Raw genomic sequence first — 72,089 nt, 5'->3', positions numbered from 1 at the left:
AAGGACCATATCCTATTTATAATGTAAAAAAAGTTAATTGTATATATTGTACTTACATTTTATTGTTTATTGCAAATGCAACTTTATGGTGCTTTGAATAGATTATAATAATCCTCAAACCCTCTAGGTCCACCCCTACAGAGGATAACGAAGCTTCTCAGAATAAATCCGCAATTATTGCGCGACAGTCATTTCCTTTACGCAATAATTTTTTCAATTTTCTTTTCAAATTGTTTCATTTCCCATGGATTATATCGATTAGGTGACGTATTTAGAAGCAAATCTTGTTTTAAAAAGCGAACACAGCGTAAACGTACGTATCTTTTTTATGCACGTGTAGGGAAAGGCGGCAAAGACACCAGAGCTTCTTTTTTACGTTATTAAAAATGCTTTTTTAACCTAAATTTTTAATTTAAAAAAATTGATTTTTTCTGTTTATGTTTATATACTATCTGAATTATAAGTGAAGTCATTTACAAATAGGTAATAGTTGGTCTGAAATATGTAAAAAACATTTTTAATTCCATTTTTTTTGCGGGAAAATAGCTATTTTATAATGGTAATCTCTTAATAATATATGATCTGATCAGGTATTGCAACTGTGAAGTTTGGTGGAGATTGAAAATTTGAGGCAGCTGCGTTCGTTATGCTAAAGACGTACTGGTGAAAAATAATTCAATTAAGTCATGTACCATTGCTACGGGGTCTTGTTATTAGAACACAATAATATGTAAAAACAATTTGATGGCAAAATAAACCTACTATGATTTAAAAGTTAGCACGTTCTGGTAAATATTAGTGTACATACAAAGTCCATAATTCGCATGATGATGCAACATTTTGAGATATTTTACATTATCTTCTATTTTGTTTCATATTTAATTTTGAAAGGTAATAACGTACACATAAATCAAAATATAAAAATCTGAATGCAATTTAAACTACGCAGTATAAATCATTTTAATGACGACAGAAACTGAACACTGAAACGAATATAAAAGATATTCGGCACTCATTTTAAATTCCTTCACTCTAACTTTATGAGATTTATTCGATCAAAAAAAAACCTCGTAAAAAGGTTTACAATTTGAATTACAAAAGGTGACATTTATTTTCAATCCCTTAGTCTTGGATAAGTAGATGAAACGTTAGTTTTTATAGTTTCAAATGATTTACATTAAATCTTTATAACGGTTGGCAATACAAAAAGTTTAGTGTACCGAACTGTCTTAGCGTAACCTTTCACTAACTTTAGTATAGTACGGAATTTTTAAATCATTGTATAGAAGAGACACGCAAAGAGTTTTAATGTCTTTTAGTTTAACACGCTGCGTTTAGTGATTTATTTGATTATGGAATTTTTTTAATCGGTATACAATAATGTTTGTGCATGAATACTTGACAACGATGTCTGTATAACCTAGGTGGTTTATTGCGAAAGAAATCTACCACTGGCTAATTACTCCAGCGCTGGGATGTTTAGAGTGGAGGTAATGAACAAAGCGCAGTATATGACGGCCCATCCATAAGGTGGACAAACGACCTATTTAAGGTTGTCGGAAGATGCTGGATGCAAACCGCTTCTAGTCGGTCCTATTGGGAATATATAAGGTAGGTTTGTATCCAGAAGTTGGTGTCATACGGTTAAAATGATAATGATGAAATATCTTAGGAAACTTTGACTGGTTGTATTAAATTTTGCAGTACTAATATGCGCTTTTATACACTGACGTTAACACGAGTCTATCTCCTGTCGCGAGGTTATTTTCCTTTGTCATAATTTTTCAACAAAAATACGTCTACGCAGTTACCAGGAAATGAGTTCATCTTTTCTTTTACAAAAGCAATTTCACTGTAAGTTTCGATAGGCGTTTATTTAGTGATTTAATATAAAAACTTACGTTTTATTTTTCCATATAAATGTATTTATACCAAATACGAAGACAATTATTTATTTTAATATACATTACGCTCGTTGAAAGAACTCCGTAACCTGTCTGATGTGTTCTCGTCTAAATAATTACAAAGAAAAATATGAGAACAAAACTTTGTTATAGAAACGGCGAATGGAAAATATTTTCCTCGAATTCTTAAATCATTGCTTTAATAAAGTTATTAGTGTTCATTTAATGCATTAGATAAATTTTTTGCAGTATTCATGCGAAAAAAAGTACCTATAATTCCTTTATTAATTGCTGTTGTCGCTTTAATATTTGATCGCTACGTTTTTATATGTAAATCTATTTCTAAACGTATAGGTAACTTACAAAATTATAAGTAATAAGTGTAAAAGTTTTAAAAGGATATATATACAGGTTATTTCTCAGTAAAAAGTTTCAAAATATTTACATTTATTTCCAACTACCGTAAATAAACTGATCACTTTGAAATATGTTACATTAATTTATTTTTTATACAGGTATACGACATGCCAGTATCTTCCGGCAATGCTAAGTCTGAAGGGATAGGAAGTAAACAATAAATAATTTGATAGGCAAAATATATGTTGTAGGCAAAGTTTTATAAATGCTTTTTTACTATATTATCATTACGTTATTTATTATTTCTGAAACCATTAATTTTATTTCATTCAATCACCCTTTTAAAGCTTTTACATGTATAACCAATCAACCCATATAACGTACAGAGGTAATTTTATTATTAGTGGACTGATATGAGATCGTATTAAAAGTAAAAATATAGATTAATTACAAAACTGGCATAAACTTGCATTACTACTTGACGGATAACACGTTTGGGAAATAGCACAACGTCTACAATAACATACCTTGAAATAATACATAAATAAGAAATAATAAAAATCCTAGTAAAGTATCCTATCAAAAACAATCTAACATTTTCTAAATAAATTCTGATAGCAATATTACCGAACTCTTTGGTGCAATTTAAAATGCTATTTTGTAAAATGTACGACACAAACAAGGCGTAAAGATTTGGCCCGGCTCCAAGTATATCGGATGGGATTTCAGGTAAACTTAACATAGGTACAAGAAAATGTTTACAAGGAAAACATTTTTGAAGAGTTGTCAAATATTTTTTTTAAAGTAATTGATATTGATTTTAAGAAGAGCTGTAACTTTGTGTGGAATTCTTTAGCAAACTCATAAATTCTGACAAAATATATTATTAAGCAAAAAAGTTTTAATATTTAATATTCATTGTAATTAAATGAAGTTGAAATTCCTAGTGACCAGCGTTATAATCGTAGTCATAGTTCTAAATAAGTTAATAAGAGCATAGACAAGTATAGATAAGTATAAGATAAAAGTAAAATACAATATATCTTGATATGGTTGAAAGAGGGATAATATCTGAAAATTAGATTTCACCACTCTGTTTACATATCAACCACTCTTGAACACTGTAATGCTACCATCTAAGTTCTAATTTTGAATTTCATTTTTTAGCAATTTTGTGTTAGTGTTTGTAAAAATTAATAACATTTTTTAAGTTTATTAGTTATCTATATATTTTCAAACATTCATAAGTTTTCGAAGCTCTAAGAATTCTACGTTATCACAACACCCAACAAGCGGCAATTTTAAAGAAAATTTCTAATGCTTTATCGAAGGAATTCGTACCCCACTATAAGAGTTTTTATGAAGAAACGTTTCTTCAGATTTTCAGATCGCACTAAATTTATAATACAACATTAATAATAAAATTCATTATTAACTAAGAATGTATAAAAAATAATAAAACTAGTACCTATTCATTCAAATAAGCTTTGCTAAATAACTTTAAAAATTCAATATATTATAACGTATATATGAATATGTACGTATTTAAATATCGACAACTGTCAGGTTCGGAAAATTGATTATACCGAGAAAAACCTGGCAAAAGTTTCTATACTTACATTTTTTTCGCCTAACGTAAAATTTTTTTAGTTATGAATCGTCTATTTGTCATATGATAATTAACTTGATACTAATCCCAGGCATGTTTATATCCTTTCTTATGTTTAATACAAAAATATGTTTTATTGAACAACCTTGTTTTAACACAAGTTTGCGGATAAAATAAAAACTGCTTTAATTGTATGCAATTCATGATTAAATATTTTGTGCGTAATTTTATTTTTTGTTTTTGTACAGCACATTATCATTATAATCATTCTAGCCGTGGATGTTGGACCGAGTCACTAGACTTAGAACTCTCCCATTAAATTCCGACAGAACCTTCTGGAAGTGTCCGTCTTCCGACAATATTAACAAGATCACCTATCTACCTCATGGATGGACGTCTTATATTGCGTTCGCCGGTCCATGATTTCCACTTTAGTTCAGTTATTAAAGATATATTTTGTAAGACGTTAAAAAGTGTTAACTCTAGTGCAGCTTGCGAAACAAATTTGTTAGTGTGGCAAAATTTTCCTTATAAGAAATTTAATCATAACAGCATTAATAATTTTAGTTAAATTCATCAATCCATCTCCAATCAATCCTTGCAATGATATTTTTGTTATAAAATTGTAATGTGAAGAATTTATAAAAAGTAAATGAAATCTTCCACACAACTATGTAATAAAATGAAAAGAAAAAACTAAGTTTGTTTAGTGGCCGGCTTAATGTGAATTTAGTATGCAAATACTTGCAGTAAAACATTTAGGAAATCTGTTTCATTACTCATGGAAATCGCGTATTCCGAGCTCAACGTACCGATAAAACGATTACGTTCGGTTTGTTTGAATTTTATAACTGATAAAATTGTTTTCCACGCGAATTAGTATTCTTAGAACGCTCTGAACCATTTTATGTAATACCAACACAGAAGAAACAAATGTCCATACGTAATACGTTGCTTTGAGATAGGCTGTGGGTTGCCATATAAGTTAATTTTTTTCAGGAAAACTTACAGCTTTATTAAATAGCAGTCATCATCATCACCACCATTTCAGCCATTAGACACTCTCTACATGCATTCAACGTTTTTCCGGGTTTTCAAGTGGTGACCACGAACGGTAGACGCGACGTAAGTAGGCCCTACCCTAGGTGGCCGATGAAGCCGTAGTCATGATTGAAAGGATCGTCTGATATCATAATGAAATATAATTAATAAATTCTTTTGCTCATCGTACGGTCTCTCACAAGCTGTCCCATTGGAGAATGTTAAAGAATGGGACGACGTCTGCTTGACTTGTAAAATTAAGAAAGCTTAATTTGGACACATATAGACTCTCCACACTCTTATATCTGAGATTCATAATGAAGAGTCTACGAACTAAAAGTAATCATATTACTTTGTATTGTAGTATAAGTATTCATTGAAAGTTTCTTAAAAAAATATACTTTGTAGTGGATGTTTTAAAATGCAAACGAAGCTAGTAAAATTATTTATTTTCATTGGCGAACAAAACTTTGTAGTGTGTGCTACGTTCTGTAAGGTCTCATGGGATGGTGTGTGCACAGATTATAAATAAAAGTTAACGGTTTATTTCTTTTACTTTTGTTTTACTTAAAAGTTGTAAAAAATCAGTTTGGATCAGAGAAATTTTTTGTAGCAACCCATTGTTTTTAACGAGGTTTGGTTTACTCGAGGTAATTTTCTATGTAATAGAAATCAATATAGAAGAATAGCGACGTACACAAATTCTAGAGTGGTGATCAGAGACCGACAATTTTTGCGAACTCTATAAACTTTGTGCAGTGTAGGATTTTCACCTTCTCCTGATCACCTTGTGAAGGTAGTCAGAAAACGCTGGAACCCGTTAGGCCGTTTCCTCCTAGTCTTATTGGAAATCTACGGGGGATGTTTATGTCCAGTAGTGGATGTCCTAAAACTGAAATGATAATGATGGCACAAAGTTACAACAAATAAAGATAAGCTTGTAATAACTTTCTCTAGGCTATTTAATTAGTAATTAATTTGCAGGCAACTGTGTATGCTAGTAGAATAAATGTTTTTGTAATGTCTCAGAATTATCATGTGATATAAAAGTGTGACAACAATACATAACCTATCGAAATAATGTCCGGCCCACTAGAATGCAAAATGACTTTTACTATGAGTGAAAGCTCAAGCGAGGTTCACTCTCTGAAGCCGTTGTGTCTAGCCACTCAAGAGTCCGCCGAAATAGCCCGAAAATCTGTTTGATACCAAAAAAATCATACTTTAATGGTAGTGGACAGATCTCATGATCACACACAGATGTGCGCTGTAGCCTTAAAGTTCTGGACTAGAGACCATAGACTGGCGAACACAGAATTTGACTTTCACCCAGAAAAAAGATAGACAGCCTTGTTAAGGTCAGGAAGACGCTGGATGCAGGCCACTTCTAATTGGTCCTATTGGAAATCAATCGAGGGAGGCTTATATCCAACAGTGGACGTTCTTAATTTTTAAATGATATATCAGATTGGAAATGACTTCTACATTTTAAGACATTTGTGAAAGTGATCACAATAAAACACGACTGTGTTTATGTAGGAGTTTAACCGATCAGAATTCATTTTTATCACTTTAATTTTAAGTAGAAGTATGTTATTAGAGAGACATGAAATTAGATTCTGGTTTTATGAATTTGTACTATTTTCCTTTATATTATATAATATCGAAAAAGCCGTGAATAAATTATTAATTTTCTGCGTTAGTAAAATAAGTGAGACGTCAAACACAGTCCAGCAACCACCCACAAGGTCCACGCTTATTTTGCCAATGTCGTTTAGTCGATAGCTGTGGTCTATATTTATACACTTACTACACAAATATTTGTTCTCTGTACAGATTGTGAACTTGCTAATCGTGATTTTTTACCCTTAGTGCAGGTGTCGAAGAAAGTATATATTTTTTTAATTTTAAAGGAAATTTGTGATATAAAGCAATATATTTTTGTAAATGTATAATAAAATGACAAGTTTAATTTTTTGGGAAGCTCCGAAACGCCTTCTCTTCTGAAATATCGCATCGTCTGAAGACGAAGGTCTGTGATTAATATGTGGTGCTAATGATGACGTACGGATCCGCGACGTGTTCGCTTACGGTGGACTTTATAAGAAGACTCAAGGTCATCTAGAGGGCTATGCTCGAAGTTTCGTTGAAAGATCGGATTAGAAATGAGGAAAGGCACAGACGTTGTTCAAAAAATTTGACGTAAAATGGCTGAGAGCGGGGTTCATCGCTCATGCAGCTGATGGCCGAACTGGGGCCGGAAAGGACCGACGACATAAAATGGCGGGAAGTCGCTGTCATCGTGATGATTTTAGTCATACAGTGGGTGTCTCTCGTGTGAAAAGAAGAAGAGAGATTTTAAAGTTGATTAGGCTAACAGTGAGGCGTGTTTTAGACAAATGTCAAATACATAATTTATTATTAGATTTTTAATGCTAGCTACAAAATTTTAATTTCGTGAAGTAGAATTCAATGGTTAAATTTAATGCGTAGAATGTTCGTAATGACACCTTTTAAATTGAGGGGAATGGTAGATGACAAAAATAATAAAATTTAAATACGTGAAAGCTTTTTTTCTTTGTAAGATTTTCTAATCAGATTTGTTACAACCTTTTCTAGAGATAAATGTTACTTTATATTGAGTCTTTCTTACAAATTTTAATGTAATTACAGTTTACTAAGATGCATAGCCTGAAAAAATAAAAAAAAATATTGATAATATATTAAATCTAGTGCTGAAATAGGTAAAGAGGTTTTTTGAAGTGAGTTAAAATAAATGTTCGTGCGTTACATTTTGTAATTCTTAGTCAGATTATATTAAACTCGGCGCATTGCTCAAATCAAAGAATAATAATTTAACACTTAGATTTGTTTTTGGTAATTATTAAGAACTATGACATCTTTACTACTCGTTTGCTAGAGGCCTTGTGGCATAGATCTCACAGGGAGAGAGTTTTAATTTACCTCAGATAATTCAGTGTTGCATGAAAATATTTGTTGCATTGGACCATAATTATCTGAACTCTGCTTGTTAGTTGTGACAGTATATTTTACATTGTTAAATTAAGATATTATTTTTAAATTACTGACGAGATTTTAATTTTACTGCGTTTTCTTTAAATAATAAGTGAAAAGAGTTAGATCCTTACTAGTTTATTTATTTTTCTCTTTATATACTTCGTGCAAAGGCTTACATACTGCCTTATATATATTCTTTACAAGTTAACCTAGGATAGCGTAGAACTTTTGAAGCAAGTGTTTAAATGTAATATAACAATAATCCAAAACATTAAAAATACTACATAAAAATATATCATATCTATTATCCGCAGTGGTAGTCAAGCAGTAGAGGAAAGAGACTTGCAATTGTATCTCGCGGGTTCGATTCCAAGGAAACAATTTTATATAATTCACACTTTGTGTAATAATTATAAAGGATAGCCACAGCTCACCAACTAGTGTCCAGAGAATGGCCAACATCTTCTGCGTATCATTACATCACACTGCGACCGCCAACCCGCCTGCGAAGCGTGACGATTGTGTTATATATCCCCATCGACATCTTTGAGGGTATGAGGCTTGTGCCTTGCTGTGGGCGTCAATAGGCCGCAACGATTATAATATCCATTATCTCTAATTACCAATAAAGACTTGCTTAAATTTATGAATATATTGTATACTTAAGTTACATATATTGTTAAAGATTTTCTTCTCATCACGATATCTCTAGTCATAACCATAACATTTATTATTAGATTGAAATTTGGAAAGAATATTTTTTTCGCTGAATAAAAGTTAGCTGAGAACCAATTTAACAAAATTCTATCTGCAATGAGGGTTAAGAGGGCGTTCGATTTAAAAATGCATATTTTCAAACTATAGTTTCTATACGGAACGGGAGAGAGACAGATAGTACTACACGATATCCTATTATAGTGAACTTACGTCGTTACTGAAGTTTCTTTTGACACTTCTCTAACGTTCTCCGATATCATTGTGTTGTTAAGGGACCCTTGGGTCTAGTTATTGTGCGGAATGTCTTTCTAAGCGACTGAATAGCTCGGTGACGATTAGCTGTTGAGATAAATTACGAGATACCCAGGCCAAAAGCTACCGAGGGACTCATCATACTCAACTGCTGTAAAGAGATATACCAATTCAAATCCGGAGATGATATGCCTACGGGCAAATAGGATTTATCACAGACAAAACGGTCTAGTGACTACATTATACATCTTACCCTTTTTTATTAATTCTAATTTGCATCACTAGTATTTTTTTTTACAATATTTTTTTTTCGCTTTTACTAAACGCAGACAGTTGGAAGAGAGTTGCCGCTATTTAATACGGATTATAATTTTTTTTTTTACAATTTTTCTTACATCATTTTCTCTTATGGGTAAATACAACTAAAATTTATACATATTAACAGTACAATTTGGAAGTTTTACTATATTATATATTAGTTGGTACATTATTTTATTTGAAGTCGCTGCCCAAGCGCAACAGACCGTTAAATGCCTTGAGATTTAGGACAATCTGCCGGGCTAACGCACCAAAAGATTCTGCAGTAGATTTTGATTTGAGAAGGTCCGGTAAGTTAAACGGAGGTATATTAAGGTTTTCACATAAGGTCACGTGGTTATGTCTTTTGGATTCGAATCGGGAGCAGTGTCTGAGTAAATGATGAAAAGTCTGTACTGTGGAGTCTTCACATGGGCAAGTCTCATTATCAGTTATTTTAAAACGGTGCAGGTACGGCTTGCAGTACCCGTGCCCGCTTATTAGTTGTGTGAAATGGAAAGATGTCTTGATGGTTTTCCCAGTTTGTATTAGTCGGTGAATTTCGAAGGGAGTCCTATGGTATGTCGACCCTGAGCCGAGCTCTCGTATCTAGTATACATCTTACCTATAGATACGTTTTGGTAACACAATACTTTTCGCAACAACACATCAGCTTTGTGTTAGTCTGCGTTGAGAAAGTGATTTAAGATGTTATTGTATATTTTTCTCCTTATTATATTTACATTTTGAAAGACCATTATTTTTAATAGCTGCAAACTAAAGCTACATATAGATAAGCCAAAGCCGTGTTGGCAGCAGATGCTTAAACCGACCTAGTGGATTATTAGCATTAATGTCTAATCGTAAATTGATTTACGATCGAATAAATCGATGATATATAATCGAATTAAAGAATTAAAAGATATTAATATACCGGATCGTCTAAAAATATTAAAAATCTGTACGTCGATATCAATTTTTTGGTTCAATTACTTAAAGTTTAGTAAAAAATGCAGCAAAAAGATAAGAGTTATGCATAGTTAAAATCCATAAACGCAACACTAATTCGTGAGGACAATATTTTCACCATCTATTTCGTTCTAGCCCGGAACACAGTCAACGCTCTTTTGACGGCATATGTGAATACTAGCCTAGTGGATTATTAGCAAAGGATCCATTATTACTGTGTGTGTAATTGTAAGTTTTTTGTGAAAGTCATTGATATAATGTGTATTTAAACATGTATTAGTACAAAGAATTATTGGTTCTAATTTTGTCTTATATACTACTGCTAGGCTAAGAATGTTTTATTTTGTTTTATACTCGAAACATTTGATCTCTGTTTCGCCCGAAGTCTCGCAACGACGAGGTCTACGATCGTAAATGCTTACCTAGAAAAAACTTATTCACTCCTGTCTTAAATATGTTGATTCTATCGAAAAGAATGTCACAAGAAACATGATAGTTATTCTTGTGACGTTAATTTTACAGCTTTTCTAATTTTAAATCTTAATATTTGTCACTTAAAACTTAGCATGATACATCGTCTCAGGCATATTGGTCTCCTATATAATCTTTTATACAATAATAAGCTTTATTGATCAATCAAAAATGTAAATGTTGTACATAAGTATGGTGATTCTGTTAAAAAAATATTACTGTGCGTTCTATTTCGAAATGCCTCCCTGAAAGTAGGCATCAGATCAAGTTACGATGTTATTTTGAGAAAAACTTTTGTGCCGAAAGTTTATTTTATAGGAGCAATATAAATAATACTATTCATACAGCCCGAAGTATTTGCATTTGGTTTGATCATAAATTGTTTGGATGATCTCAAAAAGCTTCGATAGGGTATATCAAAGTTCGATTGTTATTGTTCCTTTTAGTAAAAGCATATATCAGTATACGTTTTTTCGTCACAAATATACGGGCTGTTTGTTCATCTTTCAAATACCGTAATAATAATAATAAAAAAATTGTACACAATGTTTCACAGTGAAACGGTTTACCAATTTTTTTATTTGGCTTATATAACAAGAACTTAAGATCAAAGCAATAAAAGGAAGATTTGAAAAACGTGGTATTTAATTTGATCGGATTTCCTGTATCTCACGTATCCGTGATTGCAATGAAATGCGATACACGTTCTCAATAATAATAAACTTTAAGTATTTTTCTCTGCAAGATGATTGATAACAGGTATAAAAGCCTTAATTGATCGTGTAGCACATGTGCTGGCAATTAATATATGTTACACCGTATTGAAAATCAAAGATTTAACAAATAATGAATAACATAATGATAATAAAGTATGAAAAATCATTTTAATAATTTGAATCAATATATTTTAAAATTAATTATTGTATTAACTTTCTATTCTTGCAGACTTTTATTGCCAGAAGTTCTAGAAGTTTGTCTCATTGGAATAGAGGTTTAGAATGATTATATTATACAAATTTATATAAAAATGGTGCTTAAAATTTCTTTTGCTAATAATATACCCTTACATATATTTTATATATGTATGGTATATATGTTATTCAGTAAATCAGCGTTAATGTGTTGTAACCTAACAATTAAGCATACTTTGTGCCCACTTGCTTCTTCTTATTTTCAGCTGATTAACGCCTACTGCAAGGCATAGGTCTCTCCCAAAAATTGCCAAGATGATCGGTCTTGTGCTGCCAGTATAGAGCGACTCCTCGTGATCTTAACTTAGTCGTCAGTCTAAGTAATGGAGGGTCTGTACACGCCGAGCCTCCCGACTCGCAATGTTTCAAGCTACTTTCGTGATTTAGGTTTTTCTACGGATCTCCTCATTTCTAGTTCGGTCTCGTAGTAAAACTTCGTTCATAGCTCTCATCGTTGCTTTATGGTATCAAGGTTCTTTGGACGCCTTCTTAGGAGGCGACAAGCGCGTAAGTGACTACATCACGGATCCGTATGGCAACTGGCAACACACAATGATCAAAGATCTTTGTCTTCAGAACCTATGCTATTTTAACAGAGAAAATGTTTCGGAATTTCTTAAAAGCTGCCTGGATTCAGCATGTAATTTCTCGAAGTTGAACATACCTATCTGGATAGTTTGGCCCGGGTAAATAAAATCGCGTATCACACGCTCGAAGTTGTATACGATTTAACGCTCCGACATTTACTTCGTCTTGTTCAACATTCATTGTAACCACTTGATTATTAAAAAGTAATTATTAAATTTGAATAAATTGCTTTTTGGTGGATATAACAACGAAACCACAGCACAGATGAAGACAACTGTCTTGTTGCTCTCAGAAAACTTTTTTACGCTGTTATTTAATTATAACATGAATCTCCGAAACTGTGTAGTATTTTTGTTCTGTGTAGCGTTTTTTCATCACCGAAATGTCAGTGATGAGTTCCTGAAATGATGCTTATTAAAAACAACACTGAGGATATTTTTGACTCATATATGTTAGTGCATACATACACATTACTTTACTTTTAGTAAAAAGTAATAGTGATCAAAACTTAAGTGTGACAACGAGCGAAGTATTCGTAGAAGATTTAAAAAGAAACGATTTATTTAAAATAATGTTTTATTAAATCTTAAAAACAATTTATTAGTATTGACATTAATTACAAGTAAAGTGTTTCGACTGGTTTATATTCACGTATTGAGTCACTTTTTGTATTTTTTTTTGTTATTTGCTTGTCCAATGCTCAAACCACTTTAGTGTTCAATCATCGTTACTTCTTCTTCTTTAATTTCTTCTAAAAATTTATAACTCCGACCTTGATAATGAAATATTGCCATTGATACGAACATCATAGCAGCGTAAAGAAAAAATTGAAATTCCTGTGAAAAAATAAATTATTTTGACTTTCAACTATTTGTACAATACTGCTACCAAAACCGCTCTTTAGGTTTGTCCGGCGGGAAAGGAGTACTGGCCGGTCCCTTCCGTCACTAAGAAAAAAAAACTATTGGACTTTCTTACCATGTGTATATTACACCATAAATGTGTAAATATAATGATGAGAGCATTTCCAAACGCTTCAGTCAGTAACCATATAGCTGTGATGACAGCTTTCATACTCTCCGGTGCTTCTTTGAAAGCAAACTCATTTCCAGTCACAGCGAACAGTACCTGAATGAACAATGTTTTCGCTTTTCGTAGTTCTGAACAAAAATACTAAATAAAATTGAAAGATTATGTAACTTGTTTTTCGCGCTAGTGACATAAAAACTTTTACTATCGAACAAGCTAGTATGTTAAAAAGTTCATTACAACTTTTCTTTACAATAGAAAAAGTTTGTACTTATATAAAATAACGGGAGATAGATATTTTAAAAATATTACATATATTTAAATCACTTTAAGTTTATTGTAAAATCTTTCGTTTTAAGAAGATAATAATAATAAGAGAAAACGGTGAGAAAAATTCTTAAGAAGAGAAAATTTATACTCACTTCTGCTATTGAAACAAGCACGAACTGCGGTACAAGAAGAAACATTGTGATTGAATTTGGCTCTGCGATCGTAATAACATTTGCAATCTATAACAATCAAAATAATTTATTAAACGTATTAATGGTTATAGATGTGAAAACTTTGAAGGGGTGATTGTATAGCTCATTTGTCAGCAAAAACTTCCGCAGATTTTTCACCTACACCCAATCACCCTATATAAAGTGATCACTGTAAAATATGTCGTATTTATTTCTGTAGCAATGGGACATACTATTAATTTGCGGCAGTGTTAAGAACAATGTAGGGAGCTATTCATTGAGTTTCGCTGTAAGGAATCAAAGTTGAAAAATGCTCGTCTGATTAAGGTCTGTTAAGGTCGAATGGTTCTCGAATGGTGATCACGAATGTGTGGGCGAGGTGATAGTCTCACCATTAGTTGGATCGATAACATAATAAAGGTTGCGGAAGGTCTTTGGATGCAGACAGCTCAAGACCGACAATCGTGGCGTTCTTTTGAGCAGGCTTATACTTTGCAGTGGGCGTCTATTGATTGATATGATGATGAATAGATGATCGCTATACTTACATAATCTGTATATGACGGTTGCGATATTATAAAAGTATAAATTCCGCCGCTTTCGAGACGTAAATCGGTTCGAATCTCTCGTTCGCCAACGTACAAAGAGTATATTGAACTATAAACCTCTAACTGTTCATTAATATCTCCGTTTGTAATATTCAGTTCAACATTATTTAGTTTTGTGTTAAAAAGTATTACAGGCTTATTAATGCTATCTGTAATAAGAAATCTGAAAATAAATGCACTTTCATTAAAACTCTCCAATAATTATTTTGGGTCATTTCGGTATTGTGCCAAGGTTCTATAGGCAAACAGACGCCTTTGTGAAAAGTTCAAGGCCTTGATCTTGACAAATTTCTAAGTAGTATAAAAACAAGCCTTGCTACTTATTGTTTATTCGCAATTTTAACTAAAATAACTATTATTATTTAATTTCAAACAATTTGAATATTTATAGTTTGATTGGTTATAGGTATAAAACATTGAAATGGGAGAATGTAAAGCTCAATTTCTGTCAATTAATATATGAAATAACCTGTTCAAACTCCAACGGGTTCGAAAATAATAAATACTGTAAAGCGTTTTCAAAATTAAGATTATTACGTTTATTATATAAATTAATCATTGCTAACTATTTGTCTTGAAATAATTAGCAGCGGTTTTATTACAACAGAAAAAAAATTAATATGACATGTTTCAGTTCAATCTTTAAGATTTTTTCTGACAAATTAGTTATGCGTTCATCCCTTGAAAGTCTTGTTTACATATAACCAATCCCCTGATATTTCAATCTACAGTGTTTAATATTTTTCTCTCTTCTATTTGTGTGTGCATAGTATAGTCTCTTATAACTGAGGAATACGACGCAGTGTGAATTGTAATAGAGTTGTATTGTTGGGTGTCCTTATTTAAATGATTGAACTTACATTTTTATTGCATTATAAAATGATTACTACTGTAGAAATGCAACATAACGTGCAAAACAGCTGCTAGGGGTAAATCTGTGAGAGAGGCCTATATCCAGCAGTAGACGGCTTAAGTCATAAATGTTGGTGAACCAATACCTATTAGGCAGGGAGGAGACAATACCCTCCCTGATAGGCGGAAAAGAAACCATGAAAGAATTCCTCAGTTATTGCAAAAGAATTATTCAATATGCAATAGAAAAAAATAAATGTTAGGCATCAACAAACAAAAACAAAAAAGATATGTAAAAATAAATAATATTAAACTGTGATAAAGATAAAGATAAAAATGTGATATAACAAAACTAGAAATTAAGAAAATGTAAAATGAAAAGAGGATGAAAGAATGGAAAAACAGAGCAAAAGGGAAAGAAAGCAGAATTGTGGTATAAAAGAACAGAATGAAAGATTATGTAAAGAATGAAAGAGAGGAGAATGAAAATAAAATAAGTAAATAAATTAAATGCTAATAAAGTCCCTATCCTACCATAAATAGGGGTACGAGAGGCCCGCAATAGCGGGGGTCATAAAAAAAAATACCTATTAGGCTAGTGTAGTATGACCATGTTCAGAATTACTCCACTAAATATTATGTTACTATTTTTGGTAGTTAAATACTTCTTTTCAATGCGTCGTTTACCTAATACTCGATCGTAACCTTTATCAGGTTCCAAAGGAACAGGATTGTAGTGCAGAAGACGTAATTAATCATTAAACGTCAATATTTAACCTTGGGCGCGGTAATAGCCCGACATCTCTGTGGACTATTTCATAGCGGACAATCATTGACCATGGCGAACGAAATAGTTCTTAAAAGAGTAATGTGAAAGTACTCGGGAACCCGTCACCATTTAGCCTCTGAAAAAACCTAATTATGGTTGTTAAATAATGAAAGTTTTATCAAAATGAATATAATTGTACATTTATTAAGTAAATAAAAAGTTCATACCTTACCAAAGGAAAACCAGATTTACTCTTCACTGTATTATCTTCAAATGGATACATTTTGTCGTTTGTTAAATAAAAAGAATTAGCGTAATTCTCTCGCAGCAAAAATTCTTTTCGCTCTGATATAAAACAGGATCCGTTCAAATTAAATGTGACATTTTCACTGCCGGTGACCGGAATGCCTGTATCGGAAACATGTCCCAGCGATGGAATTGTGTACGCAATATTTTTCGTTTCATTTCTAATTGAAATTTCACACGTATTTCCATTAAAGATACGTAATTGTGAAAAACCTGGACGAAGGGGTTCTGGATATGTTGTCTGTAAATTCAATGGAAGTGTTTATCATTATTATTTTTAATTACAGAGTATTTAATTACAGTATGTCGTTAGCGTTGAGGTCGAAAGTTTCTTGAGTGGCTATCATGAGCAGGTAGACGCAAAGTGAGTAGGCTCACCACGAGTTGGATCGATGACATAGTCAAAGTCGCGGGTAGTCCCCGGATGCGGGCAGCGCAATACCGGACACCAGACGATCTTTAGGGGAGGCCTATGCCTTGCAGTGGAAATATATCGGCTGACATAATGATGATGGTGATGATGTAGCTCGTACCTGTACTAAATATAAACTGTGTTACAACTGTCAGTGTCCTTCAATATTTATTTATACATTAATGTGTTTGAGTGTAAGCATCTAAAATAGTTATTATACATGTATGTATACAATCGCTACCTCAATTAGTAATTATTCAGGCGATAAATATACAAGGAAAAAAATTGTTTTATATTTACATAAAACATTTATTACTTTAACGTGTTTTACTTTATACATCAATGTAATAGAGTTATAATTATGAAGTTCATTCGAAATAGTCGTATTAGTTTATTTTTATACATATTTTGTAATGACATGGCGTAATGAATAGACGTGGCGAAGGTGTCGAATAAGGCTTTAGAGTGAAGACCACTGATCCGCAAGCGCAGAATAAGACGTCCATCTACAAGTTGGATAAGGCGACTTTGTTAAAGTCTAAGGAATACGTTGGATACAGGACGCTTCCTACCTGGAAATATATCTATAAATCTATTGGGTAGGCTTACGTATAGTAGTGTACATCCTACGGCTGAAATGACGATGACGATGAACGTTTGTAAAGAATGATAACAAATATAAAGTTAAGGGAAGCTTTGTGATACCTTCAGATACATCTCGACACATCCTGATGCTACGAATGCTAATCCAGCCATTGTCCCTCCTAGTTTTATTTTGCTGAGAGGGTTTGTTAGTAGATTCCACTTTGATAAAAAAGGATAAATATACTGAAAACATCAAAATATATTTAATATGTTACAATAAATTATTAAAATAAATTTAATTTTTTTAGATAAACTGTTGTTAAAGTAATTTTATATGATCAATTAAATAATTAGAAAAATAAAGCAAATAGTATCCATTATAAATTTTTGTTTATTCTTTCAGTTTAGTTTTTCATTACGTGACAGGTTTTGTATAGAAAGACGTTATTAGCCCGTGGCATTGCAATAGTAAGAAACTATTTTACTTTCTTTATTAGTTTAATTAGCAATATATACATATTTTTTCTAATATAAGAAATAAATACTGTCTGATGCAGTTACATACCAATATAAGTTTGCAATGCATGGACTGTCAAATGCATAAAGTTCAATAGTCATTACGGTTTTTACATTTCGTCAAAAAAAACTATTTTAATTTTTTTCCATACAAAGAACTAGAAAAATTATAATATAAAAGTTGATTGAAATCGTCAGTCATGATTAACTTAAGGCGTAAAAAGGAAAATAGAGATTACTTATTTATATGAATTTATTTTATTCACATGTAATACATACCTTTTGTGATAACGCTATGAAGCTTAGCACAGTTATGGGTGAGATAAGGACCATCTGCTCGGGTTTGATGGTGTAGAAACCAATCCTTCCGTCCATTCGTGTTGCTTGTAAAACCCAACTTGAACCCTTGTCCAAATTATAAGAAAAACTTTATTGTCTATCACGACGATAGATGACAAGGGAAATGCGAAAAAGACAGGGGCTGATAAAATGTAATTGATTTTTTTCTTCAAATCATTTATAATATTATAAGGTAAAATAAATCGAATAATATTTTCTTAATATTTTAAGACAGTGAAGAAGATCATACATATGTAGAGCATTGATGACGATAGCTAAATTAGTTATTATAAGTATATTGAATGCACAAAGCGGAATATAAATTTGTACAATTTGTTCAATTCAAAATTTTTAATTAACAAAAAAGGATTATTGTATTATCGAGTTAAAATTGGAATTTAAACTTGTAAATTTTTTCGATTTGATTAAAATTCAACTATCGATGTACTAGAAATTCTTTCTAGTGTCGATATTGCTCGTTTTGATTGACTTTTGTTATTATGATACAATTACGTTTAGAATTGTTTAAAAAATTGGTTTCGAAACATTTGAAGGCTTCGTTGTTTTTGTATGACCGTTAAGAAGCTGTAGACGTCATGTAATATAGCCTTCCGTATGTTTAAAATATATAACATTAATATGTTTTAAAGAACTAGGCAAAAGAATTTTTATCTTTTTTTACCAGTACTTATATGCTATCAAAACATTTGAAACTACCTTGTACAGCTTCGTTTAGAATGTTAACAGGTTAAATAAATAAAGTTTTGCTAAAAAAATATTTAAAATCCTTACCATTTGATCCAGAAGTGACCAAAATATTGGCAGTACAATGAACAATTGAAGTACGGATAGCGTTCTCTTTACATCAGCTATGAACTTTCTGTCGAATTTATCACGCGCGCTGTCCAGCCAATGGGAGTTTACTGTACTATTGCCTGCCGTTAGTTTCTGTTTTAATCCATACTTTAAAATAATAAATAAAACAATCACATATCTTAATAAATATCATGAATATTTATTAAAATAATCTCAAATAAAATTTATGTTACTCATACAATATTAGTTTAATAATTATTTAGGACTTGTTTTAAACATCCATCGAATAGAGGTAACCCTGCGGTAGAGGACTGAGATTTGTGATCCTAGATTGCCGGTTCAAGCAGGCTGTAAATGTTATATTAAGTAGGTTGGTTGTATGTTCGATTATCAGGATACAATTTTATATAATTTACACTTTGTATATTAATTATATAAGGTTGCCACTGCTCATAAACAAGTTTTCGGAAGGCAACAGTGCCCTCTGCGTACCATAATACCATACTTAGATCGCCAATTCGTTTGACAAGCATGGCGATTATGGTATATTTGCCAGTATTTATCTTTGGGGGATAGCCATGGAAGACCACAGGGGGCGCCTATGGGCTGTTATGATGACGAGTTTTTACATATTAACTTTTATTTACATTTTATATTTACTGCTAATTTCCTTTTATTTGTTGCCCGTACGACTGATGCCTAGCTTACATTGTGTCTTTTTATTCTTCCTAGGGTTGCTCATTACTAGTTGTATTATCATTTTATATTATAAAGATATTTAATCAACAAATAACCGGGTAATTTTTAACACGTTTTTTTATTTTTATTACACATCGATTTGTCAACAACTTTTGACAGTAAGAAGTCTTTGTGGGACAACTTGTTATTAAGAAATAAATGTTTATTATTAAGAAACAAATTAAGGTTTACTTACATAAACACATTTAGAAAAAACTAGAACGACATTTCCATTCGGTTTTCTAATAACATAATGACGTTTTCCGCTCACAAATACCACTGCAAAGACATGTTTCATCAATATTTATCGTTTCAATATCACGTAAAATGTTCACGTATCGTATGAAAATGTGCTTCTTCGTTACCGTAAAGTGAGAAGACAAGTAAGGTGTTTTACCTGATATTATATGAAACATATTCCCTGCTACAAAGTTGCAAAATACAAAATCCTGCAAGTCATTCAGTACGTTTCTCGTTTCTTATATATATTTATAAAATTATCAAATAACCATAAACAATTGAAAAAAGGCCTATGGTGCTTATAATTTACAAAAGTATGAATTAAAAATAAAAACATCTCTTTAGATGATAACATGTTATAAAAAATCAATTCACGCACTTTCTGCTTGTGTGATACTAAATTTTTTTAAGTATGTCAACCTCACTGAAATACGAATCTTTAATTAAAATTTGTTTAAGAATAAGATGTGATGAGATATAATGTTTCTTAAATTAGCCTAGTTTTAGCGCAAAATAGTATTTCTGCACCACCGTCTGGCGGCAAAATGGTCGAGAAACACCTTTTTCAATACAGTCTGATACTTTAGACCCCAAAACCATATTAATTTGAAAATGTCATCATTGACCAGCTGGTCTGATCAAGTCAGGTCAATAACTCTATTACTACACCCTAAAGAAAGAAGAGGATCGGATGGTATGGAAAATTGTAATCATCGATTTCGTCAATACTTTTTAAGACCGACATGATCTTTAAAATTGAAGAAATGTCTGAGATGAAGAAGTTAATTGCTATTATCGTATTATTAATACCTTTTGTTTTCCTTGGAAGATTCCGTTTTTGTAACAAAACCTTCTCTCCTACCGAGAGGTTTAAAGTTATTCATTAACATGACTTTGCGCGGTTGATATTTTAATGATGTTTTATTTACCGATTATGATCAGTAGCGATGTAATATGTTTTCTATAATTCTCGCTACGTGCGATTACCACGAAACATGTTTGAGGTATTCGAACGGCGAGTTTGTTGAACCCTTCTCCAACAGACAAGATGCACACGAAACATTGAGAACAGATGACCTTAAGAGGTCATAAACATGCTCTGAGTCTACAGTAATATTTCTAAGTAACTTACCTATTGATATAATAATTACAACCACAGGAGCACCAAATGCCAATGAATAGCAGTCTCTATCCCCGAAGCAGTGAACGTCGGCTCTGAATATGGGAGACAGTGTCTTCGCAATAAAACTGCCAATGCACAAATTGAAATAAAGAATGCTAAAGTACAATGAGAGTTGCTTCTCCTGCTGTGGCAAAACGAATTGTTCGCCTCCAAAGGCGGTTACACATGGCTTTATGCCACCAGTACCCAAAGTAATCATTAACAAACTCAGCAATGTACATAATCTGTAAATAAATTATCGCATTTTATTATAATCTTCACGGGGAATTTAAATTATTACTCCATTTAATTTTTTTTTCTACTCGAAAGTCTATTAAACGTCGCGTTAGCGCCTGAATCTATTAGATACGAAAATAAACTATTGTGAAAATAACTAATTTGTAATTTCATCGGTTGACATTTTTTGCACAGGTATTTTCATATCAATACAATACTGATCTATTTACTGTTTTAGTATTGTTCATGGTGACGGCTCTTGGGGTTATCTTTTTTATTTATTATCGTTATTTCAGCCTAAAGAAGAGGGAGCTTTGCAGAGGGCTTCTCCCAAAGATATCTATCGGGAGATATAGGATAATCGCCATGTATGAGGCGGGTTAGTGATCATACTACTCAGAGGGTACTGCTGACCGTCCCCTGGAAATTTTTTCCTGAATAGTAGCAATCTTATGTAATGATTGCGCAAAGTATGAATTATACAAGATAATATCCTGGGAATCGAACCTACGATCTACGGTCGCAAATCTTAGTCCTCTGCCGCTGGGCTACCACTGTTCTTATTTACCATATCAATTACTAAAGTCTGTGATTATTTATTACTGTAATAACAGCGAAGATAACGTATAAATAAATTGTTCATTTAAAGGTTATCTCATAAAACATTTTAAATCTCCTTAGTAGAAATCTTTCACCTTGTTAACTTTCAACCTGAAAGATTTGTTCTTTTTAATTTTTTAATTCTTTTACATTAGACAATATATAATTCTTCTCCGTGGCCAAATAATTATACAAGACTCGATATAATATAAATAAATTTATTTAAATATTTTGTTAACAAAATGTTGAACTCACCGACCTGGCAGCATTAGTTGAGGTATTGCGGTCAGAGCCACAAATATGTTACCCAATACGTACACAAACATCATATACAAAATAGTCCTGAAACACGCATATAAAACATCTTTGGTTAATATATATATGTGAAATAAATATATATATATATATATATATATATATATATATATATATATATATATGTATATATATATATACAACTTACAGCAATTGGAATATAATTATATATGTGATTAAATCACTATGTAAAAAATAAAGATGCGTTTATTTATGTTATAGATATAATAGCTGTCTCAAAAGATTTTGTATTGCCTAAAGTGACTGGACTATTTAAATCCAATAGAAAAAATTAATTTAAGAATGGGTAAAAAATGGCGCAGAATTGTCCTTTTAACCACAGGAGGTAATCTGTCACGAAATCGTAACAATGTCTGTTTCTCGTACATATTAAAAATACAGATAAATGTTTCTTTATAAGGCAAAAACTGACAAAATCTACCTGTACTTCCCAAGGTAATTATCCGCCAAAATCCCTCCAAAGACTGGGCAGAGGTAAACGAGGCCATTAAATATGTGATAGATCTCCCGCGCTTCATCGTCTGTGTAACCCAACTTGTTGCGTAGGTACAGCGTCAAGAAAACTGAAAAATTGTGTAAGGATTTATTTTTTATTATTATTGACTTAAAAGTTTATTTTACATTTATTGTTAAAAACTTTATCAGTTATATTTTGTTAATAAATAAGTAAAAAAATAAAATGATAGTATACTCTACGTCATATTTCTTTGTGAATTTGACTTTTTGATTGCCTAGAAATAAAACAAGTCATTACCGGTTCGAAAAACTTATGTGATTAACTAAAGTACGATGTCACAAAGTATTTTGTTCATGAAAAACTTTTAATCTTACTTATATAGTATTAAGTATACAGTATAAAGTCTGGTAGGTATTTCTGTTAAAGAATATTTCTTGTTGAACGCATGAAGAATTGAACAAACCTCTCATTCCGGAATAAGACATACGCTCGCAGAACTCGGCCACCAAAATAAACAAAACGATCCTTGGGAAACGTTTGCCCGGCTGTAAAGTATTAGCCGTGGTTAAAGCTAAGGCAACTCAAACATTTTTTTTAATATTATATTACAATTGTAATGGAATAGACGTTTGTCTTCCATCTTACCTGATGGAAAATGTAGATGAAGACGAAGGTGATACACGCCCATCCAAAAGAAACCTGTTCACTCTACTCTTAAAGGCTCCAGAGTTCAACTTGTCAGAAAAATAGACCCAGGAAAGTCGTTCCAAATCTTGGGGCTCTTACCAAAAACGAGCTGCCAAAACCGTTTAGTTCGACTTTTGATATGTTAACAACGTATGGATGAAACTATTGCCTGCGCCTAGTAGTCTGATAAATGAATGTAGATGGCTCAATCAGTTTGAAAAGAGCTTTCAAGTACTTTTAAAAGTGCATCCTATAAAAAACTGATAAGCTGGTAACTCGACGATGATCCTCAAGGTTGTGTAGTATGCTATTTGCGAAATTTTGTCTTTGATTCTTATTGCATTCATCATTATCATTATTTCAGCCGTAAAGCTTACACCGTAAGATATAGGCTTCCGATATAGATTAAAAATAAGATCAGTAAGTCCAGCGGATTGGCAATTTGAAGTAGAGGTGGGCAGGTCACAAAGGTTGTAGACCCGACCCAGGGGTCGTTGAAGTCCGTAGGTTTTGAATTAGCGACCGCGGACCGGCAGGCATAGCGCAGGATATCCACCAACAAGACGGACATAGGACTTTGTCAATCTTGTTAGAAGACACTGGATACAGACTGCTTATATAAGCAAATATGTGCTTTATAATAAGTATTTATTTATTTCATAAATAAACAGTGCACCATACAGGTTACACAAAGAGTCGTTGATTATGTGCCACCCAACATTGACTTTCAATGGTCGCAAATAAAAAGCATAAGTTGATAAAACATTTAACTAAAACAACAGATAAATATGTATATAGAAATATACAAGAGGAAAAAAATGGTGTTGTACCAAAAATAACTTAGATTTTTTACTTTGATTCCTAAATATTTTAAACTAATTTAGATAAGTCTCATATTTTTAACGTCTTACCTAACTTTATACAGATTACACGAATGAATTACTGGCTCTACTCAAATTTTAGCCGTTGCTGGGATTGAAATAGAATTTGAAACGTAATCCAAAACATCTGCCGACTGACACGTGAGAAAATTCACGAACATTTAGGTTTTGTATTTCACAAAAGACATTATTTATTTCTTAAACATGTCAACGAAAAATATAAATTATTATCATTTTAGCTAAATTTACAAACTTATTGTTTATTATTAATCCCTTGTGGAAAAGTATATTTAGTTACATTTAGTAGTTGGTCCGTAGTAACATTCTATATTGTTAGTTTATCCATCGGAACAACATGAACGGCATCACGACATCTATACGATTGAAATCCCTTCAACCTGTATAAAGCATTTTGATAGCACTTTTATGGTACGAACAACCCAGGATCAAATAACCTACTGGCGTCGTTGTTTTCAGTTATAACTTGGGAGTCTTCAAGTTAAGAGTGTGTAGGTAAATTTTAGGCAAGCATGTAGCTTCGTAAACTTCGTCATCACTTAATATCAGGCGAGACAGAGGTCAAATGTTTTGCTTTTAGTCGACAAAAAACAATACTACAATTGTACAACTTTTGACACACAAACGTCGTCTTTCTTTTAGCTTCATTGGCTTGTTGAGATTGTTTTTACACATCCGTAGACGATCGAAACTATCTGATATAGCCTGATTTATAAGCAAGTTGAAGTTGCAGTGTGCAAAATCACTTAGCATGCATAAGAGACGGTAGCGGTATTAATGTTCTGAAGTGGAAGCCATGAATCGGCAAGCGCAACGTACGCCGTTCACCCCTGAGATGGATGGACGACCTGGTTAAGGTCGAAAAAGTAAACGAGTAAAAGGTTTCATCTGCAACTTTTTATTATTCTCCCTTTTATTTATTGGTCCAAAACATAATTTTGCGATTTAAAAAAAAAAGGTTTTTTCCCTTAAAAAATTATTAAAGTTTTTATTTATGTTAGTTCAAATAACGATATTCATACATAATATTTTTCTCTTGCTTTGTTTCATGTATGCAAAAAGTATATAAATAAAAAGCGTAAACCATAAAGTCATCTGAATAAAGTAATCAAGGTTATTTTTTTTAACTAATGGGTTTTAATTAATGGGTTATTGACAGTTAGGGGTTTCCCTGTTCAAAAAAGTGTATGTTCTCTATAAAAAATAAGTAATTTGTACTCACTTCAGTCTCATATTTCTGTTCATAGTTATTTGATTCACACATTTCATGTAACGTTTCGCGCTCTCGCATGTCTGAATGCGTACAGAAGTAACTTTGAAAAAGTCACGACAAACGTGTGCCTTCTGCAATCGCTTACATACTGATTGTTTCAATAAAATATAGATAAAGAATGAAAGACTAAATGAATAAAATTTTTAATAAAGACATGATATTTAGTGATTATTACGGATGTTGGGAGATGCGTAGGTTTTGAGACTTCAGGTAATTTATTTCCTACACAATAAATTTTTAAAACGACCGGCCCGCATACAAAGTCTTCCTAAACGAAAATGTTAGCAAGAAAACTTTTAATGTATTACTAATAATGAAGCAAAAAATGCTTCTCAAAATAATAGAGTTTCTATTATTTGTATTGACACCACTCTACTATGCGAATTAAATTGGCAGTACAGTGTAACTATTTTCATCATATAAGCCACTTTGTCTTAAAGTAATATATATATATATATATATATATATATATATATATATATATATATATGTATATATATATAAATTAATTATAATTCTGACTTATACATATACTTTGTGTCCTCAGCCCACCTCGTGTGGCTCGAACGGCCTTTAAGGTTATAATGTCCATTCAGTCTTCATTATTCTCAACGTTGAAAAAAATATTCCTTATTTTATCCCTTTAAGAGCAATAGTTTGTGTTTTCTTTAATAAATAATTTATAGGTTATTAATGAAGCCATCTTAACTTCCGTTCCGTTCCGTTAGGTAAAATATTGTTAAATTAGTAGTTAGCGGACTACTAGAAGTAAGGAATGTACCGACCAAATTTCAAGTCTCAAGGCCTAAAGGTTCTATATATCGAGATGAGTGAGTACGTATATATCAGAAAAATATTAGCCGCAGTACTGTTTATTACGTTATTGAGTTGAATAAGTCGCTATTTATTCCCACCAAGATTTCATATATTAATATTGCTTCAACTAGCAATTAATTTTTAACAATCAAACAATTTTAATATGTGGTCACGCGTCGGAATTTATATGTATAAATCGTTTAGGTTTGTATTAGGTTGATTTGTTTTTATAACCAATCAACCTGTATATGTATTTAACATAAGTGTAAAAGCTTTAAAGGAGGGAATGTGTGTATAGCTTATTTATCAGTAAAACGCTTTAAAACTTTTACATCTATTTTCTATCGTCACGTTTAAAGTGATCACTCTGAAATAAATATTTATTTATTGGAATGCGGCAACCCTGTAATCTTGGCAGTACAAAGTCTGCAGGGACAGTTAGTAAACAATAATAGATTTTAATACGTTAAATGAATTATAAAAAGTTTTTTTTTTAATTATAATATCATCACGTTATTTATCATTTCTGAACTTAATGATTCTTAGATAGGGTGTACCATTAGTTGAATGACAACAAATAAGCAATCCGTTCAGCATTTTAAAGCTCCAATGATCAATCAACCTGTATATCAAAAGTACATACACCTATACTGTTTAATATCGTTTCACCTTGGATGTTTCTTGCCAATGTCGATTAAGGTTATTATAATAATGGTATAATGTAAACTTGTTTCTTATCTATTTAATTATCAGCGACAATTAATTATTATTGCAAATGACGTGTGATAATATGCGAATATATTCTTACTACCGTTTGAGAGTTATTTTCAGTGTTTTATTTATATAATACTATGTAAGCATTTTGATACTTAAAGTCGTAGACAAGATATTTTATTCTAAATACGGTAACTTTTTCTTCGTATTTGATTTTTTTTTAATTTTAAATAGCGAATTTTGAATATAAGGCTATAAAGGAACATATAACAGAACCGTTATTGATACGGCATATTTTATATATATATGTTTTGCAGGTGTACTCAATATAATAAATAAATGTAGCAGCTGTTTCGTGCTGTCCTCGAAGGCATATGCTCGAATTTCCGGACGACTCTACGATAATAATTTAAGCTACTTACAAATGGGATACCTATTCGAAAACCATCTGAACAAAAATAAATAAATTGTTTTGTTTTATTTACAATAAACAAATAATAATAACAACGTGGTGTAATTAAAGTTCTATTTCCATTAGGAGTCTATTGCTTCGCACTTTAAAGTGTCTGTAACCTGTACTGGCTGCACAAACAACAACAACAACATGTGTAATGTTTACATGTATATTTTTGCTAATCATTTTGTGAGGTAAGCTTACTTAAATTTGTAAAGTAAATTAATAAATAAACCGATATGATCGGGACAATTATTTTCGAAACGATATCGTTCTAATAGCCTATTATGATGATAACACGATAAGAGTAATTAAATTTACGTTTTACAACTTGAACCTTGTAAGGAATATTCGTTCCGAATAGTTTTCAGGTTAATTGACCCCTCTTTTATTTTTTTATTACGGTTCATAGCAACACCATAATTGATATCACACGAATGCGAATGTTTAGTATTATTTTATGCGACATTGGCGTGCTCAAGTTAATTAAATGTTTTTTTTTTATTTTCGCACCCTGGCGAGTACATGTATTTTATTTAATTGATTCCTGGCTGGTTCTTGATCAGTATTTTAACTAAATTACGATACATTTTGCATAACATAATAATGATAAAAAAATTACATATTTATTTCATTACCTGACATATGTTTTATTTATTTCTTTTCATATGCGTCAAGTCAATATCTTTTGGTAGTACAATGTCTGCCGGTACAATTAGTATAACTACTTTAATTACATATAATATTTTTAGCAAATAGAAAAGTTACGAATATGTTTATATATACATAAATATACTTAAAGAAAAGTATATTAAATTGTTACTGATGTGCTCGCGGTAGCTCAGCACTATAGGACTGAGATTTGCGATTGTAGGTCGCGAGTTCGATTCCCTGGATACAATCTTATATTATTCACAATTTGAACATTAATTATCAAGGGTTGCCACTGCTCACAAATAAGTTCTCAGATTATATGTAGCTGCGTCCTCTGCGTACCATAATACCATACTGTAACCGCCAACCCGTATGTCAAGCGATTATAACGACGACGTAATATAAACGCATGTTACTTTGCCTTTTTGATTAAAAAATAATGAAATATATTCACATTTAATAAAAAAAGAAAAATTCACGTTAGTAGCATTATGTTAAAAATTAAAACACCCCTCTAGAAATTACATAGTCACGTATAACCGTGTGGATAAACATCGCTCATGGAACATTATTGAACAACGTACAACCCTAGATAAGTTAAAACGATAACAATTATGTAATTGTAATTTTATAACTCATAACAACGGTGTCTGAGCGGATATTACTATTACTAAATTGTTTCACCCGTTCCAATCTTTATCGCGTAGAGTTTGTCGTAAAATTCATTTAATATTTAATTTTAGAACGCCATTTTCGTTCTTTATTAACGAGCTATTCTAGTAAGGCTTCGTTTATGCAATTATTTTTGTGAATTGCAGTATAATTTTTGTTCTAAATAAGATGACACATTTACTATCTTTTAAGTTCTTAAACCTTACGAAACTACGAAACATTTTATGATACAACTTTTCGGAGTGCCTTAAAACGAAGGCTTGCATCATTATGTTAATTAAATTTACAATTTCACATTTATCACTAGTAAAGACATGTATAAAACATGTCGTCCCTTAATGTCATAAGAATGTCTACTAGGTGTAATGATTGGCCGAGCAGTAACCTTGCATTTCGATCCTCATTTGCAAATTCACAGTTAAAGGGATTTTCCGAGAACCTGTATAGGGTTTTAGATCAAAGAGAGTTCCTCTTGTGTCTGTGACTGGGTCACAACACGGTGGACAAAACCGTGGTGTACGCAATTACTTGCTTTCCCGTATATGAAAGCCTAAAGTGGCTTGCCAAATGAAAATGGGTCGTTTCCCTTATTGGAAGAGAAGGAGAGCCATCACACTTTTTTGCGGCTTTATTGCAGGGTGGTGGATGACATAATTAGGCATAACAAAACCAGAAGTGTGGCATGGAATTGGAGGCGACTCTTAAATGTAATGTGGGTGAATGATATATGTTGAATGTATGCTGAATGATAGAAAATATGAAAGATGAAAGAGGGAATAAAGAGAGAAATTGTGAAGGATGAGCAAGGGAAGGCTTAAGTAGGAGGGTGTATATCACTGTCCCGAAAACAAGATGGGGGATTGAGTAGATAGAGTAGATAGAGTAGAAAGAAAAATTCACAGATGCTTAACAATCAATGGAGAGCTTCCCGTTTAGAATTATGCTCGGGATTTCTCTACGAGACCGGATCAGGAATTATGAAATCCGTTGACAAACAAAACTACCGACGCACAATGTGGCTAGTCCACTGTCACTTTAATTTGCCAATCCTCTAGGTTAAAACAACGTATAGTAACATTATTAGCCAATAATACAACAGTATTATTAATAACTTTTACTAAAAATGTCTAGAAAAATAGTCTTATGCGACAGACTGACTAAATGCTACACTAAAGCGTAGCAAGATGCTACGTCAGTCTACGACAAATTGAATCTGTTTTATTAGAGTTGTTTCTAGTTCAGTTTTCAGTTGCTTGTGTGAATTTTCTATGAAAATGAAAATCCTGTTTTCATTTTAACCACAGTCACCTTTAGTATCAATTCGTTATGTAATTGTAATGATAAAGTCCACCAGTCTATAAGGTTTGTTCTCGATTCAAATCTGCGCTACCATTTATTTAGAAAGAATGTTCACAAAATCGAATTTGACTATCGTCTTTTTTGTTTTTTTTTATCAGTCTCATTTTGTTTTTTGTTTCAAAGATGTCTTAAATATATATCTGATATAGATAATTAAATTCCGTATAAAATAAAAATCTTCCTTAACTATAAATCAAATTAAATTTAACGTGTTCAATGAAAGGGTGAATGTAAGTGTTATATTGAAAAGTTACCATTTACTAACTTATAATACGATCTTATAATTAGATTATCATAATATCATGCAAATGAAAAAGGGACAAATGGTAGGGGACAGAAATTTTTTTTTATGTACAAGGAAAGTAGTGGATGTTGGAGATAAGTTCAATGTTCAATTGTGTTTATTCGTGTGGATAGAAAACAGACAGGCGGGCGTCAGTCTGGCTAGGATGAGTTTTCGATAAACCGTGGGAAGGAAAGCGTTAAGATGTACGATTAGAATCGTCCGACGGTCACGCATTATTTAGTCTATTACTATCTGAAATCATGTTTACGACATATTCTTTATCATCCGAAGAATAGTTTTAACGGCTGTTCACTGATAATATATGAAACGCAGTTCATAGTTGTTCTTGTGATGAAATAATTTTTATTGCATTTGAAACTATTTTTTATTTTTTTAATAAGACATATACCATTCAAAGAAATAGAAAAGGCAGAATTTGTTCGGCCGAAATTTATTGGCTTGCTTCATTTTATTTAAAATTAAAAATAAATTTGACGTTCATGTTAGATTGACGGCTTTATTGATTAATTAAGCGTGAAATAAATAAATTATTTTAGGATCAAAGTATGTGTAAAATGACAAAATAAATTCCAAATTCGTCATTTATGTAATTTTGTAATTTTATTCACTATCATTAATAAATAAGATAATGTTAAAAATATAAACAGTCAAACGCGAGAAGTTCATAGCGAACTGTTAAATGGAAAAACTTTCAATATTCATTATATTTACTGTAATTTGTAAAATTACACAGTAACTACACAGTATTAGAAAGTATATATGAATCAAATTGGTAAAGTCGTTCTCATGTTGTAGCATGACCAAGAAAATCTAAAGTCTAACTTGTGGAGTATCTTCCTATATACCGTATTAATCTGTCGTATTGGTTAAATATAGTTTCTATTTATGTTTACCTTTTAAAAAGAGGCTTTATTTGAAAAAAAAAATTCTGTTTGCTATAATTTTATTTAATAAATATGGTGTAACGTAAGAGTCCACTTCAAAAACTAACGCTCTTTTTTCAGAAAGGACAATTATAATTAAATTTTGGAATGCGGTGGTTACAAAGACAACAGAAATATTTCCACGTTGATTTTATTTAAGGTAAACTTACTATCAGTGATCCATGTATCATAAGAGAAAATTATAAAATAAGGACTACCACGTGTCCATATAGGGAGAAGTAAAAATAAAATTTGATTGTATACATTAAAACATTTGATGTAACATAAAGGCGTGTATCCACTACACAGTTTTTATTATTATTGTAAATAAGCTATAATAAGTATTAAATACTCGGAAATGTTATTTAAAAAAATATTTGTCTATGCAAGTTATCGTATGTGTGAAACATTTTTAAAATATCATATCCCTAGAAATATTTTTAAAAGAATGTCACCACTGCAGACGTCGTGATAGTTATTTTTTTTATTAATTATAATTTGTATCGCTAGTGTTTTACAATACTTTCTTTTTCGCTTTTACTAAACACAGACAGTTGGGAGAGGGTTGCCGCTATTTGATACGGATCTTTCTTCTCCCAGTTGCGAGGCACGACAGCGTTCTACAATTATTTAAAATTTTTCTTACACAATTTTCTCTTATGGGTAAATAAAACTAAAATTTATACATATCAACAGTACAATTTGGAAGTTTTACTCAATTATTCATTATTTTATTTCAGATCGCTGCCCAAGCGCTACACACCGTTAAATGCCTTAAGGTTTAGGACGATGTGCCGGGCCAACTCATCAAAACATTCTGCTGTAGATTTTTTCTTGAGAAGGTCTGGTAATTTGGACGGAGGTATATTAAGGTTTTCACATAAGGTCACGTGGTTACGTCTTTTGGATTCGAATCGGGAGCAGTGTCTGAGTAAGTGGTGAAAAGTCTGTACTGTGGAGCCGTCACATGGGCAAGTCTCGTTATCAATTATTTAAAAACGGTGCAGGTACTGTTTGCAGTACCCGTGCCCGCTTAGTAGTTATGTGGGATGGAAAGATGTCTTGATGAGTTTTCTCAGTTTGTTTATGTCGGAGAGCCGATTGTGAGTCCGTGTGAATAATTGTGTATGAGTTCAGGTGTGTTGAACTGACCCACGAGCAGGCTTTCAAAATGGCGAGGAGCTCGGCTTGAAAGGCCGAGCAAAATGTTTGAAGTCTGTTTTTTTGGAAGCGGTCTTACGGCTCTCCAGGAAAGCAACGAATGCCGCTCCCACGGAGGAGTCCTCCAACTTGCTTCCATCAGTGTAGATATTCAAAGCATGGGGATATGGTGGAGTGTAATTACGATCTCTATAAGGGGAAAGGACTGAAATGTATACTCTGGTAGCGGGGTGTAATATGTATAATATATGGTTTTGAACGTCCGTGTGGTCCTGATGGCAAAGCTTCGTTGCATACTTAATAACCGCCTTATTATCTGTTTTTTAGAGCCGCTTTGGCTCAATAACACTGATGTAGATTGTTCGGATGTTCTCGGGATGTGCCCCTCATGTTGGTCTACAGAGAAGACAAAGTCTGTTGAATCTGCGCGAGGCTTTTTTAATAGTGTGCTGAACATGTTTATTAAACAGTAATTTCTCGTCAATGATGGCTTCCAGAAACTCGTTGAATTGAACTCGTGTATTTACGGAAAGCAGTATAGACAGACCCATTCTAACTGAGCATTTTTTGGTTGTGAGTGTGAATGCCATAACTTTTGTTTTTTCAGAGCCAAAGGTCAGTTTAACACTTTCACCCCACTCAAGAATTTTACCAAGCGCGGAGTTGGTTAAATCTTGGTGGCCATCAGCGCGAGCGTGGTATGTAATGAGTAAGACGTCGTCGGCGAACTCTTGTAAGAGGCACCCATCAACCAGATCCATTTCGAGAAGATTGTTCAGGATAGTGTTCCATATAATTGGGCCACCTGCCGAACCCTGAACGAAGCCCTTGGTTAGCGTCTTGGTGACTCCTTCTTCGGCGTAATCTAAAACCACTTCCCTGTCTTGAACATAGTTTTCGATAATTGAAAAAATGTTTCGAGGGCAGCCGATCTGCCTGAGGCCCTCGAATAGAGCTCGCTACCAGATCGCCATGATTGTGATTTAATAAATTTGTTATTAGCTGTGGGTAAGCCTGTGCATATGTCTGGAGTGAGGCCATCCATGCCTGGTGCCTTATTTGCATTTATAAGTTTTTGTAATTCCAGTACCTCCTCCACAGTGAAAGGAGATTCGTCAGGGGCCTCAGAAGTAACCTGTCTGTGACTGCGAAGAAGTCTATGTCGGGCTGAAGATATAGCATGGGTAGCCAACCTCTTCGATAGTGCGAGCCATTTTTCGAAATTTGAAACTTTTTGCGAGCCGCAATTGAATACGCATTGAAAACACGAAAAAAATGTACATAGATCATATTTATTGAAATCATTTAAACAAAAGTACAAAATATGTGTATTAAAGTTAGCAATAATGGCACACGTAGTTGACAGTACTCCTTATAACCCTTAAGACGCCGGTTAGTTTATTATGATCGGTGTTTATATTTCGCTAATTTAATGGTGGATTAATAATAGTTATTATGTACATCAGTAATTTGTTTCGATTTCCCAGGAGCTGACAAGGGTAATATAAATTTAAAATTAAAATAATTCGTCAATCAATCACAGCCAAAAATAATCTTTCAAAGAGCCGATGTGGCTCGCGAGCCACAGTGTGGCGTCCGGCGTGGAAATTGATTATACCTTGTTTCATTAAAATTAATTACTAACATTATACAAGTTCTGATCTAAGTCGTAAGACATGTAATAGCGTAAAAAGTTTTTTTTCATGATTTATTGGATAACTAAATTTATTGTGGCTGTCTGTACAAATTATTTATTTTTTAAACGAAACCAAGCTCATCTTTGTAGTAAAGATACGCTCGACCAGAGTGTACAAGCGTCCTAACTGTGTCTGGTTTCGAAGTTGTTCTTACCATTCGTGAATATATCGTTTCCGGAGAAGAAATATATGGATGCCATAAACTTTACAAATTCCCTATAAATGTGTTCGTCCTTCGAATTGATGTAAAATCCACCAAATTATTTCAACTCATAAAATTTTATAGCTCCGAGACGAAATGTAAATTGTTCTTTAGAAATTTGCTATTTAGTATTTAGTCTTTTTTGGATAATACTCTTGCTGGATAGAACGACCTCTTTATTGTGAGTGACCTCTTTCAATTAATTCAATGAAAAAAAAAATATTATGCGCGTTGCCAAGATTTGTAAAAGCGAAAATATATCTTCTCGATCTTTACTTGTAAATGCGTAACAAATACTGTGTTTATTTATTAATAAAAAATGAACTATAATTACATAAAAAGTTTAATAAGGTGAATGTATAGTTCATTCACTGTCAATTAATATATGGTATACTCTATTAAAGAATCAATTATTTCTGAACATAACATTTTCAAAATTCGGATTATTACATACCAACATAAAATTAATTATTTTTTACACTCTGTCCCCGCAGACATTGCATTGCCTGAAGTTATTGCTCGCTTTCGAGTAGTATTTATACATATATATATATATATATATATATATATATATATATATATACATACATATATATATATACGTATATATATATATATATACACGTTATTTTAATACTTACATCATTATTATAGTCATCGTATTTAATTATAAAGTTTTGTTACTGCTCACAAACAAGTTTCCAGAAATTAGGCAACAGCATCCTCTGTGTACCATTATACTATATTGCAATCGCTAATCCGCCTACCAAGCGTGGCAATTATGACATATCCCCTAATATATTCTTGGGGAGAGGCCTATGCTTTGCAGTGGGCATCTACGAGCTGAAACGACGAATCCGAATTTTATAATCGATTATCTCTTACTATATTACAATTACATTATTTATGATTTTAAAACCATTGACTTTTGGATACGGTGTACCATATATTAATTGACAGCAAATGGGGTATACATTAACCCTTAAAGTTTCAAGCCTATAACCAATCTATACAAAGTAAGAAAAAGACTAATATTTAGCCATTCCGCACATGTAGTGGTAGTCGTGCAATAAAGTGCACCGCCCGCCAGCTCGCTGATAAATGCGTATGCGGCAAACAATGGGAATCACACAACCGCCACCGCCAAATTACTCAACACGTGTTTCACCCCTCCACGGGTCATCTTCAGGAGTTATGTTACACCGATTAGTGCTAAACACAGAGACTCTGTGTTTGGCACTAATATAAAGCGGTGGACTTTGTCTCACAACTACCACTGCATGTGCGGAAGCGGCTAAATATTGGTTCTTTTCTTACTTAGGATGGACTTCCGCAAGGTAACGCCTGATTCCATTAAACAATCTATACACGCTGCTTACTGACCTTTTACCACTTAAAATATGACATCGACGATTACATTTCAGATACGAAAGCTTTTCGTTAAATTAACGTGAGCTGGTATTGCAATTATATGATACCCGAAAGCCTTTGTTAACTCGGTTTCGGCATTCGTACCGCTCTGTTATGTCCCATCCATAAAATATTCGGACAAAGATATACCTTTTGAAAGGTCTCAAAGGACCACTGCCGGGGTTCTCAAATTACCTACATTCAGTAACCTTTTATAATAACTAACATTATTATAGTTGCGGACAGCAGGCTTCATCTAAAATTTGATCCGGGTTTCAATATTTAACATTAATTTTTCTGATTTACAACATAGATTTTGTTTGAGATTTTCAACAAATAATTGACGAGTATGTTCATTGGCAGCTTCTGACACATTCATAGCATGACACATAACAATTATTAATTACTTTGGGTCACTAATTTCATCATATAGCCTTACGCATGTATTCTCTCACATACATAGGTATATAATGGTTTAATAATATCGCTGACCCCTTTTTACTTTGGCGCGTATTGCAAAATTATCATCATCGTGACACCCACTGCAAGGACAAAGGCCTCCCACAAAGATAGGTAGTGTAAGAAATTATTTGTCATTTTTACTTATTTAATCAAACTTAATATAGAACATTTTAAACGTCACACTTTTCTTAAACAGAAAATGTAATAATAAATACTTAACAAATTCAAGATATTATACTAAAGTATGGAAACATGAAGTAAGGAAAAGTATGTTCTGTATCAAAGCACTTCAAGATTTTGTGTTATAAAAATTTAATTTATTTGTAATTTGAAAAAATCACTTTTTGATATTAAAAAAATAAAAACTCCAGTTTAAATTACAGTGTTGTTGTCCGTACCAGCTTGCTTGATTAAATTACTTGTAGCTTTGTATTCGGTTGATATAGTTTGTTCCGACTACACTGTTCTATTGTAACAATATAATTGATAAGATTTAACTTCAAACATCAGACATGAGATGATTAGACAAACTCAATCACTGCGGTTGCCTTTTGTTTAATGTATTTTATGCAAATTCTAATATTGTTGCGTATTGAGTGCTCAACGAAATAAAATATTTTTAACATAAAACAACAAGAAGACATGTCTTAACTTGCTTTCACAATTATTTTCATGTACGTAATCTGAATACAACTTTTAGCGTTTTGTCGTTTTCCTAACATAGCTTAAGATAACTTCAATTTATTTCAGTATAAAGCAGAATGAGCTTCTACAATTCTATTTTTATGTATAAAGTTGTGATAATTTATGCTCAGTAATATTCGTTTAAGTTAATTTGTAAATACTATGGTTTTTTTCTTACTAAAATCAAAAGATTTCCATCTCTACTACATTTGCCATTGCAAATGTTTTGATAATGATTTTAATTTAAGAACTAAAGATACTCTCTACTAAACTAAACTAAAGATCTCTCTCAAGTAAAGATAATAAACACGAGAAAAATCGCGACGTACAGTTATCGCTAGAAATAAAAAAATTGGCTTGTTGTACCTTCTTCTATGCTGACATGACTCTTTCCTACCATTTCAGTAAGCACCTGGGTACTCGTTTATTGAATTGAATTTAAATATTTATTAAATAAAACATGAAATAAGCGTAGAAAATCATCTAAAATTGCTATTTTGTAATTTTAATAATTACTAACCACGCTCTTGTCACGCTTGAAATATGTCATTAGTTTTCAATTAATTTACAAATATTGTCAAACGCAGTATAACTCGAAACGTTACATATCATTTACGGCTTGTAATTAATTTTAAATAACCTTCTGTTTAATTTAAATAACATTTACTGGATTGTTTTGGTGCTAGACATAACACAATTATAATTGAGAATGTAGTAAATTACGTATTCTAATGGACTGGGTATACAAAAATTTAAATACAATATTCATGTATATATACGCCTTTTAAATAAGAATTGGTTTTTTCACGGCAAGTTAAAATAAATTAAAAAGTTGCATTTATTCAATATTATAATATGATTAAAGGAATTGTTTTTATTACTTTTTTAATGATGGTAGTTAACGAGAGAACACAACGACGAGACATTGATATACTCTGGGTTCCTCAATACGCTGTGCCGTTGGTCTGCATAGCTCTTTAAAGGCATACCTTAAGTCGTTTGCATTAAGAACGCATAGATATGTCACATTACGTGAGCCTAGCCACACCTCGATAGTAATCAAATACAGTTACTATAAATTAGAACCAATGATAATCGGTAAGATAGTAAGAGGTAACTTCGTTCGAATCCTCTTCACAAGGATTGGAGGCGTCACCAGCCGTTACGAGTCACGTAGTTAACTCTGAGTTATATTTGAGTGTCATATGCGTCTAATAGAAGTAGACATGAACAACCTTGTAAAACAGCAATGGACAAAAGGTCACAGCGGCTCCAGAGGCGACGATTCTGCGTACGAATTGGCCAGGAGATGCTCCAGCAAGGCAGTTTACAGCTCGGAACCCATCATCACATTCGGTAATGCCAGATTTCCCATATCGGGGCGCACTAGAAGTCAACATCTTGATCATTGGATCATCAACGACAAATATCGTCAAGCCAAATGGCAATACGTACTATAAGCTGCCGGCTATTCGAAATTCTGCTTCGTCTGTTGCAATCCCTACTGTGTCTAGTGGCAGAGATTTTAGTTGGTCATGTTTTTTTTTAAAAAAAAATTTAATAATAAATTTAGGTTACTGACAGTCGTCGCTGCAGGGCATGTCGGTAAGAAGAGACAACTGCCCAAGTAATTCTCTAGTTTACGGGGTAGCATTTTATACATACTCGATTAATCTTAAGGTTTGCTTGGATTTGTAGGGGAGAGTTGAGTTGGTCATATTAATGCAACTTCAATAAAGATGTTCACAGTGTTGCTTTGTTGTGACAAGACAAGACAATAGCGATTTCATAATCATTCTCGTGTGAAAAATTGTTATTAATAGCAATTAAATAGAGGAAGAAATTTGTACTATTGCATATCTGTAATCTTTTATTTGTTATCGTAACGAATATATAAATAAATAAACAAACTTGGTACTCAACTATGGTAAGAATTATATCTCATTTCCAATTATAGCTTTGGGATAATAATGGTCAAAGATTTACGCTACTGTTATGAAATACATTGACAATGCGGCAATTTCAACTTATCCAATTGAAAACACTATCAAACTCGGGGTTAAATCGACCGCTATTGTTAATTTAACGGCCTTTGTTGTACTACGATACAATAAGCTTACACAAGCTCTTATCTTATACAGTTATCTGTAATTCGTATTAGCATTTATTCCAGCGTACAATATTATTCATAAACTTTGAATATTAGGACTTGTTACATGTTATTAAGATATAAAATTATGTTGTTATTTTTAGCCTTGTAATGTCTCTAGGATTATTAGGATATATCAATCATTTAGCGCGTAGTTTGGCTCTTCACTAGTTGCTTTCAAAAAAGTTCAAGACTGATTAATGCGAAAATTAAATAAGGAAACTAAAATCTTTCTGGTACACAACCTCCATCAATGAAAAGTGCCAGTATGAGATAGATTATACTTTATATTTATTCAGTGAAAGTATGAAAAAAAAAACAAATGAATTTTACGCAGGATGTTAAGAGTACATAGGCATTTAAGAAGTAAATAACAGATAGTGGTAATTGAACATTTTCCAACGAGTAACCCCATACCATAATTGATAACATGCCATTTATTATATATTATTAGTACAGATACACATGTCACCGATTATAATCTGTATAAAAGATAAAAGACACCATGACTTTATGATATGCGATACAAACCTTTTATAATGTCGCCTCTATGTGTATCTTATCTAATATCGCGTTTAGTCAAACCACCAAGAAAAAAACCCCTTTTCAACTCATATAATATGACATGATTTATTTTTTGCTGTTCTATTATTTAGATTTAAGTAAGAGTAACCTATGATACAAAAATGGTACGTTAATTTAGACCTACCTAGCTTTCTTCTTAATTTACTTGGAGTAAAAAAAAATTGAGGTGAAGACTTATTATTTTAAAAAAACACTTATTATTTATAAAAATAATTTTAAATATTATTAGTTATATTTATACTTAATGTTGAATCTCGATTATGACAGCGATATAGACAGCGATATCGAAAATGTCATCAAAATTTCAATTCAGATCTGCAAACAAAATAAAATGCAAATTTCTTTTCAGTGCAGTCAGTTGATTGGATTCCGTGTTTTTCTGTTTTGCATTTTATTTATTAAATATATTCAAAAACTTGTTTGCTATGTTAGCTTCTGTTTTTATTATTTTTAAGAATCAATGGACATCAGTTGATTGAAAATTTATTGTTTTGAATTTCATGTAGTTCTCTTTGTGTACGGATAAAAGAATTATAAACAAATGAATTTGTGTTTGTTTATTTTATTCTATTGATTTTGAAGCGATTTGAGTGTGACATAAACATTACATCTCATAATATAATATTAATATCTGTGTTCATTTTAAGATTTAAATTAAAAAAAAAACTTTTTTAGTGCAACTATTTAAGGGTTGTGGCGTACTTTTATATAAGCTCTTTTTAGATTTATTTTCTGTAGCTTCCATAAGAGACTTAATAATATTGTTACAATGGTAGATTATGTGTTCGATTCCAGTTAGTGTGTACTTACATCTTGTATTAATTATGGAATAGCACCTTTAAGCATTTGTTATAACTATATAACATTGCAGCTTTGTGTCAAAAAGGTTTGTTTCGGTTGGTTAGCCCTTGTTGCCTTACACTGGTATTTACAGATTCCGCTGAGAGGCAGATACATCTATAAATATATATAAATGTATGAATACCCATAATCTAATATATAAAATTCTCGTGTCACGGTGTTCGAACTTGAACTCCTCTGAAACGGCTTGACTGATTTTTACCAAATTTAATATGCGTATTCAGTAGGTCTGAGAATCGGCTACTATCTATTTTCTATACCCCTAAGTGATAAAGGTTGTTCACACTTAAAATTTTTTTTTATTTTTTAACGAAATTTTTTGTTTTTATTTTTTTATGATACAGCATACAAGAATACATACAACCATAAATTTTCACCCCTCTACGATCAACCCTTATTTTTTATTTGTAAATTAAAATATCAATTTTTTTTGCAAAACAACGTTTGCGGGATCAGCTAGTCTAATATATAAAATTCTCGTGTCACGGTGTTCGAACTTGAACTCCTCTGAAACGGCTTGACCGATTTTTACCAAATTTTATATGCGTATTTAGTAGGTCTGAGAATCGGCTACTATCTATTTTTCATACCCCTAAGTGATAAGGGTTGTTCACCCTTAAAATTTATTTTTCATTTTTATGACGAAATTTTTTGTTTTTATTTTTTTATGATACAATATGCAAAAATACATACAACTTAAATTTTCACCCCTCTACGATCAACCCTTATTTTTAAATTGAAAATTAAAAATATTTTTTTTGCAAAACAACGTTTGCGGGATCAGCTAGTAATATATATAATTCAAAATAATAAAGAAGTCTACTTAAGCAGCAGTAAAAAAATATGTTTTAAAATAAAACGATTTGTATCTCTTCATAAGAAAAAAAATCAAAAATAAATCGCCTGAAAGCTTTTATTTTATAAAATATGTATTGTAGTTACTTTACATATTTTGTTATTCATAGGAAACTATCTTCTCGGTGAGAGCTGTTCGTTTGATAAACAACTGTAAAATACTAGACCCGTGGAAATAAATTTACAATAGTAAACGAATAAACGAAGAAATTGATGTCTTGTATTACAATTGTAAGTACGAATCCTTCTAGTAAAACACGATTTCCATCATCATTTCTTAGTATATGTTTGTAATCTATTATATTTGTACGTATGCAAATATCTGTTCTCACTATAGGCAATATTAAACCCAAATAGTGGCTATATATTTCGGATTTAGAAATAAATTTAATATGACTATTAAAATTCAAACATAGTATAACAATAAATCTGCGGGACAGCTAGTTTGGATGTAGATAACTGTTTTTTTTCGTATGTTTTACCCTGAAATCACGTAATAAAGAAAACCTTTGCATAGGTAACCATAAAGATAGTAACTTCAGCTGAGGTCAATAAAATAGAAATGTGTACATGATTTTAAATGGCGGACTGACGTAATGTAGTGGCCGAGACCCCCCCATCTCGGTAGCCCTATAGATAGATATTTCAGACACTATTTATCGACAGTAAAAATAGCTCTATTGATAGCAGAATATAAGAATCATTTTTAGAGCTTTTTGCTATAACCAGAATATCATTCCGTACAGACCGAAAGTAAGGTGCTTATTTATTTCAAAATAAAATAAAACAACAGTGAATCTCCTTTTACGAAGCCGTCTTGTCGGACATTGGCAATCATTGTCAAACCATAATCTTTGATATTGCAGCTTGGAATGGTCATCTGGTGTTAAATTAAATCCTTAGGTATTTCAGCTATAAAAAGCGACTTCCTGGTTTTTGATTAGCATGTAATCGCAGAAGATGATAGTTTTTATAATGCTCTTTATGACCAAAGTACTCCAGAATAGCGGTTATTTTTGGGGTACAATATCCAATTTCTCTTATTGTTTACATTATGTCATTATAAACTGTAACCGTCCTCGATACTCTTAGCTTTGGTGAATATTATCGCCATTTTAGCCGTGGGACGTTCACAGTTGGACATACTTTTCCCACTTTTCATTAGAACAGTTTCAAAGCAGCATACACCCAGCGTTTTTCGACGGCCTTAAGAAGGTCGTCTATTCATCATATGAGTTGACGATCTACTCTGCGCTTGTCAGTCCGTATCTACTCCAGAAACTAAAGTCCCCAGTTAATAGACTCTCTGAATGTCTATAACTCCGAGAAGCTGAAAGTTTATATTGCCATACCAAACTCAGGGTGAGTGTTTGTGAGCGGTTACAGAGAAGGTTGTTTATCTTATGGAATACGTGACTTTGTAAGATGATCTATTAGTTATGTTATATTCATACAAACAATTATTGAAACATAAATCTCTAACGTGAGCATAGTATAATATAAGAATGTTTATTCTCAAAGCAGAGCGGACATGTCTGTCTGTTTACGGTTCACTTGAATAAACATTGGGTTCACGATATTTTCATTAAATGTATTATTTGTTTATATGTTTTCCGCTGGAGAATAAATTTGTGATTTTTTTTTGCCAGAGACTATTTTTATTTAAATATAATTCTATAGATATAACAATAAACAATTAAATTACGGATGCATTGTTACTGTTTAGCCCTACTGATATCTTTCAACCAATAAGTCGATAACGAAGTATGATGACGACGATGAAGATGTTTGGTCAAGCTTGTGTGTTGTAAGCAATTTAAATATAACTGAAATATACAAAGCTTATGTTCAGGTAACACTATTCAATAAACCACGTTAATATAAGCTTAGGAGGTAAACATGTCCGGAATTAATAAGATGTCATCACGTGACCAACAGACTATTCATGACAGGAAAAGAAATTGTAAAACTAGCGCTTAAAGAGGAAAAATCGAGTTTCTTGCTAGGTCCTTCTGAATAGAATTAAGGTTTCGAAACTGACAGTAATTAGTATAAATATATATTTAAATTTACATTATATATAATGTCTTTTTGATAGGAAAAATAATTGTTTCATTGTTTTATGGCCTTTAGGAACAATGTAGGGGGCATTCGAAGATAAAGCCCCTTATATGATTTTTTCTTACTTTTATGGCTCCGTTTTTAGGGCCTCCTGTTTAATACAACAATTGTGTGAAAAAATAAGTAATAATTTCCATACCTATACTCATCTTTTTTTTAGTCTTTTCTCTAATTTTTCTCACAGTTTCTCTTATTCACACTTTTTTCATATTTCGCACTTTCTTCGCCTTTCTCCAGAGTTCTACAATTTCACAATAATTATTTTTCATAATTTGTTGAAAATATTTATTTATTTTTAATTCTTATTTTCTTACTATTTTAACCGGACTTAATTTATATTTCCAATATCACAGCTAGATTATCATTCTTGTTTATTATTTTCATTAATCTGGTTAAATTTTATTAACTCATTGCTTTTTGTTGTTTTTCCTATTACCTTTTTGCAGAACTCCAATATATTATATACATTTGTATGTATATCGTATTTTTATGTATACATGTTTGTATATATGTATGTTTTGTACACGTTAACTACCCGTTACTTATACTTTAACCTTTTCCATACTATGGTTATCTGTAAGAGATTGTCTTGTGTAATAAGACCGCCCATTATACTTTTTCGTTTATTATTATGAAACTATTTAAGTGTATCCTAGCGTGTTTAATAAAGGATATTAAAAAAGGCCAGGCGATACTCCTCTTTGCTTACAAGTGAGGTGATGTTCTCTTTCTCTCTATTCTCTCTGTTAACCGAGAGTGCTATTCTGCCCTTATATGGTTCGACAGTGAGCGGAAAAAATGATAAATCGTGGATGCAAGATTTGGAGAATATGTATATAGCTGAGGTTGAAGGAATTCCGATTTGAGTTCTCGGAGTGCAGCTTTGATGATCTGTGCATAAAACTGGTGTTGTCATGCAGGAGATTTGTTGATGTTCTTTTTGTTGTGGTATCGCTTATGGTACCATGTTCGTATATATTTTAAAAAACCTGAGCTGATTTACTAATTGATCAATTCGAAATGGGTGTCGAAAATATCACATTATACCCAGGATTTTTCATTTATATGTCTAGAAGTAATAAAAAATATGTCTTATGCAAAAACGGTTTTTATTATGTTATAGGCTAGCACAGTTTTGTAAAGCAGAAGGAGGTTTGTTAAATACATATTATGTTATTACTTAGTCAAACTTGAAAACATTTTAATTAATTTAGACAAAACATTGAAACACTACAATCTTATTTCCATATCTATTATATTATTATATAATTTGAAATATAGGAAATTAAAGTATAAATAACATTTTATAGAAGTATTTATTCCCTAGTAATCGTCGTCGTCATTTCTAATTACGGTTCATTGCATTTACTAGTGTAGCGGAGCAGTGGTGGTCTGAAAATAGAGGTCTAAAACTTACGATCGAAGGTCGCGAGTTCGATTTCTGGGACACGCTTTTAGATGTAATTATCATATGTTCATTAATTATATAGGATTACCGCGGTTCACAAAAAAGCTTGGGCAGCAGCTTCCTGTGCATAGCATAATATCACACGACCGTCAACCCACCTGTCCAGCGTGGCGATTATCCCCCCTATTTATTTAATTATCCCTTCTAGATATCTGTGGGGGAGGCCTATATCTTGTAATTTGCATCTAGGGGCTGGAACACCGTACATATAATATCCGAAAGAAAAAACCTAGAATAACATATAGAAAAGTATAATGGGAGGTGTACTACATAATGTATTTTAAATTACAACAGTTAATAAAAAATTAAGACATCCTGTATGAAGTTCGCACTTGCTTGTGAAAGAAAAGAAGATTATTTTTCAGTTTTTAATAATTTCATGGTCACCGGTACCATATTTCAAAAGAAAAGCCTTTGGAAAAAATTTTGGTCATTTACGTTGAAATGCGTTGGTTTTTTTAATTTCAGATTATTTATAATGTTCATGATATTAACTTCGATTCATGTATATTATATTGTATAAGAATTCTTTTTGAACACATCTCTGAACAAAGGTCTATGTTTAGTCAGAACCTTTTATCTAATCACAGTCATTCCCCTCATGGCTTCTTTTGATCTGCTCACGATAATCTGATATCAAGATAAATAGAGTACAAAGCGAACATATTGCTTTGTGCTCTTATACTCCGAGACGTTTTGTGTTAACTTATGTATTATTTGCCAGTAGCTATCGTAAGTGATGTATTTCTGGATAATCCTTTAAAGATATCTATTCTTGTATATTAATAGATTTTTTAAAAACAAATTTCGAAATTGTTATTGATGCTTTTTTAATTTTTATACGAATAATTATAACCTTTCAGGACTGATGACCGGTAGGTACGAAATATTGTAGAGTGGCGACCACAAGCCGGTAGACGTGGCCTTCTACTTGGTTGACCGACGACACAGTTATGGTCACGTGAAATTAATGTGTGCAGGCAGTGCAAGGCCATTGTAGTGATCCGTGAAGGAGGCCTATGCCTGTGTAGTAACTTATCTCAAGTTGCGTAATATTAGAACTCTATTAATAAAACAATGTTTTCTTCTAAAAAAATGGAAAAATAAGTGGTAGTAATGAAACAGTACATGTTTTGTGCAAGACAGCGAAATAATTAAAGCAGAATAGAATTCAAAATAAATAAAGCAAAACAACAAAGCCCGCTGCCGTTACGTTGTGCACATTTGTTGTGGGTAAGTAATACAATGCAATTTTGCATTCGCTTCGCTTCTCAGACTCAATTGGCTTTATACAATGCGGTAAAATATTCGTAGAATAAGATTCTCTTCCGTACCTTTAACGTACGAAATAACATGGTAATATAACTATTTTTTTAATAATTTCATTTATAAAGGATAACTAGTCGTTCGTTTCAACAGTCAATTGACGGTGATATTTTTTTTTCAATTAATAAAATTTCAAATAATTTTTAAACCTTTATAGAGTTTCAAAATTTGTTTTCCTATATTGTCACAGGATCTTCTCAAATCAACGGGTCGTACCTTAGGTGTACACATGCTAACGTATTATTTATTCTGTTCAAAATTCTAAATTCTAATTTATGCATAATAAAAGTAATTATTTTTTACCCTTTGTCCCTATACTGTACACTGTACTGCTAGAAGCTATTGGTTTCTTGTATTCCAACGGAGCTTCAGACTTATTACTTTACACAGAATGATGGGAAACCGGTATGAAAGACTTAAAATTTTTTGCTGACTATTGAGCTATAGATTCACCCTTTATAAACTTTTACACATTAAACCTATAAACAAGTATATTTTTTCCACGCCAAATTTAGTTAGCGATATTACCTGTTTGCATGAATTTTGGTTTATACGTATTTGTAATTTAATTTTGTTTTGTTTTCTGTAACTAAGTCCATTGCGGTTTGTATTAGCAACGAACTAGCATAATGACGCGCCGTGCCAATCTCATGCCAATTCGTGATTCGGAATTACGCTTGAAACCACAGTAATAGCGAATTTATTCCCTGATGTATTCATAACAAGGATATATGATTGACATCAACACTGTTCGAGCATTCGTGAAACAAAATAGTAAAGTCAGTGGTCTTTAATATAGTGATGGTTTATCTAAACCAGATAGTTTGTGTTTATGTTTGTGATTATTTATTGTCTACAAATGATAAAGCAATCAAGGTTTCATATTACACATACGGTAGTATGATACGTATTTCAGTTTTTATTATACAACATAATAAAAACATATATAAAGGAACACTACTCCAATTTTTGGTGGAAAAAATTGATATCAAAATGGTCGCCAACATAAATTATTTACTGCCATTATATAAACTAACATTATATAAACTAAATTATTCATCGTCTAGTGATATTCAATACAATGCACCTTTTGCAAAGTTCTTTAGTTAAAAAATTACGGAAGTTTCCATGTAAAAACAAAACTTTAAAATTAAATAGAAGCCACCCCATGTTCGAGGGTCTATTGAATTCGAGTATTAAAAAAGCGATTATAAAGTAGTTTGTAGAATATAAGTTTTTAATTATCCATGTGATTCAATTTTCACATACTTTTTGTATATAAGCCATATAAAAAAATTGTAGAAGTAAAATTGAAAAATATTTTTTTGAAAGACGGTTTTAAATTTTTCTCATACTTTTTGATTTTCATAATTAATATTAAATGGGATAAATATGTAAAATCAATTATTACTTATTTATTTAAGAAGTTTAGTAAAATTAAAAGCTAACATTCTTTACTGCCTTTAGCTTAAGGCGATGAGATTTAATAAGTAATCATGTTATTATTCCTTCTTGCTTAGGCCCAGACCTCATCAGAGAAATAAAATTTTAAAAGAAGAGTTACCTTCTATCTTTATTTTGAACGAATACTTTTAATCTGGAGTGGATATCACTGAGTGGCAAGCGCAGCGTGGAATGACCTCCCACAAAGTAGACAGACATCCTTGTTAAGATTGTTGGAAAACGCAGGATGCAGGCTGCATCTGACAGGTCTAATTGGAAATTTATGGGAGAGGTCTATGTTCAGCAGTGGACATCCTGTAACTGAAATAATGATCACGATGGTGATAACTATGATTGAAGTACTACTTATTTGATTTTATATTTTTTCTTGAAGTAATAGTTTTATTAAAACCAATATTTATCATTGCCGAAGTAAAAGGTTGTAAAAGAAGTAAAACTTACTATAAAATGGTTATCGCTTCAAAAAATGTGTTCTAAAATTCTATTCACATAAGATCGCACCCCCATACACAATGTGAGGTATCTTGTCGTGACATTGCATATATTACATTTTAGAAATATTCTATCGCCTGTGTTGGAACGGCGTTGTACTTTACAGGCGTGTGGGTGCCTGATCGAAAAACCTTGTAGGGGAAGCGTGTCACGTATTAAGTATGCAATAAACCTACCCTCATTAAACTACGTGTAAGATTTATAAACAGTCGAATTACTGTTGCGTTCTTTTCCGTATAAGATATTTTTTATTAAGAAAATTGTTTCTTAAGAAGGGAAATAAAATAAAGATTCCTCATAAAGACAATTAATTTTTACAGTATTAAGACTAATGTTTTGTGGCTGGGTTGACAGTAATTTTATTTTTTATCGTAATTTAACTCAATGTGACAATAAACCAAGTGTTACGTGTACTTATCATTGTAGGAATTTTCGTCTTTGTATATATTACAGTTATATCTACAGGAAGCAATAATTGTGTTTATATATATGGATTAAATATAAAACCAGAAAGATTTTTAATTTACTGTTAAAAAAAAACCGGCAAGCGCAACGCCATGCCCACGCCGGATGTCCACGCACAAGGTGAACTGACGAGATTGTTTAGACGCCATTTCCAGTTTCAAATTTTAATGTTACAGCAACGGACATCGAAAATAATAATGATAAACGTAATACTAATATAAATTTGAACTATAGACATTTTTATGAGACAGTTCACCACAATTACACATACAGATGTTTAAAGGATCTCTTTTCTTAAAAATTTCTATTATATTTTTAACAATACATCTTTTACTATCTAAAAACTACATACAACGTGTGCTTCAATATTTATACATCATACCTAAAATGAGTTTTCTTCTATCTCTCTTCATTTATAATAAACCGAATCAGATTTTTCAATAATATTCCGCAAAACATTATCGGACTATAGTTATAAAATTCAAAACGCATATTAAAAGTAAATCGTCGTAAAAGGTATATAATTCAATGAGCGAATATTTAAATTACTAGAATCCTTGGTAACGTTGTTGATTGTTTATTTTGTTGTCATTTAGACTATATCTGATTAAGATATGTTGTTGTGGAGTATCTTCCTGTTTCTTTTTCATAACTATAAGCTTGCGAAGTAGAGCTAAAAAAAGTTGACGATCAATAAGTCCTGTTAAAAGTTCCAATTTTGAATAAATGAATTTTATCGTTATCTTTACCTATGAAGTCCTTCATATACTGAATCTATATCAATAGGAATTCTTATCTTACCATTACGTTATTCCTATTATAAAAACATATATATTGCCCATAAAAATTACCAACTGTCATACGGTACAGAAAATTTATTTTTGTTCAAGATATTTGCAACATGTATATCATGCTTCCTAAAAAAAATTGGTAATGTGTTTGCGTATTTATAACACATTTATATATTTGTATTTCCTCAACAGGGTCCTTGACAGAAACAACATAGTCCAGTAAGAGGCAAGTTGTAGTATGTAGTCTGCAGGGACTTTAAGGTCTTGGACCGGTAAGTAGTGTAGGGTGTCCACCCACCAGGTGGATGGGTATACAAGCCTATAAAGATAGTCGGAAGATACTGCAAACAGGTCCGTTACCAACCGGCCCTTTTGGATCTATGGAGGAGGCTTATCTTCTGTGGACATCATACTGCTGATGTAATAATAATCAATGATTATTCATAAGCGCTGAAAATATGTATCAAATTGGTTTTTTCGTATTATTTATTATCAAATACTCAAGAATATTCAGTAACTCTCTTTAGCATGCCAATTAAATAGAGAAAAAACAAATTAGTAAATATAACGAAGTGAAAGTTGGGTCTGCGGTGTGGCGACGTCAAAGGCGACATAAAAACTCTTCCTTTTTAATAAAACCGCTTGCCGTCTAGACTGGAAATTGGAGCCGACACTGAATACATTTATTTTAACCATTTCGCTCAGTACCACGATTTATTATTACTTTCAATTATCGTTTTTATTATTGAAACCAAATTCAATAATGTTATTAAGAATTGTTTTAGATATTTCCATCCAAGTATCGTGATTTTTTGATAAAGATTGTTTAAAATATTGCTTTCTCAGATATATTTAGAGTGTTCCAATGTGATTGAATTATTTCATTCTTTTTAACATGACGAAAGTGCTGTTATTTGTTACGTAATCTTTAAAACATTATCATCATTTCACCCTTAGGACATTCACAATCTAGACGTAGGCCTCCCCCATAGATTTAAAAAAAGGAGCGGCTTGAATCCAACGTCTTCCGATAATTTTAAGGGTCATTTGTCCACCCTGTGCGTGGTCGTTTTATGCAGCGCTTGACTGTCCGTGGTCTTCACTCCAGAATTTCAACGGCTATCTTTTCTGCACATGTAGCCAATTGCCGCTTCAATTTGTAAATCTTCTGGACTATATACGGTTACTTTACGGATCTCCACATTCCGGTTTCGAACTCGTATAGAAATCTGACCTTGTAGAAGATTATAAAAAAGTTTTTTCAGTGCAGTGATTTACTTTGTTAGCAAGCATTATATAAATGCAAGTGTAAACTTCACTTCTATTTAGCATTTGAAATCGTGGTCGAAATGTGAACCACTTATATTTTCTTCTTCAAAAGAGATTTAAATCCACAAATCTTAACATTCAAAAATTTCCTTTTGTCTTAAAATTTCGATGCGAAAATATTAGTCTATTTAAAGTGAAGATATAGTGCGAACATCCATTTATTTGAATTTATCTCGCAGTATATAACTCGTTTCTCTGAAACCAACGTATCCCTCTAAAATTTAAGAGCTACGCTCCAGTCGGAGGAACATTTCTCTTGTTTCTCTACATTTGCCTAAAACATGGCTCTTTAAATTTTGTCTCTTACAATAAACGACTTTTCTTTGACTTTATATAACAATATATTAACTAATTTAATAATAAAATATAATATAATGTTATTTAAACTTTAGTTTTCTTATTCACGCATGGAGCATTTTTTTTTAAATAAAAATGTTTACGAGAAAACTTTCGGCAGACGTATTAATATTAATTACCTTGAGGTGAACAGGCAAGCATGTTAAGGTCGTTGGAAGACACTAGAATACAGGTCGCTCTCAACCGGTCCTATTGGAAAGCCTCTATAGAAGCCTATGCCTAACAATGGACGTCCTGTGACTGAAATAATGATGATGAACTGTCTCATAGATAACACAGTGCTACCAAAACCATTTTACCACGCCTTAAGAATGCTTACGAATGAAAAATATTACTTGACTAACATCTTTGTAAATATTACGGTTTTTAGCTACATTTACTCATGCTTATTTCTATTGACTGTGTAATCGATTGACAATCTAATCCGAAGGGACGTAGGGCTATTAACATACAGTGTTCGATATCTGCTGTGGCCGAAATATTCTTGTATGGCAACCACGAATCGGTAGACGAGGTGTGGGTAAGCTCCTCTTTTGATGGATCGATGAAATGGTTAAAGTGGATGCGGTCAATGCTAGACCGGTCATCGAGGCGATCTTTGAAGAAAGCCTTTGCTTTTTAGATGGCGTCTATCGGCTGAAAAGAAGAAAAAGAAACAGCATTTTGTGATACCAGTCAATTGATTGAGAAGGTTTATTAGCGCATTAATTATTTAAGGCGTCTTTAAAACAAAACATGTTAATAGAAAAACTCTTGTTTGGCGCCAAAGGTTGTCGCCGCGTGTCTATGACCATGAAAGAAATTTATTTCCACTGACCTAAATCGTATTATTTATTGACTTTCTGCCCTAACAGATTTCAAAATGTCAAAAGTTACTGACACGCCGCAGTCCAATAGAATATATTAGTTACGTTTTTCATATTATTAATCTCAATAATTGGTTTAATGTTTTAGTAACCTACTGTAATTAAAAAGGAAATATTTCTTTTTACGTACTTGGAGTGTTAGTATATATGTAGTGTATATGTCGTTAGTATATATAGTATGCCCTGTTTTATGGGATACTTAAGTATTAAAATGTATAGGTATTTTAATGTACTTCTTGATTAGTATAAGAATAGATAAGTTTAGTTTTGCTATTTTTCTTTTAATTTTGCAATTTATTTCTCTTTATAAAAATCATTTTTGTGTCTTATTGAAAATATCTCAAAATAGTTAGTTTCGTTCTCAGCCAAATATCTGGCGATTAAATTTTATTTATGTAAATACATATCATTTATGTATATAACTTTTACATGTTCTCTCGCAAACGGTTTTTTGCCATGTATGTTATTTCTAGGAAACTTTAAAAAACTAATAAAAATTAAGGGTTGCTCGAAGAGGGATGAAAATTTAGGGTTGTATGTATTTTTGTACACTGTATCATAAAAAAATAAAAATAAAAAAGTTTGTCTAGAAAATAAAAAAAATTATGGGTGGACCATCCTTAACATTTAGGGGGATGTAAAATAGATGTTGTCCGATTTTACACCCTAGCTGATATGCACGCTAAGATTTACGAAAATCGTTCGAGCCGTTTCAGTCACGCACACCGTGACATGAGAATTTTAGATATTGGATGGAGATAGTTTCCTTATGTGTTTTTCCTATTTGGAATGAAATTAAAGATCTCCACAAACAATATACACGTTTTGTTAATCGTGTCAATTAAATACAGAGAAATGCAATCGAAAATTATTAGAGTCGTGACGCGAGCGACATGCGCCTAACGCTGGGATGTTTGGCCGATTGGGCACGCGAGCGCGCACAAAACCGGCTGAGTTGCGCGTGAGTTGGTCGCAGGGCAGGGCCGCATACGACAAAAGGCACTTAGCAGTTCTCACATGTTTATGAACATAAAAAAAGTATTAAAATTTCACCATTCCAAAAAATTTGTAATGATGTGATTATAGTTCTTTTTTGTTTTTTTTGAATGCTCATATTTTTGGTTTTTAGTAACGTCCAATGTTGGACAGCTACTGACTGGTGTTTTAATTTACCTTAAGGTTTTACAGGAATAAAAAAGGTGTGAATTTTTCTATCTATAAGAATCACTACCGAGGCTAAAACAAAAAAAAATACCTGAACAGGTTGAGTCATTATCGAGTTTTCCGTTTAGAAAAACATTGGGCGATCAATTTTTATTTATATTCATTGATATCTATCTATGCGTGTGACATATCTATGTGTATAACATGTGAGTAAACATGGATCTTACAAAGAATAGAAACTCCAAGTGTTTTTTAATTTAAAAAATTGTGCATAGTAATAGTTCTTCTCAAGTGCTCATATATAATTTTAGCTGTCCCCGCTTGCTTTGTGTCGCTCGCTCATTACCTGCAATGTAATTTAATAAAATCTACTTTTTGATAATAATTTAACATACCAAAAAATATTCTGGCCAAGTTATATAGCCAAAGCTATAGCTTTAAAATATATATTTAGTATAAAGAACGGCCGTGGAATTTCGCTAAAAATATTTTAGCTGAACTTTTGGCGAAAGTAATATTACTACATACGAAGTAATTTCCTAAATTTCGAGTCTTATGGTCCTTGACACACGGTGACGAGTCAGTAGATAGTTGAAAAACTCTTATATATCATTCATTATTCATTAATTATATAATTAATAAGTTTTTAAATATTATTTTTATAACAGTTTTTTTTCAAATATCTTCAAGAAATATAAATATACATTTTGCAGGCTTCTTTATAAATGGACTCCGACACTTCAAAAACGAAATATCAAGATGGAATGTATATGACAGTGCTTTATAAGATTTATGAACCATAAAGTGTTTTAGTCTGGAGACTACCGTAGGGAGATTTACGGTAAGAGGCAATCTATTTCGCAAGAATAAAAATATAAAATAGTATTATTAGTTATTTATCATAAATATCGGGCGAGAAAATTGAACAAAATGGATTATAAGCTGAAGGAAAATTTACTACTAACTTCCTACAGATCAAAAACAAATATTAAAAAGATACGATTTTAAGATTGCTTGCAACTAACATAAAGCCAATTGTTAATGACTTTTATTTTTTATTTTTTATGATTAAAATGGGCCGAGAACATTGTTGTCAGGGCGCAAATTTGATGTTGGTATGATTACACCGTATTTTATATAAATTTTATAGTAAAGACATGGATTGATAAGTGTTTTAAGTCTGCCGCTTTGCATGTAATTAAAAATAGTCACTGATATTATTTTTAAACATATTTTATTTCAAAAAGTCATCGTAGTCTCCTTAAACATAAGTTACGTAATATAATATAACTTCTACGGTGCGTTGCTTCACACATCTCTTTCTTAAATAATCAGCTTGACTTAAATTGGTTATCACATAAAAATAATACAATTTTTTTAATACTATTATAAATATTTATTATTATAAAACATTGAAGTAAACATCTATGAATGGGCTACTTATTTATGTTTTGTTTATTATTAAGATTTAAGTTAGTTCGTTTTCCAATAATTAAATAAAAATAGTCATAATGAATTACATGTTACGTAATACACTATTAATATGTATTATTACACGTGGTTACGTAACCCACTACCTAGTACTAAGTCAACCGATCACATAGTCAAAGTTTTTTTTTAATTCTTTATTTTATTATTTACATATTATTTTTTTAAATCACAGTTTTCTTTGGGTTGTGCTTTCTTAATACATTACTACACTTTTCTTATTCTATTCTTCCTATTATTAATTGACTAGTTATTTTATGTGCAGTTTATTAGGTACCTACTTATCTATACTGTTTTGTTTCTATTAACAGTGTCACTCACCACCCTACGAGCAAACCATAGGAATGATGGGTGAAGCAGCATAGTCAAGGTTGTGAGAAGTCGTAGGGGTAGCGTAACATCATTGTGGTGATCTTTGAGGAAGGCCTAAGCCGTGCAGTGGGCGTCTATCGGCAGACGCGGATGATGATCAAAATTTATAGAGTTAAACTTTTTTTAATTATTTAACAAATTATAATTTTTTGTTTCAACGCAATGAATTGAAATGTATATTAATATCTGTAATTAGTAACTTTTATTATATGTTATTCAGGTTGGGTTTTGAATCGGTTGACTTTAAAACATAGCTTCTATTTGAAATCTCAGTTTCTGAGAATATTAAAATCTTGTCTGCAAAATGTTCTCTAAATCACTCCGTTGGCTTTACTTCAATTCTAAATTTTAATATTGTTTATGTTAACGTCGATCTTTGTCTTCATTTATTTAATTTAAAGTTTAACGATTTTCTTATATTAAGTTTTTTACCGCCAACTTGACAAATGACTATATGGTGTAACTATGTAATTAATATGTCTCCATTGTCGAGATACAAGCTTCCTTGTTAGAAATAATAAAAAGTCACAGACCATAATTTATCATCAGACAAATTTTTAACAAATGTTCTAGAATGTGTATTTTCCGTCAAAATTTTTTTATTTACAAGACACGTTAACAACGTAAAAACTTTGATTTTATTATCAATGATTATATGTTGTATATTCGCTTACATGAACAACTCTATTATCAATAAAAACGTATATTAAAACTGTAATTATAATTTCATTTATAGTTAAAAAAATAATACATTATAAAAACATTATAATTATAATCACACTCTAAGATATTAAAAAAAATATTAACAAAATTTAATTTATCATTAAGAATACAAAGATTATTGTAATGTTAAAAGTATTCCGACTGTAAAGCTATAGTGGTATTTGTTTGAGTCTTGACTTTTATGTCAGGTATAGTACATAGGTAAATGGAAAGATCGTACAATTCCGTAAACAAAACATATTCGCTAAAGAAAACGTGGGCGGTAAGAGAGATAAACCCGATAAAATTTTAGCAGTTTGGGTGTGGAGATATATGTTGTGATTTTTTATTTATTCATGTTATAATCTATTTTAAATTATTAACAGCAACATTCTCTGTACGTTATGAAACGAAAGCTAGAGGAACCTAATTTTATATAAACTAGACTTGCATTAGCTAGGTAACACAGTCAAAGAAAATCATTCCCAAAATCTGAGAAATAGTTTCTGCTTACACTGAATAATTTTAGGATAAGTTTCGTCTTCTTTCAGTACCGTTTAATAAAATCTTTTTTTAGCACGCAAGCAGTAAGTTTTAGCACAAATCTTTATTATTTTACAGTCTGTTAGAGCTGTCAAGATGCGTAATGAGTGCGTGACAGGTATTGAACTATGCCAGAGAAACTATACTTATCTTTCCTTAGCCATAGGCAACAACTATTATTGATTATGGAATAACAGAATTCTTACTTCCTGTAAAATTTTAAATTCATGATTAAATAAATGCAAAATAATAATATTTATTACACAAATATTCTGAAAATAATATGCTCAGCGGTTGATAATTCCTGTAATCTCCTCAAAGAATTCTCTTTGAGGAGGGAAATTGGTATCGAAATTAAATTTTATACGTGCGGCTTCTCCCCTACCTCAAAAGAGTGATTACATAAAATATCTAAAGTTATCACGTGTTATGTATTATATGAAATAATATATTCGTAGAAATTATAACTTGAATCAGAAAAGGACACTCTTCAGGTTTCTTTGAATCGTAATTTATATTCTATACGAAAAATGTTTTTTTTTAGCTCAGATATTAAATATCATATATAAGATGGAGTCATACTTCACAGATAGGCTTTTTCATTTGAGAGAGGATGGAGAGCCGTCCGATATTTAAGGCTTGTAGAGAGTGTCTCACAAGAGTCAGTTCTTAGCTCTGTCTTATATTGCACCTTTATAGCTGACCTCTCAGATTCAGAGGAACATAATGAGTAAGTACAACTACAATTGTTTACGACAATGCAATACTTGCAAGCAACAAGGTCCCGATCATTGCATACACAAATTTTGCAACGAGGCCTTGATTATTATCAAGGCTTCGTTGCAAAATTGATCAATGAATGGACCCTGAAATGGAAAAACAAATCAAACGCAAATTAATCTTGTAAAAATGTTTAATTTACTTTGAGGAGAGGAAGTTGTACTCAAGTAAAAATCTCTGTTCGATACCTCGGTATAAGAAAGGAAGCGATTTTGACTAGCTTTTCTCCATTATTTACAACTAATTAAGCAATTCATATGTAGTTGTCTTTCTCAAGGCATGTTGTATGGATTCGACAAAGCTTCGAATCCAGCACAAAAACTCAAATAGATGTACTATATTTTAAAATTACTAGGTCATCTCTTTAGAGCCGTTCACTTAAAAGAAAATATATATAAACAAAAGGGTGCACGCTTTTGCTTCAGAGCTTGATCCTGCAATTTTGATTTTAAGTCAGGATACAGTGTCCTTCAAGCCTTAGGCGTCCAGAAATCAGAAGGTCTCTCTTACTGATAGTAACGAGCTTTCTCTAGTAGTCGCTATGCTGAAAACGAAAATTTTAACGCACTTATAGCAAAACACCGGATATGATCCTTCGATTGACATTATTGATAATTATCAAATTTACTTAAATATCGACAACAAAATTTAAGAAAGTCGTTTTCTTAACGTCAATAATTTCACACTCAAGTACTTTCGTATACAGGCTTTCCCATAAATCAACAACAAGATGATACAGTGAAAGCGCAGGTAGTGAGTAAGCCATTAAATGTAGAATAGAATTTTATTTATCATGTTATGTTCTTTGTTTTAATGATGTAACATATAATTTACAAAAAATGTAGATGGAGTTTGCTTTGAGACACATTTTTTATTTATTTACTTACTCTATTTTTCGCGGATAAATATACGAATATTATATTCGTATATTTATATATATACGAAATTGTATTCGTATCATCGTTATATGTAAAGCGATATGAATGTGGTGTTGTTTTTTTTCCTTTTCCCAATCTTATAATAGAGATATAATAAAGCTTCCTATTTTCACCCTCTCTCTCTCACCCTTCACTATTTCTACTTTTCTTTCCTCTTTCATCCTTCATATTTTCTATCAGTCTCACAGTGTTCATTTACATTACATTTACGCATTGCCTCCCACCCCTCGCCACATTTCTTGTTGCGTGGTTTTGTTACGTTTAATTAAATCACTTATTACCTTGCAACAAAACCGTAAGAAAGTCTGGCGGCTCTCGTCCTCCTCCAGAAGGGAAGCGATGCTGCCGCATGTGGTGTTATCGATTTTGGGTTACAACAACGACGGACACGACGATATCGGAAGACGCTTAATGCAGGTCTGACGAAACTGGTTCTTTTGGAAATCTGGGGAGTGGCTCTTTGGCTATAATGATGATGATCACGCTGTTATGGGTGTTTTTTACAGGGCAATATGCATGTCTCGTCACATTACAGTTCTTAACCAAAATTGTATTACTTGAATTTCTATGATATGAATGGTCAGGGATATTTCATAATGCGACATTTCTTTGAAGATTTAAAGGTTAACATACATAATTTCCCCGGGGAAATAATCACTGGACGGCTTTCAGAGTTCTATTGTATTTTATGAATTCATAATGGTATATGTTTGAGAATTTAAATATAAGTTGTAACATAAATGCTTTGGATTACTAGTATACTGTTAATATAAGTATTTTTACGAGCTTTGCAGAGTGTCGCCGGAGTTTATTTTTAATAGTCTTACAGACAATACTAAGGTTTAACGTAAAGAAAATTAATTTAGTAATAATGACTAGTTCATTTTTTGATTTACTGCGATTTTTCTGAAAAACCAAACATTCCCGTGATTCACGAAAAAGCACCCACTGCACGTATTGCACCGACGAATTATACCCGCTTACCAAGTATTCATATTTCTGCTGCTATCAAAAGTTGGTTCATTGATATTAATTGCCATTATGTAGGATAGAAGCGGTTAGTATTCAAGCTACACACTTAAAAAAAGTTTGATTTACTTTAAATAAACGATAAATTTTAGAAAAATATTTTCAGTTGTAGATCTTTAATAAATTGAATGAAGAATGTAGAATAATACATCAACAGAATTTGTATAATTTCTTAAGACTATGAAAACTTAAATGGCCTAGCTATATTTATGTTTTTATATTAATATTTGTTCTAGGCAGACATCGTACTGCTAAGAGTTTTTGACGAAAATATTAATAGTCGAAAATGAACTAATTTTGACTTTTTATTGATATTTGTTCATAAATTTTCATTCATATTTTTCATCGAGAGAAACTTTTTCAAAAGTATAAAAAAATTATATGGAAAACGTGAATGGAATTATTCTCTAGTTATGACCTGATCAAGAGAAATAGGGATAAATTTAAATGTACTATACATGCTGATAATATTACAAACGCATACATATTACATGTAATAAAAAAACAAATCCTTAGCCATGGTTACTCAAATTCTGTACTATTTTTACATTCTACTATTTGTATTATTCTTGTAGTATTCCAACTGTTTTTCTTTTCTTCTTTTTTCTTCTTAATACTCTGGTTTCCTATTATAAGACACGTGTAATAATTATAGTACTTTTAATGTTTTTGTTCAATGTTGTTACATATTTATTACTTAAACATTTTTTTTATCAAGCAACAGGAGCTTTGTGAACATTATCTAAAAATATGTTAAATGTAAACATGTTAAATCATATACATTGCCAATAAAGAGATTAACGATCTCGGTCATGTTAAGTTAGTGGAATACAAAATTATTAACATTTATTCTTTTATTTGAACGAGGTACAGGAACAAACATTTGTTGTTTCACCCGAAAGACGCCCATTGCACGGCATATACCTCCCCCAAGGGTTTCTATGCGAGGGTATATCATAATCGCCACGCTTGGGAACCGGGTCGGCAATCCTTTATAATCAATGCACAAAGTTTGAATTAAACTAGAATGTATCCCAGGAATCGATCCCGCAAGTTCGTAATCACATTTCTTTAACACAGCGGGTTTTACCACTGAACAAAACAATAACATAAAATAATTGTACACAAAATTTTCAACCGTAATACTAACGAAGATTACGACATTTCAATGAAAACAGTTATAAATTTAGTCGACAGCACGGCTGTACCTTTTATATAAAAACACCAATTGTTATTATATATTACCATAAATAACTTGAAGTATACAATGAACATTAAAAACAAAAACAAACTGTTTGCATCAGCAACTAAAGTTTTAGAAGTTTATTGAAATTAAACGCGATAACAAATTAGTTTCACTTCGTGTTTGTGTCGAAAATTGGGAGAAGTTAAAGAGCTAACGTCATCGTTCCATTAGGAAACATTTTATGGTTCTCCTGTTTTACAAAAACTCATTCCTGTCACTCCAGGGGGCGAGTAGAAATTAACAATTTGTGTTTTTTTCACTTCGTATAAATTGTAAAAGATATTTTTGTTTTGCGATAACGTAGCTTGTTATAAAATATACGGGTGATTAATTAAAGAAGTAAATGCTTTAACGGGTTAAATGTAAAGTTTTATTTTATGCCAATAAAAAATATATAACTTAAGTTAATATAGTGATAAAAAGTGTTTTAAAAATTCGGCTTACTATTTATTAAAATTATTTATTACCACTATATACTACATACCACTACACACTGTACTACCATAAGTCATTTGCTAGTCGCATTCTAATACAGAAAATTCTATATTTCTGAGTTATCTCTGTATAGGGTGATGGAAACTATTTCCTGTCACACTTGTGAAAGCTTTTTTCTTCTTCACTTCTCTAAAGGTTTTATACCTATAACTAATCCCCCTGTATATAAAAACAATTTGTCACTTTGTATTATTTAATCAGACTCAAGTAAAACCTTATAACATGTATGGATTGAGATTTTATGAATCCTCTGACAAAGAGACCAATAAGCTTTCAAGCTATGAAGGCTCCGGCGAAAACACTATTATAATGTAAAGGACCTAACTTAGGTTTTCAAAGGAGACCTTGTTGTAAAGTTTTGTTGGTGAAAGGTTTAGGTTATGAGCTCGCTTGGCCATCCCCGTGATACTTTTAATGTCTGTGGTCAAACATTTATCAGGGAAAATAAAGAATTAGATAAATTATCTTTTCTTTGAAGTAAATAAATTAGATGTAAATTTACCGACTAGCTGTAAACGACAATAGCAAATATCATCAATTCATTACAAAAACTATAGAAATGATGTATATCATATTAGCCAGGTACATTTATGAACCGTGGAGTCATTTTAATTGTAATTTAGCTTAATCAAACATTATTAATATTAGCAAAATTTTAACTGACTACGTACACAAAACACAAACAAACAAACGACCTTTGCTGCCCAGGTAGTTCGTAACCCGTATAATAGTGGATGGTATGTTTTGCTAAACACAATAAAACAACACAACTTTATTACACATGAATTATGTAAAAACATTAAATATTTTAATATAACGTCGAAAACAAAACAATTTTCTCTATATTATTAATAAGGGCTATGAATAATTAAGTTAGGAAATACAGAATACAATATTAATAGAATAAAACATAAGCACGAGGCTTGACGAGGCATAAGATATCCCAATCCATCTTGTAGGTGACACGATGCTGTTGCTCACTCAATATGGGTAGGGTAGGGTTCCGCGTAACATGATGAAATACAAAATCCCTTCTATTAAGGAATTTTGCTCGTTTTTTTCTCGAATCCTTTCTTTGATCGCATCGGCTGTTGTTAGTAGAGATTCGATCTGATGGTTCTGTCCGGTTGCAAAATCGCAGGAATAAAGGTGAAAATATATCGGTCGAGTAAGAAATTAAAGGAATGGGTAAAAAAAAAACACTAATTTGAAACAAATAAAGCTAATATAAACAAAACAGAAACCTGTATAAATATGCAAATGTTTAATTGTGAAAGTAAATAAGTATTTTAAGGATGTTAATGTAATTAAGGATGTTATATATTATAATTAGATTGTAATGCCCTGCCCCATAAATATGACAGAGTAGAGCGAGAGGCCAACAATAGCGGAGGCAATTTGAAATAAAACAATCGCATAATAAACAATGTCATTGATATTTAAACTGTTTTACCGCAATCTGTAAAGTCTGGTCGATCTTCGAAAACAATTTTGTTCCACGTTCATGTCGTACATAATCCATTGTTAATCACTAACTATAATCTCTTCAAAAATGTTTCATTTCCATTACGTTTCAATACAAAATTAAAAACCAAAAAAGGGTTTATTAGATTTATGAGCTTGTGTAACGCCCAACTATCGAATATTTTTATATATTCAGCTCATTTTAAATTGTATCGAGATTCCTGGATTGAAAATGCTTAAAACAACTCTTAATGACTGTACATAGTCATTATCCCTAAACGTTACAAATATTTTTCGCGGCCAGCATTAATTTTTTTATTTTTTGAAGTAACATTTTAAAATTTGTAGATTTTCTTCATTACTTTCACGTATTTTGATCCGAAAAAACTAATGAAAAATAGTCCAATGAACAATTTTACTGACTCGTTTCTTTTTATATGTAACCTTTTTAATGTCACCAAAACCAGCTAGACAAATAGTAAAATTAAATATAATAATAAATAAAATTTATAACAAGTTTATACAACTATTAGAAAAAAATCTTTTTCCTCGTCTTTATTTGTTAATTTCACAAGGAAAATAATATAGGCGGATATTCATTGTTTCTTTGCATTCAATGAATTAAAAAGCAGCTATGTAAAGAAAAGAATTATCCTGGTATGCAAATTCATCTCATTAACTTTTAAACGCTACGAATGTCGCGCCAGTTTTATGGGCATAAAGTGTTTTTTAAGCGTTCTGTGATGTCTTCAAGTGTAATGTTCTGAAACGTTTGCGAAGAACTGTCATAGTCATATTTCCAGGGCGCTTGTTTTTAAAGTCTTTTCTATTGAATTTTATTAACAGTAAAAACTATTGGTCTATAAGTCCCCTCATTTCTGACTCGATTTCGCACTCAGACTGTAGCCCTTATCACCCTTTGGGTGACCTTCAGTCTGTCTATGAGGCCGAACGTAAGGAAACATGTCTCGGGTCCGGGTCTCATCACTGGAAACACATTAGTCAAAGAATTTCGTCTTTAGACATGGCGGTATTTGGTAAAAAAAATTATGTATAGTTGCATGTACACTTTTTTGAAGTATTAATAAAGCTTGGGAATGAGTTTACAATTCTGTTAGGTATAATAGTGAAAGTGACCACAAATTTAGGCTAGTATTATTTTCTGTAACTTCGTGTTTTTAGTTTATGATGAAGGGTGTCAGTATAAAGGGGTTCACTTGCATCCGATCAGGTTCTTTAGGAATATTACTCAAAAAAATATTTTACAGATTACGGGTGAATATCTATACACAAGTAATATCTCTGATCAATTTAAAGCAGAAGATAAATAAAATGAAAATGATTTTAAAACTATGTTTCCGTAATACTACGTATTCTAAAATTTTTAACAAGTATATTTTATTCAGTATTCTACGAGTAAAATACGTATCTTAAATAGAGATTAAGTAAAGAAAAATTCGAAAAACGATAGAAAATGCATATATAATACTATTGTACTATGCGACAAAGCAATATTCCTTCGGGATATTGTTTTGTCGCTGCTACTTCCGATGATTCTCTAGGGCTGTCACAAAGTGATAGTTTATTTAGAAATTCCATAAATTGTTTAGAAATTTTCAATTTAAATAAACTTTACAATATTTTAATTACGAAAATGTTGTATTCATAAGATTCACTTAACTTTATTCTATACTAGATTCCTCATTTTCTAATAAACTCAATTTTTGATATTGTGTGTGGTGTATTTAAATTTTTCTATTAGATTTTTCTTTTTTAATCAAGAAAAGAAACTCCACTTAACAATCTAAATCAAAGCTGATTCTGAGCAAATAGAGTTTTTAATAAAGGTACACCTGTATCAGAGTATATTATAACTGTTGACAACATAAACTGACCTACATAATATATCTCTTATAATAAAACTTATAAAATGTTCTTTACAACTTTTACATTATCTTCGGAGGTCACTCTGATAGCATAATATATTTTATTGCAGTAAACTTTCAAGATTTATTGAAAGTTGTCGTTAAAATCGATAATATGGAAGTCATCTGATATTTAATAGGGAAAACACTTTATTTTAAAAGCAGATATTTTTAAATAACCTTTTTAAATATATGTGGCCCAGTGACTTGAAAACAGAAAAGTTTATGTAGGCGTAACCGCTTGCAGGGAAGACACATATTTCTATGCACTTGTTTGTTGAAGAGTAATATAGTATTGTAAGGGTAAGAGTATTGAGGTAGTAAGTTGTTTGTTGGTGGGTATATACAATGACACACCGATCATAGGACAAAAAAAGAATTGTTTCGTTCTAAAGATATCCATTTTTGCTATGTTGTCGTTTCAGCGCATAAAAGCCCACAGCTGGACATAGGCCTCTCCGAAAGATATCTATGGTGTTAATTTACCATAATCACCATGCTTGGCAGGTGCTTAGGCGATCGCAGTGCGGTATTATGCTACGCAGAAGAAACCGTGACCTACGATCGCAAATCTCAGTCCTCTACAGGTGGGCAACTACTGCTCTGCACTGTTATGTTATCATCTAAAATCAGTTGTTTTTTTTGTCAAATTAGTCATATATGTTATATAGACGTAGGTTTAAAAAAAGCAGGATATAAGTGTCTCAAAATCTAATTAAAGGAAGTTATTCCTAATTAATCTTTTAGCCAAATTGGCATTGTTATACAATACAGAAGCAAGCCGGTTGGGTTGATAAGTAAGGCACTAAGTGTATCTTATTTCGTGCCAAAAGATACAATCAAAATATATTTTATAGAGGAACTCGACGACATAGCGGCTGCAAAGAAAAACATACAAATAAGCATTTGAATAAAACAAATTCAATTAAAATAAATTCCAAAGTATTCTTCAGTTAATGCGTATATCTATGTCATTATTTTTATATAAATATTAAATTATGCGCAAAAATAATACGATATTAAAAAGATATTGAGAAGCAACCGTCTGAATACTAATTTCTTTAAAAATATCTCTCAGGGAATCTCTACAAAATTGAAAAGATAATGCTGTTTTTATTAAAGTTTTAAGTAATGTCAAAGCTAGCCCTGAAACAGCGATATAAGAATACAGCTGTCGGATATTCGACAAAAGCTCTTACCTGTGAATCTCCGGGTTAGATTTGCGCATGCCCGACTACAGGTCGCGCATGCCAACCAGAGACGACACTATCGTGTCTCTGATAATAAATAAAAATCATCATTTTTTCCCACCTAAACCATGTGATTTAGTTTAATTTTACCTCATTTCTTAGTGTGTGATAGTTTATTGCTATATATAATGTAGGTAAGTAATCATATACTAGTTTTTTTTACTTACGATTTCGTATAACCTAAAAGAAATTTGATTAACCTTTATTTGCTTTCCCATGTGAATTGTCGTAGTAAAGGATACTATAATAATAATTTTGAATGTCAATATGCTTTCAAGGTGTTTTACTGCACGATTTTAAATCATGGGATTTTTCGTTCGAATGTATAATACAACTATTTACAAATTTGTTAGTTGAGGTTATTTTAGCAAAGAGCACGAGGTGGCACCCGCTTGATTAAATGTAGTTTCTTAAAGAACGTAATTCATAATAATATTATCATTATTAATATTATATTTTTTTACTTACTTATAATTGACTTTATTGTTTTAATTACGTAAATCAAATTAAACGTAAAGTAAATTATTTAGTTTTTGTTTTAACAAATGTGTTTTAAGAAAATATATTATAAATGCATATAATATGCATTCCACAAATATAAATTACAATTGGATTTTTGATAACTTGTTGTTGCGCTGACACAAAACTATTTTGTTTTTTGTTTAGTGAATTAGGATTTTATTCATAAAAATTTTATCCTCCAATTTAATTTGGTCAGTAATATTCATAAAATTAATTAGATCAGTGTTAAATTATCTTCCATTAAAATATGATTGTATTAAAGAATGTATTTGTGTTTTAATATAAAAAGTTATAGGCGCAAAAGCTAAGATATCTTTTTTTATATTTATCATAGGCAGTTATTGCGCTACCAACTATAGCGATCTATTGTCGATATGAAGCGAACATCAAAGCATCTGTAGTTACCGAGCCACCTATGTCACTTGTCGTTGCTGTATCTGAACTTGTTATTATTGCAAATACTTTATATTTTAAAAACATAACTTGTTTTAAATATAACGTTTATAACAAGTTTTATTTTTCATTCAAAGGTCAAGCATACAATCTAATATAAAAGTTACCTAATTATATTTTTTGGCATGTTCGGCAGATAGTTGTTGATATTAATCTTTTCTTAGTATACCAGCGCCTCTCATTTCATAATGGCAACGCTTTTTCAAAAACCGTTATATGACATATTTGGAAGTTTATCCTGAAATTAAAGAGTTATTAAGTACAGTGTTCGATTTTAGAATACTGCAGCATAAATATAATTAACTCCCGTCTTTAAAATGTATTTTATTGAAATTTTTAATTATTGACTTATTGTACTCAACAGTCTGTTTATGTTAACCTTCCTAAGGTTGTGGTTTCTATTCTCGGGATACAATGTTATATAATTTACTCCTTTTGCATTAGGCTGGGCAGCAGCGTCTTCTGACTGCTGTGATGGTTATGGTACATCCCCCCATATTTATCTTTGGGGGGAGGCTTATGCCTTGCAGTGGGCGTCTATGGGCCAAAACTGTAACGGTTTATTTCCATTCTAAAGATGACCGACCGCAGAATTAGTAGTAAAATTAAATTAAAATAAGAAGTAGTTTCAAATTTGGAACACCAAGAACATACGTTACTATTAGTATTTAAAAGAAGTTACTAACTTATTTATATTCTATGGACTCGATGACTCTTAAATAAATTTTATTATTGCTGTTTCATATTTTTGTTCGACAAAAACATCTCATAAAGTCAAACATTGTGTGCTTTATAATGATAGGAACTGTTTAAATATATTTATCGTCTTTGACATATGATATGGGTCGTAAAAGGCGAGGCTTGGGTAAATTGATGCATGTTTAAATTACAGTTTGTGCTAAAACATGTCAATTTATTTCCTTGCAAATTCATTTAAAGTATTTATTTGATGGGTCTGCGATCCGCGATAAGCTATAGTAAAATAAAACTAATTTTTAACAGATTACATTGCGGTTTATTGTTTGTATTTATTTTGTAGCACCAACCTTCAGGACTGACATTTTGGACGTCCATATACTCGTATCATAGTTAATTCAAGATATTTTTAAACCTATTAATAATTGTTATAGGGCTGACCTTAAGTCCTTGCAGGGTCGAATTCCATTAATCATTGGTGCTCAAGTCGACAGCAGCTCGCAGTTACCTTTTTTAAAATATTTACACATTTTTTTTTACAAAATTTTGGATATTTTAGAAAAAATATAACGACTATTAACGACGACTAAATCAAGGACGGCAGCTCGTGATAGAGAAGATGGCTTCATGCTTCCCGATACAATAAAAAATTGAATATAAAAATCATAAATACATGTTTTTATTAATTATTGTAGTATATATGTAATGACGTAGGTATAGGTTTTCGTGTCAAAGTTAAAAGAGAGAGAGAGAGAAATAATATTATAAACAAACTACTACACAATAAAAAATGTAATATTATTAATATATTATGATGAAAATACTTTTATTTATGCGAAAATTTAAGTGGTCATTAAATAAATTGTTTATCTACTATTGTAGATTAAAAAAAAATAGCAAAGAGAAAACGGAAACAAATCGCAGCAATTGCAATTAATTTGGAAATGATTTTGTAAAATCACATAATGACGCCGTTACATTGTTATTTATATTTGTTACAGGCTCGTCATTAAATCTCACCGTCGGAGCTCGTAAAACTGACAGTCTAAGAAGTTATTGTTCGCTATTACGACTCGGGCATACGCCTCAATTGAGAACGATGAACGACACCATTTTAAGTTTTACTGCGAGAAACAGCACGGAACAACTTAATAACGCGACGTCACAAAATATTTCCTCCGCACTGGATGTAAACAGCTACGAGAACATTATAGACAACAAATGGATACAAGGCGTATTCTGTGTTGTATATACTATCATTTTCGTCCTGGGCCTTTTGGGAAATCTCTTAGTTTGTTTTGTTGTTATAAGGAACAAAGCGATGCAGACGGTCACAAATCTATTCATCACTAATTTGGCTTTATCAGACATTTTACTCTGTATATTCGCGGTTCCTTTCACTCCCCTTTACTCTTTCAGAGGTTCATGGAATTGGGGGTCCCTTTTATGCCACGTAATGCCTTTTGCACAAGGGTGCAGCGTATACATATCCACATTGACATTGATGTCTATTGCAATCGACAGATTTTTTGTAATCATTTATCCATTTAGACCTAGAATGAAAGTTGAGACCTGTATGACTGTAATTATTATGATATGGACCTTTGCTATTACTGTTACAATGCCTTACGCTATATACATGACGTATTATGATTTGGATATTGGAAGGTTTTGTGAAGAAACTTGGCCGACTGAGAAGTTGAGACGTGTCTTTGGTTCGGTTACCTCGGTACTGCAATTTGTGCTGCCATTCATAGTGATTGCCTTCTGTTATACGTGCGTGAGTTTCAAATTAAACGATAGAGCAAAGGCGAAAGCTGTCAGTAAGAACTCACGGAAAGAGGAATTCGATAAGAACAGGAAACGTAGAACAAATCAGATGTTGATTGCTATGGTGACGATTTTTGGCCTTTCATGGCTTCCGTTGAATATGATTAATCTTTGCAATGATTACTACACGCATGCGATACATCTGAAATATTATTTTCTTATATTTTTCATTGGTCACGTGATCGCAATGTCATCCACCTGCTACAATCCGTTTATTTACGCTTGGATGAACGAGAACTTCCGTAAAGAGTTCAAGCAACTGATACCTTGCATCGATACATCTGCTCAGTTTAGAGGGAACATTCAAATGGAACAGCTTGGAGTTGGTCCTACCGAAAAAACCTTAAATGGTAATACTACTACTGACAGCTATTTGTCTAGCTCGAATCGAGCCGCATCATTCAGGCATAAGAGGAAGCCTAGTGCGGCTGCAGACGTGGAGAAGAGTGGAGTTGAGTTGAACGAAGATCTGCTCACGGTAGACGTAAAACACTGTCATATCTCTACAAGTTACAACTTAAGAAGGGAATCAGTCAAGTTGCGACTTATTAACGAAGAGTCTTTTGATGGAAATTCGTCGCAGAGTCAGTTCTAACAGTTGATGTCATGGGTAAGAACGTATGTACTAGTTTTTACTTGATTTATTCACATAATCCTATTTATTTAAAAATGTTTTTTTTTTTAATTCAAGTATAAAAAACGTTTTACTATTTAGAGTGTTTAGTGACTAATACACTTCAACAAAATTGCGATTTAAGTAATTTATTTAAAAATAATAGTACTTATTAATAAAACCAATACATTCTAGAATAAAATTAAAACATTATTCAAAGTATGATCGACGAGGTATTCAATAAACTCAATGACGATATAAATCTTATTAAAGAAAAGTTTAAATTGGTCTGAGGTTTTAAAAGATAATTAATAATTCCTTAATTACAGTCAATAAAGAGAAAGTTCATTGATTAATATTAATTTATTACAGGTACGACGCTAAAGACGTTCCCAATTTTCAAATACAGGATGTTTGAAGAGTGTCCGAATATTTTTGGATCTTATATTTTTTATAGACGGTAAACGATTTGCTACTAAAAGTTTACTACGAATGAATTTTTCAATACGCTTATGAATTTTAATTACTTCTAGATATACTGGACTTAAATTTATCGTTAGATGTTTAATGCACAAATTAATTATTAGAATTCCTTTAGTGACACTGCCACCGACCTTGGTCTTTGTCCTTGAAACAAATTGCAAAGTGAGATTTTATATCTTTATTCCTAACGAATATAATAAGCAATCCTAAGAGGTTATACATTTTTAAGTATGTTACAAATGCTTCGTGTTAAATTACCTTTTTGAAACAGTAGAGGTAGCCTTACTTATTTGGTCAGACAGTTCCACGATTTGTTACCGACACATTTTGATTTCCGTTTCTTATATAAATAAAAGACATTTATAATATTTAACTTACTCTAATTAAAATGGCTATTTTAGCTATGTAAACAATAATGTAACAGAGGCCGTTGAAAAGTTTTCTAAAAAGTTTTTTTACTTGAACATTTAATGTCAAGAAATATATGCAAAAGTATTTATTTAGATTTGAATTCTATAAATTATTAAAAAAATGTTATTAAATATAATATAAATCAAAAAACATATATTTATTATCTTAGCTTATTATTTGGATTTTTACAGTAAAAAAGAATGCACGTAGAAGAGCCCAATTTGATAAAAATTTAAATCAAATTGAGTTTTCCTATAATGACGTTTTCTTAAAATAGACATTTATTATTATATTTTGTAACAAATGTATATTTTATTTTAGTGTTAGATTTAAGTGAATTATAAGCAATGATTTAAAAAACACCTATGTAATTCTTAACCAAAACGACTCCAAAATTAAACTTAAGTCTTATGAATTTTCTCTTAGAGCGTTCTTAATGTTAAGTGGGTAGAGTAGAGATAGAGAACTATACATTTATTATTATTCAAGCAATATCTTATGACTAAATCAAATATGAGTGTGATAGATTTTATGTAACTCCTCAACATAATATCAAATTAATGTTATATCCTAAGATTTAGATGTAAGAATAATTAACGTATCATAATTTTTTTACTTTCTAAACACAGTTTAAAATTATTGTCTTAAAAATTTAAATATTATTATGAAATAACATGACAACTTTTTTAAATTATAATTATAAATATGTGTAAATAAAAAAATTAAAGTTACCACTTCTGGTTAATTAATATAAATTGAGTATACTTGGATGTGAGCTTTTGCCATACAACAATGATGCCCCATATTTAATGGGTTCAGATAAAAGGTTCCTTCGCATTTAATGTAAACAATAAAGACAAGTTGTTTCAAAGTTTATAGATAACTATAGTACATAGATGCCATTTGGTTCGATGACTTTTTGCCATCGTGGCGTTCCTGTACAAAATTTTACATCTTCTGATAAAAAAAGGTATTTTTAATACACCTTTGATGTTTAATTGACGCTGTCTTAAAATTAATAATGGTTTTCTTTGTGAAATGCCTTTTTCACCAACCTAATATTAAATTTTGGTGTAAATTTCAAGAAAGTCATGCCTCCAATTAATATACAGGCCAAGTTTCTTATGAAAATATGTTTAGTTTAAAACATTTAAATATTCTATGTGGTCATAGAATTTTAATTAGAGAGAGATGCAGTGTGATGTAAATAGAGAATAACAAACTAAATGTCTTTATTTTCAATTACCGATTTATTTTTAAAGTTCAAAATTATTATATTGTTAGACTATTATATATATTATTACGATTTTTATCACTAAGTATGAATAGTTATAGGACATTGTATTTTTTCAAACTATTTTTTTACATTTTGTGTGAGAAAAATAATATTCATTAATAAATTTATGAATAACTTTAAACCATAAAGTATTCGTGTATTTATTCTTTCATGTTTCAAGATCGATCGATCCGGTTTACTTGAAACTAAATTTTGGAATATTAAACATTCAGTATTTTGTTTAATTGA

The 72,089-nt window shown here is 31.5% G+C and overlaps 2 protein-coding genes across 2 annotated transcripts; one reads left to right on the top strand and one right to left on the bottom strand.

The window, feature by feature from the left end:
- Window positions 1-12,904: 12,904 nt before the first annotated feature.
- On the bottom strand, window positions 12,905-33,790 carry LOC137919495 (peptide transporter family 1-like). Its single transcript, XM_068762590.1, has 15 exons — window positions 33,770-33,790; window positions 33,104-33,535; window positions 23,121-23,202; window positions 22,622-22,763; window positions 22,120-22,206; window positions 20,998-21,272; window positions 19,822-19,904; window positions 18,864-19,034; window positions 18,012-18,137; window positions 17,337-17,459; window positions 16,141-16,460; window positions 14,233-14,455; window positions 13,646-13,732; window positions 13,173-13,322; window positions 12,905-13,030 (listed from the first exon to the last, which is right to left on the bottom strand). Exons 1-15 carry the CDS (start codon window positions 33,788-33,790, stop codon window positions 12,905-12,907), a joined length of 2,448 nt encoding a protein of 815 aa, XP_068618691.1.
- A 34,536-nt stretch (window positions 33,791-68,326) lies between these two features.
- LOC137919314 (prolactin-releasing peptide receptor-like) lies at window positions 68,327-69,652 on the top strand. The gene has a single exon (XM_068762357.1). It carries the CDS (start codon window positions 68,327-68,329, stop codon window positions 69,650-69,652), a length of 1,326 nt encoding a protein of 441 aa, XP_068618458.1.
- The last annotated feature ends 2,437 nt before the right edge of the window (window positions 69,653-72,089 follow it).

This window comes from Battus philenor, unplaced genomic scaffold, assembly GCF_028537555.1.
Source record: "Battus philenor isolate CCGP_79_NKW_IND1 unplaced genomic scaffold, ilBatPhil1.0.hap1 SCAF_16, whole genome shotgun sequence".
In the NCBI taxonomy this organism is placed as follows: domain Eukaryota; kingdom Metazoa; phylum Arthropoda; class Insecta; order Lepidoptera; family Papilionidae; genus Battus; species Battus philenor.
This window is presented reverse-complemented; position numbering and strand designations above follow the sequence as displayed.

Bases quoted from the DNA above. Each gene is read 5' to 3' on its own strand.
- LOC137919495 (XM_068762590.1), bottom strand. From the start codon at position 33,790: ATGGCTCGCACTATCGAAGAG. The intron at 18,138-18,863 runs GTAAGGATTTTA...AATTTGGACAAG, and splicing joins GGTCACTTCTGGATCAAATG to GGTTCAAGTTGGGTTTTACA. The intron at 14,456-16,140 runs GTATGAACTTTT...ATTTATTTTCAG, and splicing joins TCTGGTTTTCCTTTGGTAAG to ATTTCTTATTACAGATAGCA.
- LOC137919314 (XM_068762357.1), top strand. From the start codon at position 68,327: ATGAACGACACCATTTTAAGTTTTACTGCGAGAAACAGCACGGAACAA.